This window comes from Camelus dromedarius, chromosome X (assembly GCF_036321535.1).
Source record: "Camelus dromedarius isolate mCamDro1 chromosome X, mCamDro1.pat, whole genome shotgun sequence".
NCBI classification, from domain to species: Eukaryota; Metazoa; Chordata; class Mammalia; order Artiodactyla; family Camelidae; genus Camelus; species Camelus dromedarius.
Window position 1 is genome coordinate 2401668 of NC_087472.1, and position 70914 is coordinate 2472581.

Sequence of the window (70914 nt, forward strand, 5' to 3'; positions counted from 1 at the left end):
GGGAGGGTCTCAGCCAGGGCCTCGGGGAGGCCACCCTGGGCAGTAGATGGGTAGGCAGAGTCAAGTCCAGTCTGAGATGGACATTTTAATCTTCTCTGAATTTCAGTAACCAAAAAAGAGAAATTTCTGAAAACTGAGGTCAATATTATGATTATCCCCATTTTACAGATGAGGTGACCAAGCTCCAAGATCACACAGCCAGCGAGCAGTAGAGCTAGGATTGGCGCCTGGGCTGTCTCCAGAGCCTGGACTCCTCACTTTCACATCTAGTGACCATGCACCACAGCATGCCCGGTGTCTAATGCACTGGGCATAGCCCAGTCCTATCCCTCCTCGCCAAGCCCTGCAGGCCTTGGTCGGAGTTTCTCCCCACTCTGAATTGGGGCAGGTTCCTGCCTCCAGGCCTTGCAAGCAGCTACTCACCCAGCTCAAGTACTGTTTGCCCACTGAGGTCCTGAACATAAAGGGCAGAGGGAGTTTTCTCCTTGGTTCTATGAGGCAGAGAGAGCGTCACAGAGCCCCAGAGGGCAATCCTGCAGAATACTTGAAGGTCCACCTGAGTTTTTGTAGGCTTTTTTTAGAACCACCAGTAAGAATATTCTGGTGATGTGGGACAGTGCAGGGCTGTGTGATTCTCTCTCTCTCACAGACATACACACTCACACGCTTAATCACAGAAACCATCTGGGGTGTGTGTGCTTGTTTGGCCAAGAGTGCCCACAACTGGCTGTGTTCTGAAGCCCGTGGAGCTGAGGGTGGTGGAGAGCCTTCTGGGCTGGTGCTCCGTGGGGAGGTTGTGAAAGGCACAGCATGTTACCACAAGATGAGGCGCACAGCTCAGCAGTCACCAGACTTTGCTTGTGGCTAGATTTGGGCACAGAATGGAGATGATGTCTCTAGAACTTTACGTTATTTCATCCAATTAACTGAGAGTTAATTAGTATGTCCAGAGTGCTTTGAAGCTGAGGAGCGCTGTTTATTCACGATTAGGGTGGAAGCGGCAAGCTAAGAGTGGCAGCTTCTGCCCCTGACTTGCTGTGAGGCTACTAGGAGACGTTTGTCAAAGTGTGCGTAGGGTTCGTCTTGCCTCTTCCAGCTTCTAGTGGCCCCAGGCTTTCCCTGGCTTGTGGCTGCACCACTCCCATCTCTGCCTGTGTCTTCACATGGCTGTGTCTCTATTTCCTCTCCTCGGTAGGGCATCATCTTATTGCATTAGGGACTGAACGCCCTCATCCTAACTTGATTATGTCTACCAAGACCCCGTTTCCATGTCAGGTCACGTTCATAGGTACTGGGGGTTAGGGCTTCAACATGCCTTTTGGAGGAATGCAAGGCACCCCGTAACAGGGCCCACCTGCTCTCCAGTGTCCAGTGAGTGCTTCATTCCTGTGCATTTTCCTCCCTCACTACTTGTTTCCTCAGCTTCTAGAAGGAGCTGGACAGAAGGCTCTAAGAGGGGATTGTTGTTGTAATAACTATTCTTTCAGGAATAGGCTTTTCTTGTTGGACTAATCTCAGGCCTCCCTGAGTCTTGGCCCCCTTATCTGAGCAATGAAGGGGCTGACCTGGGTGCCTTCACTCAGTTCCAAACACTGGAGGAGGAAGGTTGGGCTGAGTGGGTGCTGGAGTCTGGCTCTAGAAGGCTACTGGCAGTCCTAGGCCAACTTGGACCCATGGAAATTGGGCCCTAGAGGATTCCTCCAGCCTTGGTCATTATTCTCCTCTCATTATTGGGTTGGGTTTTCATGTCAGTGGCCTACCACAGCAGGGGCCACCTCTGGCTAACCCCCAAGGCAGCTTCTGCCTTCCTGTCAATTCCACTCAGCACAGCTCTGTGTAGCACTCCGGCTGGGGTGGGGAGGGGTGGGCCCCAGGGCGCCAGTGCCTCTGCTGGACTGCTGGGGTCACAGGGGGTTTCTGAGCAGACCCTGTCTTGGGAGACTTCTTCATCTGGAGGGACGCAGTGTAAGAGCTTGCAATCTTGGCCTAGGCTAGTATCATTGGTGGAGAAGCAGGCCCAGCAGGAGCTTCACCTGGCCAGCCTACCGGCCCAGTGGAGGCTTAGAGGCGTCAGCCAGGCAAAGGCGGCAGGAGGCATTCCAGGGAGGGGCCTGCGGACGCTGCAGTTAGCAGCGGGCCCCTCAGTGCAGTGGGGGGCCCTTTAAGGCTCCTGAGCAGACTGCCCATGGGGCCCCCTGGCCTGCAGGGGCTGTAGATGTCAAAGGTTATCTTGGGCCACTCCACACTGAAAAGAACCTCTCGAACACAGCGGTCTGAGCCAGAACTAGCTTTCAAGAAGGGGGCAATCAGATAGTCATGTTAACAGGACAGGGACGTCTGGAGCTCTTGGCTCTGCAGTGGCATGGGACGCCCTCTCCTGGACAGCTTGCAGGGCCTTGGGGTCCTGGGTCTTGTCCCCGCCTCTCTCACAGGGCTCAGTCTCTATGGGCTTGGTCTCAGCACCACATTGGGAGCCTCTTAAGTTTCACTCCCCCAGTTCCAATCCCAGCCTCAAACAGGGCACAAAGAGACACGTCCAAATCTTGGTTTGCCCCCTACTGGGACCTGAGTCCCAGTCCCAGGATCAGAGGCCCTAGTCCTGAGCCTGGAGGCAGTGCTGGGACGAATACTTGCTCACCTCGGCCACTGGATTTTCAGGACTTTCTGAACCCACCTTTACAGATCCACCCACATTTCTCGGCACCTTCTAAGCCAGCACCATCCTGTTAGTGACCTCTGTACAGGGTTTACAATAATCACTTGGTGCCAAACTAGCCCAGCGAAAGATCTGAATAGTATTTGGCAGACAAGGCTGCAGGGATCCAGCTTGGCTTGCTCACGGCTCTTGGCCCATCAGAGGCAGGTGGGAACTGCAGGTAGGCAGCCCTTTGGTGCTTTACTCAGGGCTTTGCCTCTCCCAGCCAGCTCTGCAGGGGCTGCCCCACCCTGGATTCATGGCTCGTGAGCCTGTGGGGACTTGTCTGCCCTTTGGCACCCCTTCCGGCTGGAGGCCTGCCTGGTACCCAGGCCCCAGTACCTCTGTGCCTCAGTGGCCTGCTCAGCACGCTCTGCGTGCCATTGTGTGTAACCTAGAACACCGCCTAACCTAGTCGTCTTGCTACCTTGCACTTGGGTTCAGATAGAACCTCGTGCTTGATGGGTTTTGCCAGACAAATCTTAGAGGACCAGGACACTCCTGCCCCACTGACCAGCAGCCCAGAGGGACTCCTTTATAAATCCCATATGCCTCATTAGCCACTGTGGTAGGTTGAATAATAGCCCCCAAAGATGTCTACATCATGAGGAGAAGGGGATGTGATGATGGAAGGAGAGACAGGAGTGACACACTTGGAAGATAGAGGAAGGAGCTACAAGCCGAGACTTACAGACAACCACTGGAAGATGAAATAGGCAAGAAAATGGATTTTCCCTCAGAGTGTCCAGTAGCAGCCACCCTGTTGATACTTTGACTTTATCTCAGTGGAAATGATTTTGAATTTCTGACCTCTAGAACTGTAACAGAATAAGTTTGCATTATTTGAAGCCGCTAATATTCCTATTCAGAGCAGAGGTAAGGGGCTCAGGCACTCAGGGTTATCCTGGGAGAAGGGAAAGCCATCGGGGAAAAGAATGTTAGGCCAGAGGGCTGTCAGCCTGGATTCAAGGTGTAGCTCTGACCCAATCAGTTTGTGTCTTGAGAAACCCCTCTCCCCACCCAAGGCTTTGGACTTCCCTGTATAAAGTGGGAACAAGAGTAAACAGGATTGTTCTCAGGATCAAAGTTCCCTCCTTTGATCCATGTCATCTTGCTCTCCATTCATCTTTGGCCTTTTCTCCAATCCCCTGCTAGCAAAGCCACTCAATAGATCTGCAGTGTCATTGGTGTGACTAGCATTGTCTAGGGCAGGAGCTGGAGGGGTCCTCAGAGTCTAAGTAAATCTGTCCTGGAGAAGGCCATCATCAAGGAATATGGAGAAGATGAAGGAAGGATAGAAGTTTCATGGAAAGGACATGGAATCTGCCTTGGGTACAAGAGTACCACCAAATGGGATGGTGCTAGCTGCCTCCCTGGGACCTCTGAGCCTAGTTGTCATGAATTGTGATTCTTTCCTTAATAACTACCTCCTCCTATCCTGCTGGACCTTGAGCCCCATGAAGGCTCTAGTCTCCATCATTCACCATGGTGCCCCAGCCCCTAGTGTAAGGCACAGTAGGCGCTTGGTAAGTATTTGTGACTGTTAGACTTCAGGGTCACTTCCCTGTTCACTGTCTGGGCATCTATTCTTGGTCTTCTGCCTCCTCAGCTTTGCTGCACTGTCTGACACTGCTGAGCATTCTCTCAACTCTCGGTGACTTAGTTGTTAATTCACTTCTTAATCCTCAAGGTCTCATCCTTCATTCTCTTGCATTCCTATAGCTTCAAGTAGCAGCAGTGGTAGGCCAAGACCCTACAAATATCAACCTCTCGCCTTCTAGAACTCCAAAGTTCCTCAGGCTCACCAAAGGCAGAATGGAAGCCTCTTGGTATCTTTAACCCCTCCCTGTCCCCTAGCCCCATAGCCAATCAATGACTGAGTATTGTCATTCTAGCCTAGAACCATCTCCAGTCTTCTTTGTCTCCCCACGACCAGTTCCCCGAGACAGACACACTGTCAAGTTCCTCCCCAGGACTACAGAAGTAGTTCCCCACTGGACCCTGCTTTTGCTCCCTCTGCCTGCACTCTACCCCCCAGCCAAACACAATGTCACTGTGTCACTTTCCAGTGAGTGAGTAAGTCAAAGCTCTTTAATTCCTGAATTGTGATCAACCATTTCTAGCCAGAGCCCATTGTGGTACCCTTGGCCTGGAAGCTGGGATGCTATTCCTCCTCAAGCTGACCAAATCGATCTTGTCCTGTTTTGCTTTTTGATAGTAGCCACCAGAAGGGGTGTGAGGTGGTATCTCATTGTGGTTGTGATATACACTTCCCTAATGATCAGTGATGGTGACCAGCTTTTCATTTGCCTGTTGGCCTATCAGTCATTCTTAAGCAGAGGTTGGCAAACTTTTTCTGTAAAGGGGAAAACGATAGTATTTTAGGCTTGCAGGTCACGTGATCTCTGTCATAACTGGTCAACTCTGCCATAGTAGCACAAATGTAACCGTAGACAATGTGTAAACACATGGGCATGGCTGTGTGCCAGTAAAATACTTTGACCAAGCCAGGTGACAAGCAGGATTTGAGCCTAAATTCATAGTTTGCAGACCTCTACTCTTGAGGCGAGGAGCCTGGGCTGCTGCTCTCTCTATGGGGTGCTCTGAGGGTAAGAGCTCTGTCTCGCTCACTTCTGCATCCCTTTGGACTTAGGAGGTGCTCAGTTATTTTTCTGAGTTGATGTTCCCCAACTTCTCATGGAGAACAAAGCCAATGGTGTGTGTGTCTCCCAGTACCCACTAGAGAAGGCATCTTGCAAAAGTTGGGAGATAGGCTACACTACAGGATAAGAGGATGGACCCTCTTCCTTCCTTTTCTCCCCTACCCTGGTCACTCTAGCAAGTTCTCTGGGCTGAAGGAGCTAATGTGAATAAACCTCCTGAGGCTGAGTGGGTGAGGGGCAGATCTGACCAAGGGAAGTCTCATTTGGGTCCAACATCATTTGGAGTCTTCTGTGATCAATGAATGTGCTTGTGAAAAGAGGTGCATGCTGGTGATGGAAGGTTCTAGTATCTCCCGATATGCTTCTTTTCTTTCTCTCCATTCCTAATTAACTTGTGCTCTTTGAGTCCTTCGCTTTGGAAAGCCTCAGATGATATCCCGTGTCCCTTCCTTTGCAGATGGGCAACTTTGCTGCATTAAGCTGCCTGAATCTAGATGCGTAACCTGGAGCGCACTGGCCTGGGGCCTCGGGAGCTGCTGGTCGAGCCCTGTCTGTGCTAACTGCCTGAGTGCCCTCAGCCACAGCTGCTTCTCTCTGGGGCTCCCCCAGCTGGTCAACATGGGTGTTAATGGCTTTCTCCTCTCCATGCCCTTCCAATCTGGCTACACTGACTAAGCATCTCCCTGGGAGTAAGTAGCATGCAGGACCTCAGGGACAGAACAATAAATCAAAGCCCCTGGCCCTTGAGAAGACTAGTGGCTTGCAGGAGATCTGGGCAGCTAAGCTGGTGATTACCCTGTGACTGAGGAAGTGCTCAGAAGGCAGTGTGGGCCTGGCTGTGTAGAAGCGTGGAGACAGCTTCGTGGGGGAAAGCTGCGGGGAGGACATGATGCTGGAGACGAGGTGAAAGAAGAGGAGGCTGCAGGCCCAGCTGTGCAGAGGAGGGTGCCGCGGAGGAGCCACAAGGAGCTTAGACGCTAACCTGCTGGGGTGGAAGGAGGGAGGGCAAGGGAAGTCACATGGAGAGGTATTTCAGTTTGGTAGAAAAGCAAACTTTCTACCACACAGGGCTGTCTCACACAGCAAGTGGAGAGTGGCTAGAAATGACTTCAGAGCTTGGCGGGCGGTGGCAGCCTCCACCTTGGTTCCAGTCCTTCTCTGTTATGGAGTCATGGACCCCACACAGAAGAGCTGGCCCCAGGCAACTCCTGTCCCAGGAACACACGCCAATGGGGATGACAATGAAGCCCGGGAGCCCCACTCTGGCCTCTGCCCCCTCAGCTTCTCTCCTGGACCCTCCCACCAAAGTGGGCTTCCCTGCAGTGGCTGGTCCCCCTCCTGCTGGCTCGAATTTTGTGTTGGGCCACAGTCACCTTTGAGTAGCTGATGACAGCTGTGTGCCTCTCCTGCCAAAAGACACACTCACAGATACCCCCAAGGCTGTGTCCAATTTATGGGGTTCGCAGACCTCCCGAATCCACACACGAATGCCAGGCCTGGAACCTGTGCTCCAGCTAGGCCCGCTGGCTGCTCTGTTCCCCTTTCCCTGGGCTGTTCCCCTGTGTTGCAGCTGTTACTCTAGGATTCCTGGCCAGGCGGGTGGTTATGTTTAGCGCTGCAGGGACACTGGTTGGCTCTGCCTCCAAGGATCTCCTGGCCTGGCGGGAATACATTAAATGAGGCAAAGATTGCGAGCTACAGGCTGGGAGCCCTGTAGCCCCAGAGATGATTTCCAATTGGGAGGATTCAGGCAGGCGTTTGAGGGGGAAGGGGAGGTGGCCATTCTGGACATGGGGTCATAGAGGGGGAGGACTTTTCAGGTGGCTGGGACAATCTGAGCAAGGGGGATGTAGGACAGGGTAAGAGAAGTTTGGCTGGAACACAGCAGGCATGAAGCCCAGTGGAAGAAGCTGGAAAGGTGGGTGGGGTCCAGGAGAAAAGCAGGAGTCACTGAAGTGTTTTCGGCAGAGAGGCAGTTCGAGGTCTGTTTCTAGAAGGATGCCCTGGATGTACATCAAGTCTGGATTGGAGGAGGCAGATCAGCTCGACTGTCCTGGTACACCTGACCCAGGTGTAGACAGGGCCAGGTGCTGAACTAGGTCAGCATTGATGGGGAGGGAAGAGGGACTGAAACGAGAGACCTCCCCAGTGAACACAGAGAACTGGGCATGGACTTCTAGCTGTCCCCAGGTTGGAAGACAATTGCTTTCCCTCACGCCTGATTTACAGATGTGCCCAGGTTGGTGCTGCAAAGCTGTAGCTGGCAGGAGAGGAATGGTGGGGGGGCGGGGAGGCGGGGAGGTGGCAGGGGCGGTCTGGGGACTAGGGCCGGAGAGTTGGGGCAAGTTCAGTCTTACAGGGCCTGAGGCCAGGTTCTAGCTGGACTCAGAGACCTGATGGGAGACCACTTCAGTTATTTAGAACCACTGGCGGGGCCCGGCCCACCCCCAAAGCCTCAGTTCAGTAGGTCTGCGCTGGGGTCCCAGTTTCTAACAAGTTCCCGGGCCTGTGAGGAAGCATGGTTTCCTGGTGGTCACATTTTTTCCAAACAGATGCGGAGCCGAGAGCATTTTGGTCCTTAGTGCTCATCAGCCAGGCCCACTAGGCTCACTCCTCCGGGGCTGAGACCCCCTCCCAGCAGCTCCGAGAGCAGTCTTCCCTTCTGAGTCCTGGCCTTCTCCTCCCTCTCACCCCACCATAGGAGTTTGGCAGCAGGCTCTGACTCCTTTCTCGGCCCTTCCACGAGGCTTCTTTTCCAGTTCCAGGGATGGCTGCATCATTGTTCGGACTCTTGTTACCTCCTACCTGGTCTCCCAGGTACCACGTGAGGTGGGCAGGTTGCGGTTCTTGGCTTTTGCCCTCTATTGTTTAAACTGTCAGTGGTTTTGTGCCTTTGGGATAATGTTCAGCCCACCTCTTGAGCTCAGGCAACCTCCCACTGCTCCACGGCCCACACCCCAAGCCAGGCTGGACACTTCTGTCCTTCACTGAATCTGAGAAAAACAACACACTGCTAATGGAACTCTGACAAGCCCGTGACGGTGAACCTGAACTTTTGCCTTGAAACGCCATCTAGGGGCCTGCACCTATTGACTCTTTATCCATCGTTCAAGGTCCAGTTCAATGCTGTCACTTCCTGCATGGAAACCTTTTTGCCAGTCTCGGCTGGAAGCCATGTTATCCTTCCTCTGAACTCATACTATCTCATCTCCAGTGTATGCAGCATCCCCTGCCTGTATTACAGGGGCTTGTGAGTATATCTTAACTCCTCTACTCTAAGTGCCTTAGGGCCAAAGATTGTCTTATTTCTGTCTGTGTCCCCCACCCCATCAGCTACAGTTTCCCCCAGAGGGGGATGATGTCCATGTCACACAAACCGCATGGCACGGACAACACCATCACCTTATTCGTCTCCCCAGGTGCCTCCCCACCCCTGGCTGGAAGCAGAGAAGGAAACACAGCAGTCTTTAAGGTTACATTTCAACTAGTCTGAGAAGAAACCAGGTTCTGTCAGCAGAACATCAGAAAATAGAGAACACTGAACCATTACATGTGCTGTGACTTTTGGAAATTGGCCTGAAGGGTTCTCTGAGCGTGAGCCCCTTTCTGCCTCCCGCAGCGTCTCGTACAGTTTCTGCCCAAACTCCAGATACAGGAGGTTCTCTTCTCTTTGACCTTTCCCATGGCCTGATGTCTCCCATGAAAAAGGACATTAAGAGGACAACAGGGAGTCTATGGATAAAGAGAAGGGTGTTGACAAAATGTTTTATGGAAACATAAGGCCAGCAGACACACCCACTGTACCTGAGAGACAACCTCGAAGCATGTAAGGAGGGGAACAGCCAGTGGCCTTTTCCCCAGGCACAGGTGGTGGGGGGCTTTACGGTTGTTTAAGCTTTGTTAAAGTTTTTGTTCGAAACTCTGTGTCTATTTGAAGTGTACACTTGAAGCCTCACCATGTGTTTATGCCTCCTGCCCTGCTGTAGGACATGTGTAATCTGTGGCTCCTTCAATGGTCTGCGTGGAAAGTAATCTAGGGCCCCATCCTCAACAGCAAATGACTTGTTTCTTCTCTGCAGCTTCCATGACTGTGTGTGAGGGCACTGGAACACGGAATTCGGGAGTCAGGGGGTGGGCGGAGAGAACACAAAACAGTAGGACACGAGGCTGCTCTATCCTAAGAACTGCACATCCAGACCTACGAAGAGCTGTCTGCTGACTTTGCCACCCTTGTGGTCCCGGAAGAGCTGGTGCTCTCACCAAGCCGGCAGGAAGAGACCTAAGCTCAAAGGAAACTCAATGGAAGGATGTTAGTTTATTGGTCCCCAGGGAGCCAGGCACGGGCTAGGGGAACGCGCTGAGGGGCCCAAGCTCTGGGGCGCCTCACTCGACCTTCCGCAGGTGGTGAAAGCTCTGCACAGTCCTCTTCACAGCCTCATCCATGGTGACCAGTGGCTGATAGCCCATGATCTTTTTGGCCTTCTCGCAGCTGTAGTAGTGGAATGTCCCAGCCAGTGCAACCCGCATCGGTGTGAAGGTGGGCTGGAGCTGGATGACTGGGCTGATCAGCATCACCAGGAGTGACACCAGGAGGGCCAGGTAGTAGGCCACCCAGTAAGGGATGTGGTACCTGGGGGCCTCGTAGTTGAGGCCGGTCAGGATGCGGGTGAGGAATGCCCAGAAGGGGATGGGTTCGTCATTGGTGATGTGAATTGCCTGTAGAGAGAATGAGAAGCTAGAAACTGCTCCCCAGCAGGACGGGTGAGCAGGCCCAGCTTGGCACTCGGAGCTCAGCCCCAAGCTGCTGGCTTGGCCAGGACCAATATTTGGAGAAACCAGCGGCCGCTCCTTGCCCGCCTGCCCCAGCTCCTAAGTGAGGTGGATATTAAGCCCACATGGATCACAGCATTTCACGTGGTCCTCAAGTCCACAAATGTCAGTCAGCAGCTGAGAGGCCTTTTTGATTGGCAGCTACAGGTGGCTTTAAGGTGCGGCAGGAAGGCAATGAACGTTTAGGCTATGGGCCAGGATTATCTGGGAAGGCACGTTTGTTAATAACTTTGTTAATCACAGTAAAACCTTTTATCCTCAGATGCAATGAACGGGTCATACGATGTTTCTTGAATGTGCTGCGTTTGGTCTAAAGTAAACGCTGTACCCACCCTATCCCCGCCACACTATGAGTTCTATGAGTAAGAAAAAGGCAGAGGTCTGGGAGGAAAAAATGAGGGAAAAAATCCCAAATGGAGGGATTCCAAAGGCAGGAGTGAGAAACAAGAAGAGGGGGACTCGCATGTGCTCCTCCACCTCTGCCTGAGGGCTGACCTCACCCTACCAGGATGCAGGGCCCTAGGGGCAATTTGCCAGCGAATCCAATCACAGGGAGAAGAACCAGTAAGATGGGCCAGCATGCAGTGGAGGGATGGGGGTGGGGCCAACCGCTGCTGGGCAGGCAGGAGCAGGTGCCTTACCCTTCCACCCAAGGCTGTGTCTTGGGAGAGATGCTCAGCTGCCAGGATGTGTCCGTGGACCACGTTCTCCACAAAGGTGAAGTCCACCAAGTTCTTCCCGTTCCTATTGGGTACACAAGTAATGGGTCCCCTGCACGTGGACCCAGGGCCACTTCCCACCCCAGCAAGGTCAGCCCCTGGGCATCCTTAAGAGTTGAAGATGTGCAAGGGCCCAGGGCTCCTGGGGCCTTTAGGGACCATGGTGGGTATTTATGGCCCAACCAAGGAATCTGAAAGCCAGATGCCCTGCCTGTCCCATTCTGACACGGCCGACACTGGTGTTGTCTGCTCTGGGCTCCAATCTGGGCAGCAGTCCCTCAACTCCCTCTAGGGTGCTCTGGGCTAATGCCTTGCTCTGGCCTCTCAAAGCGATAAGGCAGAGCAGCAGGGAGGGAGAGCAGGAGGCAGGGAGGCAAGGTGGCAAGGCACAGGGATACAGGGGACAGAAAGGGAGAAGAGAGAAGGAAGGGAGGGAAGGAGTACTGGGGAGACAGCCACACTCTCACCACCTGTAGAGGCCCCTCCACCTGCACTTGCCTGGAGGGGGAATGTTAACACCTCCCCCATCTTCCTAGATGCAAGGAGAGCTGAGGGCCTGGCCCCTAACGCTGGGCCAATCGTTTCCCCTCTGAGCCTGTTTCCTGACTTTCCAGATAGGGACACAAGTATTCTCCCAGCCTCGCTGAGAGGGTGCTTGGGGTGGAACAGTGTCCTAAAATTCATGTGTCCCTGGAACCTGTGACTATGAATTTACCTGGAAATAGGGTCTTTGAAGATGTACTCAAGGTCACACTATAGAGTAGGGTGGGCCTTAAATCCAATGCCTGGTGTCCTTATAAGAAGAGGGACATTTGGAGAAAGACCCACAGAGAAAAGAATGGCATGGGGAGATGGAGACAGACTGAAGTGATGCGTCTACGAGACAAGGGTGGCCGGCGATGCCAGAAGCTGCGAGCGAGGCCTGGGACGGCTTCTTCCTCAGAGCCCCCAGAAGAACCAATCCTGCCCATGCCTGAGTTTTGGACTTCTGGCATCCCAAACTGGGAGAGAATCCATCTCTGTTGCCTCCAGTCCCCCAGCTGGTGGTCATTTGTGACAGTGCAGTCGGGGGTGAAGAGCAGAGTAGCCGTGGGTCGACTTACCCGATCACAAACTTCATCTTGCCTTTCTTGGCTGCCTCGATGAGAATGGGGACCAACTGGGGGTCCCTTGGGCCAAAAATGCCATGAGGGCGGATAGCTGTGGTTAAGAAATTCCCCTCAGGATCGTTGGCACCCAGGACTGCCTGCGGGAGAGCATAAGACCCACATCAGTGACCACCCCCACCCCAACACCAAACTCTGCAAACACAGGAGAGCAAGCTGGGTCTAAACCAGTGATACCCAAAAGAAAGGTCTGGGTTTGGGTTTAAACAGCAAAATGCACAAACACAGCAGTTAGTGTAAAAGATTCAAGTGTTTCAGTTAATGAGTTAGCCGTGGGCCTTCGGGGAGGCTGCTGCCACCAAATGGGCTCCGACTTAAGCTCCATGTGCCAACTGTGTGTGTTTCCACTGGTCCTGGGCTGTTCCGGTCATCACTGAGTCCCACCTGCTAGGAAGGGACTCTGGCAAGTCCAAGTGGGCCAGGAAGAAGGGGCTGAGAAGGTGGGGGGTCTGGGAGAAACACAGCAGTGCCTTGGACCTAGTGAAGGCTCTTCTCAGGAAGAGAGAAAAGATGTGTTCTGTGTGGCTTCATGGACAAACTAGAACTCAGAGGCTTAGACTATAGAGAAACAGCTTTTGTCTCAAAAGGAACAAAGCTTGCCCAATGATTGGTTATATTGTTGGTGAAATCAGCGATTGTGGCTTACAGGGCTGGGTACCGACTCAACAAGACAGCCCACGTTAACTTGTTTCGGTAAGTTATTCTATCACCTCACCTAGGATTTCTACTTTACTGTGGCAAAATTCTTGTACATGATTTGATCCCAGTAAGTTGAAGCTACTTGTTGATTCAAATGACTAAATAAGCCTCTAAATGCCCTCTACCCAAGGCTCATGTCTGTTACGAAAGAGAAGAAAGTTCAAGGGGTCCTAGATAACACCACACGCTGCTCATGATCAGTCAGGGTGTCTGAAAGCACATGGTTGCTGTGTGCCGACTGTAGCTGACCAGAGGCTCCGGGGGGTTACTGCTGGAGGCATTTATAGGCTTAGCTTATTTCCGGTAGAGCGCCCAGTCATTGTAAGCAAGACACCGACAGTCTGAGCCAAGGCTGCCACCTGGAACATGCGGGCCCAGAGGGCAGGAGTCCCAGGAGTCTTGAGTGAGGGTGCAAAGGGCCCAGTTGTGGGAGCTCTGTGAGGCTTTCTGTGCTTCAAGGACCAGGGTGCAGACATAGGACTGGAGCTTGCAGAGGGCTAGGCCTCCATCCCCTGCACTGGGAAGCCCTGGGTCTCCCTGCAGATGCGCTGTGCTAGCACTTTTTGAGTTGGAGTAATACCAAGCAGGAGGGAGGTGGCTGGCCCTCAGGCCATGCAAGGGCACTCTGGCCAAACCTGCATTAAGCTCTGGTTCCATATGTACTGGCTGCGAGAGGAAACCTCAGTGCACAGTGCGCTGCAAGCTCATGGCTACGGAGCTGAGGGTCCTACTCTCCCAGGCGTTAGCTACTGTCAGATGCCCCGAAGCCCCGGAGTCCGAAGGCTTGGTGCCTGTTACTTGGCCCAGACTGCTGGTAAAACTGGGTGCTCCCTGGTGAAGCCGGCTTGCCAAGTAGAAAATTTACTTTTCCTGAAAATAAAGCAAGATCTTTCCATTCTTTAATTAAAAAACAGGGGGGTGGAGTACCACTAGGAAGGTGTGTGCAAATGGAAAGACATTCGAGTGTTTAGCCCAAGTTCTGCCTGCTGCTTTCAATCATCATAAATTGTCTCTGATTTGATTTCTAGAGCAACTGAGTAAACTCGCCCAGGTACAGGCTGGGTGCAGGCTGTGGAGCTGAACTTCCTGGGTTCGACCCCCTTCCTGCACGGCCTCAGGAAGCTTCTGAATCTCTGTGCCTCCACTGTTGTCGTCTGTAAGCTGAGGACAACAATAGTGCCTGCCCTATGGGGTCATTGTGAAGTTTAAACGAGGCCGTTCCTGTAAAATACGCAGAGTGGTGTCTGGCCATGTAAAGCTATTCTGTTATTATTAGTTTTTCTGTTATTACCTTTACAATCGAATTTTGCCCACAAATTTTACTTCCCAAATTAGGTACTCAGGCTTCAGAATAGTAACTTCATATGTTCAAAATGTTCTTGTTAAGAATCTAAATCCTTCAGATGTTCATGGAACTCATGTGTCCCTCACTCAACTAGTTCTTGGGTACGTACTTTCTCCTGTAAGATCTTCGTCTCTGTGTAGTAGTCGATGGGTTTCATGGCATAAGGGAGGTCTTCGGTTCCATTCTTGATGTCGACACCCTCAAAAATGACACTGGCACTGCTGGTTAAAATGAGTTTCTGGCAGAGGAGAAAGGAAGATTTTAAAAGAATGAGTCAGGAAGGATCACTATTTAAACACCTTGATGGTCATGCAGAAAAGAGAAGCACATGGCACCAAGCCCAGAAGAGCTCCTTCCCCGCCTGTTCTTGCTGGGCCAAGTGATGACGCCAGGGGCTGGCCAACAGCACTGGAGATTGTTGGGAGAGAGCCTGCCCTGGCTCACTCCAGTCTTTTCTCTCATTCACACAGCATCTGTGAAGGGGGGTGGGGGCTTGGCTGATACAGGGATGTTCCATCCAGTGGCTGGTACCCTATAAAGGTGATCCAGAACCAGGATCTATAACTTGTGGTGGAAATTGTGTCCCTTCAGGTCTGAGTTATCATAGGTTTCTACTGGCTAAAAGACAATCATTTGTTTTTCTTTGAAAATATAAGCAAGGTCTGGAAGACAGTAGGACAGTTCCTTAAAAGGTTAAACACAGAATTACTGTATGATCCCGAAATTCCACTTCTTGACATTTACCCCAAAGAAGTGAAAACCAAGACTCAAACACTTTTTTGCACACTCATGTTCATAGCAACATGATTCACAATAGCCCAAAGGTGGAATCAACCTAGGGGTCCATCAACAGATGAATGAAGAGACAAAATGTGGTGGACCCCTCCCGTACAATGTTATTCAGTGGAAATTCTGACGCCTGCTACAGCATGGATGTACCTTGAAGATGTTATGCTAAGTGAAGCAAGCCAGACACAAAAGGACAAATACTGCATGATTCCACTTCTATGAGGTCCCTAGAGCAGTCAGATTCATGAAACGGAAAGCAGAATGGTGGGTGCCAGGGGCTGAGGGAGGGGGTTGGGGAGTCAGTGTTTAATTGGTACAGATTTCAATTTAGGATGATGAAAAAGTTCTAGAGATGGATGGTGGTGGTGGTTGTACAACAATGTGAATGTACTTTAAGCCATTGAACTGGACACTTAAAAATGGTTAAAATGGTAAATTTTATGTTTTATATGTATATATAAGCCACAATATATATTACCACAATAAACAAATACAAGCAATTTCAAAATTTTGTAGATCTTTAACCAAAGACTAATAAGCCTTAGGGTCCTCAGACTTCCTATTCAGATACAGTTAGAATATTATACCTCAAACCACGCACTTAGAAAGGCCATCACACGTTCCAGACAGCACTCACTCCAGCTCTCCCCTTACCTGAACTCCAGCCTCTTTGCAAGTTTCAATGACATTCTTGGTGCCAATGTAATTCACTCTATAAAAGAGCTCCTTGTTGTTACTGGACGGCGGGGGTGATGCACAGTGGAAAACTATGCTTACACCTTTCAGAGATGGGTACAGATCCTGGAAAAGGAAACAAAGAACAAAAAAATCATCCCTGCCTTTGACAAATCAACACCCTCCTCACGCTCCCAATCTCCAATCGGTGGCATGTATGTGTCTTGCCCTTTTATAATTGTACAATCAACACAGAAAGACAGTCTCATTGTAAAAGAGTCAAACAACACAGAAGTACACAGGATAGAAATCACGTTGTCCCTTTAATGGTCTCCTCCCCATTACCTGATCCCCCCACAGAAACTGGCTGGGACAGTGAGAAGACTCTGCGATCCAGAGAAAGGTAACATCTGTGTCTCTGTGTCCCATGGGAGGAGGGACACAATTCAGGACACCTGAAGGTAAAAATCCTGGGGAAGATGAGGCCATAGATACAAATTATGAGTCATGTGAGCAAGTCTCATGCTGTGAAAGACAGTGCAAATAGCCAATATACAGGCCTGGTTTCCTTTCTGTGAAACCAGACATAAAACAGTGATCTAAGAGGCATTATAGACAGATCTGGGGCAGGAAACAGACAAGATTAGCCAGAAAGCAAGTACTGTTAAAAGCCCATTTGAAGAGGCTCCCACTGGGCAAAGAAAGAAGGGACAATTTGATCACCAGTAAGAACAGGAATTTCATGATATCTAAGATTGGCTTCAAAATAATTTGAGGATGGGGTGGGATAAAGATGAAACAAGGCTGGCTGTGAGTAGATATGGAATAGAGGGAATCTATAAAATACTATGAAGATGGAGAAAGAACACATGAAGGAGAGACGAAGAGACATGTTGAATATAATGAAAGAAATACAAGGCAAATCCAAGGACATGTGGGCAAAGGTCCCTGACAGGCACTTCACAGAGGGGGATTAACAAAAGGCATGGAGCCTGGCTGGCCACACAGGGAAGACGCATATGGCACTAAGCATCGCTAAGGTACCACTTCACCCCCTCCAGCATGGCCACACCCCAAAAGTGCTGGCAAGGATGTGAGCAGTGGGGACCCCCCACACTGCTGGTGTGAATGGAAAATGACCAGGCAGCCTTGTTGAGCAATTTGGCAACATCTTACTAAAATTCAAAACATTAACATCCTGTGACTCAGGTGAAGCTTAACAATGTTATCTTAAGTGAAAGAAGCCAGGCACATCACAAAAGAACAAATATTCTACGATTCCACTTACATGAAGTGTCCTGAAGGCACACCCACAGAGACAGATGAGTGAAATGGGGAGTGACTACTAAGAGGCCCGGGGTTCCCTTTTTGGTTGATGACAGTGTTCTGGACTTAGATAGTAGCAATGGTTGCAGGACTTTGTGAATATACTAACCGCCACTGAACTGTGCACTTTGAAAATGTGAAGTTTATTCCCACAGCCAAAAAAAATTTAAAAAAAAGTGAAATTTATGCAACGTGAATTATATCTCAATAATCGCACCCCCCCAGCAGTTGCACTTTGGGATATATATTCAGGAGCAGCTGTTGGCACACTCCCGCCTGTGGAGAAGTCTGCAAAGAAAGTTTTATTGGCACACAGCCACACCGATTCATTTCTGTATTGGCCATGGCTGCTTTCAAACTACCAAGGCAGAGTGGAGTAGTAGTGACAGAGGTGACAGCGACTCATTCTCAGGAGTAACAATGTGGATGTGTACTAAATTCTTTCTATAACTGTAAAATTTTTCAAAAAAGATTTTTTTCTGTTTTGGAAACAACAACTTGGACAACTTGGCTGGCCTCTGAGCAGGGGAAGTCTGGTGGATTCCCTTCAGGGGCCTGGGGAAATTGGCAAGTGGGGTGGTCTGTTACCTGTCGGCTGCAGAGGTCACCCAGAAAGAACTGCACCTGGGGGTTGTCGAACCCTTGCCGTATATCGAAGACATTGACGGTGTAGCCTCTTGCCAGCAACTGCTCCACCATATGCTGCCCCAGGAACCCAGAGCCTCCAATCACTGTGCACTTCTTGGCCTGCGGAAAGAGAGGGATAGCAGAGGGGACACTACTAAGAGCCTGGACTCCCAGGTCACAAGCTGCTGTGATGGCAGTTCCATCTCTTAGTTTGAAATGCTTGTTGAACCAAGTTGGAGGCTTGATATAATTCTGGTGTTCTGTTGCCAATGGCAACCTTCTCTCCTGGGACCAGTAAAGAGGGAAGAGAGATGATAAATAGCAAATGACAGTGAGACAGGCTTTGGCTAGACTGGATGACCTGACCCATGCTGTGGGTTTAGTGAAGAGAAAGGGAGGCATCTCTGAAATAAATTAAATCACCTATGATCAAAACTGGGCAATCTAAAAACAAAAACAAACAGCAAAAGTGATATCTTTTTGCTCCCAATAGCTGATCCCTGGGAACTTCTAAGGCAAGAAACAAACAAACAAACAAATCACCCACATAAACCAACAAAACAAAACAGATCAAAACAAAACATGCCACCCACTCAATTGACAGTGCGCACTTAGAACATCAGAAAGAAGAAAGCATAGTTTCCATACTTGTAGGAGAAAGTCAGCCCCCTTTCCTCCCCAGCCACTGCGGGCTGGGCTGTGTGGCTTTGGGCTCGTCACCTAACCCCTTCTTGCCTTAATATATCCATGTAAGACTGTGCTGTCCTCTGATGGGGTCTCCTGGTGGGGTTGCTGGGAGGATCAGTGAGCTGTTAATCTACCAGGCCCAGGGCTTTGTCTTCCCTTCTCTGAGCTCAGAGGAATTAGGGGAGAGCTATGTTGTTTGCATTTCAGCTTCTGCAACACGTACTCTCTGGGCTAAATTTCAACTTTGGTAACTGGGGTAGTGGAAGGACAGAGCACCACATGCAGGCACTTAAATATTCTGACTCCAAGAGCCAATGTAAAACTGTGGCTGCTGCACACTGATTAAGCTGGCTACAAGTGTCCCCAAAGGAAGACCTGTTACAGTCCTCTTCCCTGGGGCCTTTCTAAAACCGTATCTGGGCTCCTTTAAGATGACAACCCCCCATTTTCCCTACGTTCATGTATAATAAATCAAATTTGGGGTATGGAAACTAAAGATCTTAAAGAAGTTCTGCTCCTGATTAAAAAGTTAACCAAGCAAGCAAGCAAGCAACCCCCTACATATTCTTTAAATACCTATATAACTGAGACAAGCAGGAGACTCCAGGGGTGTCAGGGCCCCTTCTATACATCTGCCCTTCCCAACTTGGTGTCCTATGTGGAATGGCAGTTTTACTGGAGTCCACAGGCCATATGGAGATGGCTCTGTAGCTTGAGCACCATTTGTTTAGGCATGTGTAATCTCCTGACACAGTCGGCCTCACTATTCCATACCCCCCACCATCAAATTATCTTTTCAGCCTGTTTCTGTCTACACTTTGATTTCTCCCATAGACATGTAATCATACCATGCTCAGTTATTTGCGCCTTGACTAAAATTTCTAAGCGATCCCCAGGGCATAGGCAAATTCAATACACAAATCCCATACGATCCTGTTTTCGGAAATCTCTTCTCCTCCCACTCCTCCCAAGTCAGCTGCACAGGCAAATGCCATTTTGTAAAGAGTAACTCTGAGCCTCCCTGCTTCCTGAACTGTTTCTTCTTGTTTGGTAAAAGCTTCCCTGAGCCCAAAGAGGGTCTGAACTAGACATGTTTGATAGCATCCCGAAGGATTTCAGATTCCTTTGTTTATCTGGCATCTCTCATTAGTTGTTCCAAAAGGTTGATAGTCTAATTTAAAAACAAATCAAATAACCTTGCTATTTTGTCCAGTGCCATTTCATTTCATGATTTTAAATGTGAGCAATCCACATTCCTCTCTTTGACAGAGTGACCTGGATTCTTTTAGTATATTGAAATGATGCATCAATATTGCTTGGAAAGTGGTCCAATGGCTGGTCCACAGAGTTTGGTAAGGATGAGAACAGAACTGGCACCTGTGCCAGGTAAGTCAGATATGTGATGGGACAATGCCACTCGGTTAGGGGAACGCATGTGAAATAACCACTTACCTTTCATGGCCGTGAAAGACAATTCAGGGCAAGTGGGCGCAGCAGACAAGAGGGAATATGTACTAACAAGTAAGAATACAACTCCAGATTGGAACAGGTAGTAAGACTCAAGAACGGGTTACTGAGGGGGGTATAAAATCGACATCTTGGAGACAGTTTTAAGAATAGGAAGGAACACCGTCTAGACAAACGATTTTAATTGCAATAAGATCTTGACATAAGAGAACTGTCTAGGTCACTGGGTTTCCTCCAAACTTTTCTGTTTTCCTTTGTCTTTAGCAGTGGACCCTTTTTCTCAGAGATCTTACATAGAATGTATATATGTTAGGGTGAAAGTGATCTTTTTATTTTAGTAGTTTAAATGCTTAACTTTTACTTCCTATAAAGCCAATCAGTGAGAAAGAACAACCTTTGGAATCCAGACTTTTCTGGGTTGCTGAGTATCAGTAAAACTGTAACTCACACAAATGGTGAACTACAGATGGCTGGTTTGTCTCAGCACTAGAATCTCCAATTTACCCTTGACTACAGAGGCACAGAGAAGGCTTTACTTGAGCTGTACACTAAAACTAGGGTGGTCTGCTGACTCACAGGAACCTGCTGGGGATCTTTTACTGACATTTTATATAAACACATTTTACCTTGGTGTGATTACATTTCTGAAATGACGTAAGCCAGAAAGAGAAAGAAAAACATCATCTGAGATCACTTACCTGTGGAATCTAAAGAAAAGACACAAATGAACTTATTTACAAAAAGAAACAGACTCACAGACAGAGAAAACAAACTTATGGTTACCAGTGGGGGAAGGGGGTGCGGAGGGATAAATTGGGAGTTCGAGATTTGCAGATACACAATACTACATATAAAATAGATAAACAAGTTTCTTCTGTAAAGCACAGGGAACTATATTCAATATCCTGTAGTAACCTATAATAAAAAAACTATGAAAATGAATATACGTATGTATATGTATGACTGAAACATGATGCTGTTCACCAGAAACTGACATATTATAAACTGACTAGACTTCAGTTAAAAAAAAAGTGAATCAAACAAACCCATTGCAGATCTTTCTGAAGAATCTTCAGGAGGCCTGATAATTTCTTAAAGTCCCTTCCGACACTTGCCATGCTAGACTTTAGGAGGCCTTGCTACTGTCCTTGCTGCCCCTGAGAAGGCTTCTGCCATTCCACCCTGAACAACAGTCCATCCTGCCAGAGGCCACGCGAGGGCACACTGAGGCACCCAGCTGACAGCCAGCAGTTACTGCCACGTGTGCAAGTGCGGCCACCTGGAACACACACCTCAGGGTGCCCCCATGACTGCAGCTGTACAAGTGAGCCCAGAGGAGACCAGCCAAGGACTGCCCCCCAGCCCCTAGCTGGGCACAGCCCAAACTGCAGAATCGTGAACAAAGAAATGGGTGTTGTTTTAAACTGCTCCGTTCTGACAGTGTTTGTTACATAGCAATAAGTAACTAATACCTTAAATAAAGATATGTATTTTATAGAAAGAAATAATACTCAACATAGATTGATTTAATAAATGGACCAAATACAATTTTCAACCCACAGCTATATGTCCATGGCTTGCTGGTGTGTATGGGCTCGACCTTCCCCTTATCTGGTTTTGCTTCACCTTTTTTTGTGTCGGTACTCACGTTTGGAATGTCTTCTGTCAAATATGTCTGTGTGACCTCGTCTCCCATTGGCTCACCAACTGCTTGGTCCATTTCAGCTCCAGACATGGTCTCGTTGGTTGTCTCTCCTTAAAGACATATTTAGAGACAGACATTTATGTAGGATAAACTGAAACATCTCTTAGCTACTAGTGTTCTGTGTGGATGCCATCCCCCACCCCCGCCTCTGCCAAGTTTTCATCAATCTCCTCAAGCCACGTCTCTCTGCTGCAGCTCAGTCTCTCCATCAATAAACAGACTCAGGGCTCATCCCAGCGAAGCCAGAGCATGGGATGCTGGGAGAAGGAAGAGGACACAGAGCTCTCCTTCATGGTGAAATTAAAGCCACCCTGACTACATATAATCAAAGGGTGGAATGGTGGCTACCAGGGGGTGGGGAGGGAGGAAATGAGGAATTACTGATCAACAGGCAGAAAGTTTCAGTTCAGCAAGATGAGTAAGCTCTAGAGATCTGCTGTACGTTGTACTTATAATCAGCAATCTACTGTACACTGAAACATTTGTTAAGACAGCAAATCTCATCTTAGTAAAATAAACAATAAAATAAAATAAAAATTTAAAAAAGGAGAAATTGTGACACATGCTACAACATGGATGAACTTACGCTAAGTGAAATAAGAACCTTGGGGACATCATACCAAGTGAAAGAATCCAGCCACAAAAGGACAAATAGCATATGATTCTACTTACATGAGGTCCCTAGAGTAGTCAAATTTATAGAGAGAGAAAGTAGGAATGGTGGGGCTGTGCGGAGCAGGGAATTGGGAAGTGATTGTTTGGTAGGTATAGTTTCAGTTCTGCAAGATGAAAAGAGGTCTGGAGACGGATGGTGATGATGGTTGCCTATGAATGTATTTAACACGACTGACCTGGACACTCAGAAATGGTTTGGATGGTAAATTTTCAGTCCTGTCCATTTTACCACACATAACCTCAGAGGAACAGCTGTAATTGGGAAAATAAGACCCCAAAGAGCAATGTTCTAGGGGCTGGGATTGTTATGGTTCAGACATCAGAAGCCCCAAGTCTTCTTCCTTCAAAATGGTAGGTCTCTGAATTAAAACCAGCATGTTTGCCCTCTGTGCCCTTATGGGACAAAGTCTTAGGCTAAAAAGAATCTAGGAAAAGAGACCCACCTTCTAAGTGCCTTGCTCAACTTCTGGGCAAGGGGGGTGGGAGGGCTGCTTACAGGACTGGATAAAGAGAAAAGTGAGCTGAGTCCTGGAGACAAAGGATGGAATGGTCTGTTCATTTGAAACCAGAGAAAGAGAGAGAGAGAGAGAGACAGAGAGACAGAGAGAGAGAGAGAGAGAGACAAGTGTTCCCTCCTTTGCAAACGTGGGAGTCCAGGCTCTTTTCAGCTTAGAGGGGTGTGCAGGGGCAGTCGGGGCCCGGCCTGCTGCCTTCCATGGAAGCTAAACTGTGCCCACTGCAAGGTCATCACACCAGTCTGTGGAGAGACGACATCTGTAAACAGCACTCAAGGCTCCCCTCGTCTTCCCCAAAGGGCTCAATCAGCTTAGCCTTGTCCTTTCGTGGACCTGAGCTGTCTGTTTCTGTCAGTCATTCCTTTCTCCCTCATCTATTTACTTTTAGGACACAGAAAGGCCCTGCCTTTGAATTTGTGGCAGCCACTGACAAAGCCATCAGCGCGCCTGAGAGCTTTAGCTTCTGCTGTTCCCTTGTTCAAGGCATAGCTCAGCTGTCACCTCTCTGAAGCCTCCTCCCCCTTCTCAGGCAAGCTTAGCTACTTCCTTAGCACCTGTTTCCGCTCCCATTCTAACAAAGCACACAGCTTTATGCTTTTTTCCCCTCTCACGTCTGTCTTGGCCCACTAGGCTGTGAGCCCCTGGAGGGCCAGCAGAGAGCCTGGAATGGAGTATGAGTTGAATTGTGTGCTGCTGCCATGGGTCTAAGAGGCCTCATCTGGAGAGCAGCCATCCTTCCTGCCCACCTCAGAGCTGCTGTAGGGCTGAAACCAGCCCCAGGGGTCAAAGAGGAGCTGTAACTTGCAAGAGCAGCACCCTGGTGTCTACTCACTCATTCACATGCTCTCTCATTCACAAGTCACTGGAGGCCGGCCACTGCCAGACAGAACCTGCGGAAGACATAGTGCTGGCCTCCCAGGAGCCCGGCATCCAGTGTGGGAGACAGGCCAGGCAGAGAATTGCAGAAGTGCCTTTGAGTTCTGAGGAGGGGAAACCCAGGCGGGGAGGCAATCAGCAAGTCAAATTCTAAGGCTCTAGGGGTGTGAGTCAAACACACAGGGTAGGTGTGCTAAAAGGTGTTCCATGGCCAGGGGTGGGAAGGATGAGGTGATGGCACAGAGCCAGCATGTTCTGGGACAAGCTGTGACAGAAGGCAGGTGAAGCAATATTGGGAGAAGCTGAGAACACGCAGGGGCTGTCAGGCTAAGGAGTTACCCCAGGAGGAGATAGGGGAGGCTCTGGAAGTTGTAAGTAGGGGCAAGTGTTACGATCAGAAAGATCTCTCTGGCTGCAGTGTGAGAAGGGATTTTGGCTAAGTCTAAGGCCCTGCACATGCCAGGCAGGGGGAATGACAAGAGCAAATCAGAGGAAAACCTGCTAAATGTCAGGCCTTTTTACAAATGAGCACAACAGTTCTTCAGTATCTGTGGGGCATTGGTTCCGGGAGTCCCCGCAGATACCAAAATCCACGGACGCTCAAGTACCTTATATAAAATGGCCTAGTACTTGCATATAACCTCTGCACATCCTCCTGTATGCTTTAAATCATCTACAGCTTACTCATAATACCTAATATGATGTCAATGCTATGTAACTAGTTGTAAATACTATGTCAATGTTAAGTAAATAGTTGCCTATGCAGCAAATTTGAGGTTTTTATTTGAAGCTTTCTATTTTTTAAAAAATATTTTTGATTCATGGATGGTTGACTCCATGGATGTGGAACCTGCAGATACCATTAAGATACAAAAAGCATCCTGTTTGGGAGACAGTACTGGTCTCTTTCAACAGACAAGAACTGAGGCTCAGAGAGGTCAAGTGACTCGCCTAAAGTCACATTGCTGGTACAAGGCCAAGGCAGGACTTGTGGTTGTTCCTTTTACACTGCTAGGCTGTTCCCCTGCAGACTCACTGGGAAGTAGGGGGTGCAAGGACAGGCAGTGAGAAGGACTAGGAGGGGCACAACTGGGCAGGAGGCTCAGGTGCCAGGCTGAGTCTGGACTTTGCTCATAGAAATGGGAAATCTCTGAAGGTTTAAGAGCATGGAGGTGACCTGACCAGAGCCATTCAATGGGAAGATTAACCTTGCAGAGCAGGGTGGACCAGATAGGTGAGAAGCAGGAAACAGCGGGACCACTCATCAGTTGTTCAACTATGATTTATTAAGGACCTAATATGTGCCACTGACTGTGCCAGGTACTGGAGTGCCAACAGTGAACAAAGCTATGGGAAAAAAGTACAGCAAGGTTTGGGTGTCCAGGGGGCTACAGTGCTATGTAGGGTAATTATGGTGGCTCACTGAGAAGGTGATAGTGGAGCAAAGACCTGGAGGAGGGAATGAAGCGGGGCAAGCAGGTGAGGGGGGAGGGGCAGCAGGAGCAAAAGTTCGAAGACAGGAGTGTGTTTGTGCATCTGAGTCCAGCAAGGAAGCCAGTGTCCTGGGGCTGGAGTGAGCCAGGGGAGAGGAGGAAGTATGTCAGCATGAGCTATGCAGACCATGGTGAGAACTCTGGCTTGTACTCAGAGGGAGGGTGCTGCTGAAGGCCATTTCAGGGAGAGAATTGATAGAACTCAGAGGCTGGTTACTGGGGAGGGGGCAGGAAAAGAAACAGCCAAATTATGATGGAAAGGTTTTGGACCTGGTTCATACTCAAACTGCAAGAGGGTGAAGGGCAGAAGGTTGGTGAACACTTTCATTTAATTAATGTCAATAAACCTCAGGCTTTCTCAGAGCACAGAGAAACCTGTGCTCTGTCCCCCGGCTCCATAAATTCTGCACCAATGCTCAGAGGGGAGGCAGGTAAGGGCTGAAAGCCAAGAAGCGCTCTTACACTGGGCTGGCTGAGGAGGGCAGACCCTGGACCTCCAGCTTCTCTGCTGCAGCTCCTTTTCATCTCATACCCTTTCACACGCCCCCTTGTACTTCTCCAAGCAGGCTTCACACTTTCAAAACTCATCTGTGACTTTGCTCATGAGGTGTCTCCGCCTGGAATGCTCCTTCCTATCCGCCTTGAGTGTTTGGGTGTCAAAAAGTGTAAATTCTGATGACCCGACCCCCTCATGCTCACTCATCTCTCCTTCGCTCCCGTCAAAGTCCGTTCCCAGGCCTCCAGATCACCTTTCTGGGCTCCGTTTAGCCAGGTGAGAACTAAAGTGATCCTGTTTTGAAATCTGGTTCGGGGATGAGTCCTCTCAAAGGGACAGGCTCAAAGAGCCTCACCTGGATTCGGTTTCTAAGTCTCAACCGCCTGAGCCTCTGCGACAATGCTCTGCATGTCCCTTCCTTTCTCCGGGTCTCAGTTGCTCCGTGACTAGTCTCTGCTTCAACACGCAAGGTCACGGTCTTCTCTGGCCCCTCTGACCCTAACTCAGTCTTAGGCCAGACCAGAAAGTCCCCGAGCCGCATCGCCCCACCCAACCCCTTGACTTCCAGTCCTGTCACCAACCCCAAGGACGAGGTTGCAACCCTTACCTGTCTGTAGGCGCCCCTCTGGCCGGCCTCAACGCGTCAGCAGCCAGCACCCTCAGAGATCCAGCCGCGACCAGACACGGTTTCCGCCCTGCCCCTGTGAGCCGAGGATCTGCAGAGACTCCTTCACCAAGGGGATTGGCTCGGTTCTGTTCTAGCTCAGCCAATTGGGGCTCCCGGGTGATCCTGCCCAATGAGGCCAGGTGTCGGCCGCGAGAGCACCGCCTCCCCTCCGCGCAAAGCGCCTCTGTCGGGTTAGCCCCACCTACCCCAGCCCTCTGCCAATGGGGAGCGTCAGCGAGCGGGCAACAATGAGGGGGCGTCAGAGAGCGGGCAGCCAATGGGGAGCGAGGCCGCGCGCGCGGGGCGGTGGGAACGGCGCCGAATCAGTGTGTACGTCGGTTGCCGTAACAACGGGCAGCGGAGTCCAGCGGCGATGGTGAGTGCGTGCCTTCCTCTTGAGCTCTCGAGCCCCGCGTCCAGAGGCTGAGCCCTTCCCGGGCCTTGGCAGGGCCCCGCCGCCTCTCCTGCGCGGTTCTCGGCTTTGGCGACCTCCCTCTTTCTCTGAGCGCTTTCCCGGAAGGGTAGGGTTGAGATGTCCGCCTCTCTGCTGGGCCTGTGATTCGCCGCTGTCTCCCCTTTACTCACAGCTGGCTCTTACCCGCCCCTTGGGCTCCTTCGGCCTTCTCTGGCCCCTTCGTTGACAGTCCCTGGGCAAAAAGGACTCGAGATCCCCGCAGGCCCCGACCCCTCCCAGATTCTGGCCTCCTGGCCGCTTCTACCAAAGTTTCCGCACAGAGCTGGGGGAGGGGCGGTTATTATGTTTGATTGTTACTGTGCATTTAAAATTTTAAATAAAGGGACATCGGAAAACGCTTTGAGCTTCTTGGAGAAGCCTCAGATGTACCGAGGGGATTTAGTTTCATTATTCGATATTGACAGAATATACATCATAACTTAGTAATATTTGATCATATGTCTAGAAGTAATCAGAAAATTGGAGAACTTAGAAGCGGGGTAGCATTCTAAGGACATTTTTAGAATTAAGAGTTCCGAATTCAGGAGTCCACAGTCAGCTCCTTGGCTAGCTTTCTTATGGGACGGTTTTCAATAAGAGATGTCCAAAAGAACAAGGAATTTCCTTCCTTCTGGAAGCATTAGTAAAGAAGAGGGGCAGATAGAGGTGCATAGAAAGATACATTGCCCTTTCCAGTAAACCCTCTTATCTCTCTTGTTACACTAAGTTTTGGAATTGGTTGGTATAAACCATTTTTAAAACATATGATTGTAACTATTTTATGTAAAATATGGACTCTATTACATAATATTGTGCTTATGTGTTTGTAAAATATGTAAAGGCCTCTAACTTTAAGAAGGCAAACATGGCATCAACTGTCCAGCGAAAAAGGACGAGCCCTAAACCGGAGCTTACTGAAGATCAGAAACAGGAAATCCGAGAAGCTTTTGATCTCTTTGATGCTGATGGAACTGGGACAATAGATGTTAAGGAACTTAAGGCAAGCCCTGTACATTCCTGCTCGCTGCCCTGACTTTCCTCTGCTTCTTTGTCTTTGTTTTCCTGTCTTTACTTGCATCAAATATTATTAAATAAAATTGAGTGCAAATGTCAATTTGCTTAATGTTGTAGTGTTTCCTGATCATTTTAACATGATTATGTTGGATGCTGGCTTAATGCTCTCGACACTGTCATTTTTTTGCTCCTGGGTTTAGATGTGCATATCGAGATGATCCTGTTTTCATTGTAGGTGGCAATGAGGGCACTGGGCTTTGAACCCAAGAAAGAAGAGATCAAGAAAATGATAAGCGAAATTGATAAGGAAGGGACAGGAAAAATGAACTTTAGTGACTTTTTGACTGTGATGACTCAGAAAATGGTAAGTTAGCCAAGATGATTGGCATATTTTCCACCAAAGATAATGGTAGACAAGTTTGAATCTAGATGTGACTATGTCTTCACTAAAGAAAAGTTAATACAAACCAGAGAGTTCAGCTAATAAAGGAGAGTATTTGTGACTGAGAATTAGGATTTTTAGGATCTAGTTGGCTCTCTTCACGGACACAAAGTCACAGGAAAAGTCATTTTACTCTCTGAAAAGTAATAAAAGTACTCCTGTGCTCAATTGTTTGCTATTATCTTTCTCCAACCAGTATATCAATGTGATAACCACAAGCAGTAAAAGCTATAAACACCAACAATAGTACAGTCTCACATTTTGACAAGACAAAGTCCCTCTACTTTAAAGTTGGAATTTCTTTTCTCTCCCATTTGTTATTTTGGGCAGCCTCAGCCTGAGGGTTGGTTACTTCAGCAGCTGTGTCTTTCCCTGCACTAAAGGTTTGGTCTTTCAACACTTCCAAGGTTGAATTCACCCATTCTCTATAGTCTCTCAGGTGTCACCCTTTTAAAGGGCCCAAATGGTCAAGAGAGACTATAAGATACCACTTTGCGAGTCTACCTCAGTCCCCTGAGTGTCATCCCACCCAGGAAAGATGTCCCAGTGGTCTGTTTCTCTTTGATTGGCCTCCTGGCTGCTGCTTAGCATGGCTCATCTATGTTCTACTGGCCTATGGAAAAGTAACTCCATCAGTGTTTCAGGTGTGCCTCCCAGGGCACAGGTCTGCTCCTATATTTTAAAAATAAATCTACTTTCTCTTTGGTTTGTACAGAAAGTGTTTTAAGTGAAATCCTCTATATTTCCTTTTTAGTCTCTGAGTTTGTAATAATTTCATTGTTTGCCCTCCTTTTCTACCCTGGTTGATGTCTGATCTGCTGTGCCCTAGCACTTTGTCAAAAGGCTGTCACTAAGACCATGTGGTGATGTCGGGGCAGGGCAGAGGGGCTGGGTGGGGTGGGGCTGTAGTACTCATGTGTTTTATGTTCTATTTGTTAAGTCTGAGAAAGATACCAAAGAAGAAATCCTGAAAGCTTTCAAACTCTTTGATGATGATGAAACTGGGAAGATATCGTTCAAAAATCTAAAACGTGTGGCCAAGGAGTTGGGCGAGAACCTCACTGATGAGGAGCTGCAGGTGTGTGATGTGTCAGCCTGGAGCCCTCCTGTGTGACTTTTCTGAGTTACATGTTCTCTGATGCTTTAAAGGGAAACTAGTGTTCTCTTGTCCCTCTGATAATTTCTCTTTTGATTGTGTGACAAACTGGTGGATGCTGCTCCCAGAAAAATACACACATGGAGAATTTTACTTACTATTTTAGGTTTTTGGAATCTCCCTAGTCTAGATGATCTTTGAGCGCCCTTCTAGCTGATATGTGTGGCAAAGTATGACTTGGTTTTTAAATAACTTTTCAGGAACCAAGCTATTTTAAAAAGCAGCACATCTGCATTGGGTGGAATATAATTGTCTATTCATGTAGCATCATAAAAGCCTGTTACTTAGTCCCACCCATTTTAATTTCATCTGTGAATTACCTTAACCTGAATCCTTACTGTCATGCAGGAAATGATTGATGAAGCTGATCGAGATGGAGACGGAGAGGTCAATGAGCAAGAGTTCCTGCGCATCATGAAAAAGACCAGTCTTTATTAAGATCAGTGTCTTCTTTTCTACCGCAAGCACATGGAACTAGACTTCGTGCCTGCCATTTGTGTGAAACCTGGTTTTTCAGACCATAAATTATTTCCCCCCAACTGACCTCTCTGTATAACTTTAGTAACAACTTCGAATCTATTTTAGATGTTTGAAAGTGTTCTTTAACATTTAGAGTTCTTTGTAAGGTGACCTGCTGATTACTTTAATTCTCCAAGGCAGAACGAGACCACACTAGTGCAGAGAAAAAGGTCTTCAAGCTCTTGCCCACCTGCCGTTCTGCCTCGAATCACTTAACTTTTATCATGCATTCCCACATTTATGCTACTGCAGAACAACTTCTTAACAAGCACATGTTGTACCCATGTCGCCACAAGCAGGGGACATTTCTTTGATGGTTCCAACTTTAACTGACACCTGAGTGCAGCTATCTCTTTTGTAAAACCCACTGAACTCTCTCACTTGCATTTGGATGCGTGTGTGTTTGCTATTTGTTTTGTCTTAAAATAAAGCTTTTCTTCTTTTGAGCTCTGGTTCTCTGACGATGAGTTCTTTAGCCTTGACTGTAAGTCCAACTTCTAAACCATTTTGTCAAAGGCAGTCTGGTGGATCCCAAATTCTTTGCCAGCCAGTGGACAGAAAACAAAGTAATCCTTTCCTACGGATGTGAATTGTTTTGTTGTTGTTGCTGTTTGGCCTTTGGAACTCATCAGTTTATAAAACTAGTCAACCATTTGGCCTATGCCTAAATGATGCCCTAAAAATAGTTTTGGCAAAATATACTGCTGAAAAAGAGTCTTATTGGTAATTTGTGCTTGGGACAAATAGGGGAAAGCCAGTAGGTTGAATTCAGCCAACCTCTGGTCAGTTTATTTGCTAGATGGTGTCTCAGAATCTCTGTTTGGCTTGGGCCGAGTGATTGTGTCCAGCCCCCTCCTGGCCCTGTATGGGATGACCTATAAGAGAAATCTTGGCAGATGGCATTCAAATCTCTGCCCCAGGCTGAGGGTGGGGAGAAAGAAGCAGCAAGGGGGAATGAAAAATGACCGACATGCACCCGCACGTGGAGGGGGAGAGTGGGTTTAAAACTTCTGGGGGGCATCCTAATCCTGGGATAGAGTTGCCTGATTTAGGTGATAAAAAGGAACTCCTAGGTCAATTTGAATTTCAGATCAGTATTTTTCAGTACAAGTGTATCCCTTTTGGGCATTTTGTTGTTTATTCATTGTTGACCTGAAATTCAACTTTACCTAGGTGTCCTGGATGCCAACTAGCAGCACTGTATGGCATGCACCTTAAAGAGGTGTGAGCTTGGGCCTCATTTCTGGACATTGGCATCCTGGAGGATTTGGGGACCCCCCAGACAAGTCTTCTGCAGGGGGACTGCTCATTGAGAAACACTGAAGTATGTGGGGGGAGCCCAGAGTAGACTCAGACCTGGGTTCTCATGTGGGCTCCACCACTCCCTGGCTGTGTAGTTTGGGGCAAGCCACTTCTCTGGGTGCCTCAGCTTCCTTGTCTGTGCAACAGGGAGAAGAGCTGTGCTTAACTCAGAATCACTGGGGGGGCTAATGAAAATGCAACCAAAAGGGCCTGGATTTACAGTGTCTAAGGAGACATTTGCGAAATATTTGTTCTCACGCATTGCTTTGGTATGGTTATCACAACATTTTTGTTAAATGTGGGTCCATGAAGCTTTTATGGTTACTGTCCCCAAAGTCAAGTTGACAGCATCTCCTGTGAAGCTTTGATCTTTGTCGTATTGCTGTTTTTTTTTTTTAATGAAGCATATGATCTGATAAAAGACATACAATATTGGAAAGGAGTGAAAAAACTGGGTCCTACTTCCAATTTTACTGTAAACTGTCACCTGGATACATTCTTATTTCCTTATGTTTAATGTTCTAAATGAAATAAAGTCTAGGATATGGATGGAGAGGGAGCTGTGGTCAGTTCCCATGAGGATGCTGTAGATAGGCCCAGGGGGATGATGGGAATAGGGGCTTTAGGAGAGGGAAGGTGAGTGGGATGGGAAGGGAAGAGTCAGTTCCTGTAGGGCCTTGTGGGCCTCCCTAGTAACTCAGGGACATACTAAGTTTCCTTGAAATAACTTTCTGGAGATTAGGCTTCTCTTTGCTCTCAAGTGTTCCAACTGCTAGGAACAGCTGGCTTCATTGGTAGCCATACTCAGGCTTGAAATGAATAGAATCAACCTAAGGAAGCTGTTAAAAGAAAGGAGGAAGCTCAGTTCCTGTCCTTTTAGACTTGAAAGAGCCGCTGGACCCATGATGTTGGCAGGGCATGGAAGGGCAGAAATGCACGCTGACTGCCGTAGGGGGTTCTTTTGAAGTCCTTTCACCCTCTATCAGATTTTAAATTCTTGTTCTTGTCACACTTTCAAATACTATGATTTTTGGACGCACACCCGAAGGGAGAATACACTCAAAACAACACATTACCCATGATGACAACTCAGTCACATTCCAGTAGAACACAGCCAGTAGTCATCCCACTACAGACTTAATCATTCTTTGGTTTGCCCAGAACTGCTTGCTCCCCAATGGCTCACCCTTACAAAACTAAGTTCCCCCACCAGCCAGGAGGTAGTCTTTTTTGAGCCCTCCATAGCCTTTGTCCTAAGTGTCTTATAGCAAGTGGCTCCCTCCTCCACTCCATGTCTCATGACCTGCTCAGATCAACATTCTATATTCTTGAAGTTGCTGGAATATTGGGTATCTTTACTTGTAGCAAAAATGATCAGTCTTCACTGTTACAACCGTGAAGCAATGACACCATCCTGATGTGCCAAGCTGTGACATATGGGTCATATTTAGTGACCCAAATCTCTATCTGCAGTGCTCAAAACTCTTCCAGGGGCTCTGAGCCCAATTCTAAAAACATCACCATTAGAACTTGACATATCTGGTAGCCTCTTTTGCTTTTCCCTGCTGGGCCTCAGCCTTCTAAGCCTTCCCCCCTTTTTTTTCTTTCTGATTGCCGCAGTTTAGGGACTTGTCAGTTTCATTTCCTTTCATGTCTTTGCCCAAACATCTATTATGTCACCGAGATTTCCCCACAGTAGTCACTCTGATCCACCCCTTCCTTTTTCATTTCTGAAACCACCACCTCAGTCCAAAATTGGAATGCTGTAACATACTCCTAGCTGCTTTCTCTGTCCTGTCTTTCCCAGAGATGATCTGCAGTACCATCTATCTTATGCCATTATCTTGCTGGCTTTTAGACTCAGTCATACCTGGTTCAGATCCCAACTCTTCTACTGAGCACCTATGGCCTTGGGGACATGGTTTAATCGTTTTGAACTTCAGTTTCCTCCTTAACTTGGGCTGTTCTTAATAAGTGCCTATATGTGTATAGAGTTAATTTCTATACATGTACTTAGGCCTCTGCCATTGCAGCTATTGAACTATTACTCCCATCTTTCCCCCAAATCTGTATTCTTCTCTTCTTACGGAACTCCCCCAGACAGCTCCCTCTTTCCAGAAAACCTTTGTTTGGCAATAGAGAGGACTTGTCTGCTGTTTCCCAGCTGAAATTCTGAGACAGCAGCTTTGCAGATATGTCCCCTGCCACTAGGCAGAGGGCCGGACAGAGAGGCTCCCAGGCACTGAATCATCTGGACTCCAACAGTGGTTCAAGTTGGATCTTCTCGGGTGCCCTGAGAGGGCTATAGTCCCAAACAGCCTTGGAGTGTGATGGAAAGGTTGTCACAGTGTAGAGAGACCTGGCAGGGCTGTGGACCCCTCAGAAAAGCTACCAGGTGCGGACATTGATGGAATCTAGCTTGTCTGGTTGGAGGCTCGATTAAGTTTAATTAAAAGAGAATAAAATGACATGTTTGCATTTCGGAGTTCTCACAGGGAAAATTGTTTACCTGCTACGTGGCCTTATTGAGATTCCCCAACTACATGGAACATTTCTCAAGGGAAGGGCACAGATGTGCCTTTGATTTATCCATAGCCATGCTTTGTGCCTGGTAAAATGCACTGTTCACAATCAGGCCTACTCATTTCCTAACTTTGTTGATCCTGTAGCAAGAATTTATTTTTTATTTTTTGAAATATAGTCAGTTACAATGTGTCAATTTCTGGTGTACAGCATAATGTTTCAGTCATACATATACATATGCATTCATTTTCATATTCTTTTTCATTAAAGGTTACTACAAGATATTGAATATAGTTCCTTGTGTTATACAGAATAATTTTTTAAAAATATTTTTATATGTAGTGGTTAATATTTACAAATCTTGAACTCCCAAATTTATCCCTACTCACCCCTTTTCCCCCCCGGTTACCATAATGTTGTTTACTATGTCTGAAGGTCTGTTTCTGTTTTGTAGATGAGTTAAAAATTTATTAACTTATTGAAAAAATCCCAGCATTCTGTGGCTCTTTTTTTCACTGACCCTTGTCCCTTCTTATGGCTTGAATTGTGTTCCCTTAAAAGACATGTTGGAGTCCTAACACCCCCGACCTCAGAATGTGACTATATTTGGAGGTAAGTTCTTTACCAAATTATAACGTCATTAAGATGAGCCTGATCCAGTCTGACTGGTGTCCTATATAAAAGAAAGAAATTTGGATGCAGGCATGAGTAGAGGGAAGACAACAAGAAGACAGAGGGAGAGGATCATCTTTAAGCCAAGAAAGAAGCATGGACTAGATCCTTCCCTCACAGCCTCAGAAAGAACCAACCCTGTCCACACCTTGAATTTGCACTTTTAGCTTCTAGAACTGGGAGACAATGCGTGTCTGTTGTATAAGCTCCTCAGTTCATGGGACTTTGTTTTGGCAGCCCCAGCAAATTCATACATCTCTCTCTTGTACTGAAATCTTCCTTTATTCCCCTAAGTGTCCTAACCAAAAGTGTACATGGTGATGCCAAGGAAACAAAACTCAGACATGAGGGGGTGTAGCAGTGCTCCCCACCAAACTTTTTTCTCAGTTTAGAGTCTAAGCTGGTACATGGATGTGAGGCCATCTCCTATACACAGTTTAAGAGAAATGCTTTCAGGACAAACCTGACTCTCTGAAAGAACAGACACCAGCCTTGTGAGGAGCACTGTGGAGTAGCAGTGAAATGTCTCTGGAGCTGGACAAGTGAAATTCCATTATGTGACCTCTGGAAAGTTACCTAAAGTTCAGTGCTTCATCGGTGTCATCTGTTAGAGGGGAATTATTAATAGAACCTAGCTCAAGGGCAGTTGTAAGGATTAAATAAGCCAGCATATCTAAAAAGCTTAGGACAGAGCCCAGCACATGGTAGGCACTCAGGAAACATTTGTTGAATAAATACATCCAGAATTTGGCTGTGATCCTCAACTCTAGGGTTCAGGAGTTACACTGTTCATCCCAGTGGTGAAATTGTGGGGTATACCTTTAGAACAAGGATTCTTACCCAGACACTTATACTCCAGAGGTCCATGAATTACCCCAAGGAGGTTCTTAAATCTCCTGAAATGACATGCACAATTTGTGGGTCCAAGCAGGTGGGCAGTTTCCCTCAGATTTGTTCCAAGAATCCATGAGCCTAAACAGATAAAGAGATTCAGACCCACTGCCTCAGAATTGGGCATTGCCATTTGGGGTAGGGACAGAAATACGCAAACCCATAGCATTGTGCTTTAGTGCTGGTGGTAGTAGTAGTAGTAATAATAATAGTAATAGTAGTAGTATGATGGCGGCGGTGGTGGTGGTAGTAACAGTAGTAGTAGCAGTACTAGTAGTAGTACTAGTAGTTAATATATGAGACCTGGTTTTGATGACCTCCGTCCACACAGGCATTCCCTGAAGTCAGGGCATTACCTTGGGGAAGCTCTAGCACCATTGCCAACAAAAGAGGATTTATTTTCTTTAAGGAGGTGTTCTTTCTTCTCTTTACACTGACTAGAAGGCCTTCTACTTATCCGTCTTCAGCAGGTTTTGAAAACCTCAATCCATTATTCAACTTTCACCTCCCTGAAATTATTCTTTGGGATCCCCACCAATGCTTTTTAAAAAAAAATCCATCATTAGATCTGTTCTCTCCTCCTATCATTTGCATTTATTTATTTATCATTTATTCAGCAAATATTTAATGAGCATCTATTCTGACCCAGGCCCTGAAATAAATGAAATACAGCCCCTGGCCTCATGGGATTTACTTTCTGGTGAAGACAAAAAAAAAAAAAAAAAAAAAAAACTCAAGAAAATAAAGCAGGAAAAGGAGATAGAAAAGGATGGGGTGGGGGGTGCTATTTTAGACAGTATGGTCAGGGAAGGACTTTCTGTGGAGATTACATTCAAGCAAAGACCTAAAGCCATGAGGTGGTCTGGGGAAAGTGTATCCCAGCAGAGGGAGCAGCAGGTTCCAAGGCCCTGAGGCAGCAGTGGGTTTGGTGTGAATGAGAAACAATGAGGAGGTCTCTGTGGCTGCAGCAAAGTGAACAAAATTTCTGGGGCGCTTTTCGCTCTGGAATTTGAAATGGTGAAGGCAGATATCTCCATCTTCCCTTCAGATTGTGTCATGTGCTGTTTGACTTTCTGCTCTTTTCCTCCTGGAGTCTGCCTTCTAAGGTCCTCTTGTCTAAGCCCATGGCTGATGTCCGTCCAAGCCTGCCGTCCGTCCAAGCCTGCCTATTATTACTGTGAATCTCAAAATGTCATTATTATTTTCTCCCCAGTTCTGGTCATTTCCACATCCACAGCTAGCTCTTCCCTGTTGCTGGTCAGGTTTAATCAATCATCCCAGACTCGAGATTCCCCACCTCTTAGTCCTTTCTAAACCATAAAGAGTCTGGGAACTCTTGATCCTTGAATTATCAGTGTTGGGCAGGGATTATTATTACCCCATTTTCGGATAAAGCAGCTGAGGCTCAGGTAGGTTAAGCACGGCAGCCAAGACTCAAGCTCGGAGTTTCTGACTATAAGATTCATGATCTTTCTACTCTGTCACTGTGCTCTCTAAAACAATGTGCTCCTTGTTTCAATTAGTTTAAATACTTTTAAGTGAAAACCGGATGTTCAATCCTATTCGTTTTCTCTTGGTTTGGTTTACATGTTTTCTATTCTTAATTTCTTACTTAGAATTGTGATTGCTTGCAACACCCATCAGGGCAATTGCTTAAATGCACCACAGCCTCCTGCTACAGGTGTAGGTTTTCAAAGAGGTTCGCCTGACCAATTCAATGGTTAATTTTATGTGTCAACTTGACTGGGCCATGGGGTGTCAAACATTATTCTGGGTATTTCTGTGTGGGTGTTTTTTGATGAAATTAACATTTAAATGTATGCACTGAGAAAAGCAGATTGCTGTCCCTAATGTTGGGGGCCTCATCCATTCAGTGGAAAGCATGAACGGAACAAAAAGGCTGACCCTTCTCCCAAGTAAGACAGACAGAATTCCTTCTTTGAACTGGGACATTGGCTCTTCGTGGCTTTTGAGTCTGCCCGCCTTCAGACTGGAAATACGCCATTAGCTAACCTAGGTCTCCAGCTTGGGTGCTGACTCACCATGCAGATCTTGAGACTTCCCAGCCTCCATAATCCTTCCAGCAAATTCCTGACAATCTCTTTCTCTCTCTCTCTCTCTCTCTCTCTCTCTCTCTCTCTCTCTCTCTCTCTCTCTCTCTCTCTCTCTCTGTGTGTGTGTGTGTGTGTGTGTGTGTGGGCGCGCGCGTGTGTGTGAACCAACAGGAGATTAATTTTGTATGTATGAAATCCCGGATTGGTTCTGTTTGTCTGGAGAACCTCAACTAATGCAGCCAGCAGAGGGCGATGTGTCATCAAACACTGCCTGCTTCTCATTTGGAACTGTTGGGCAGTTGTTTTCTCCAAAGAAGAGAAAATCTTTCTAATTCTTTTTTTCTCGGACAAAATAAGGTAAGTTCAGAGAGGGAAAGGAGCATGAAGAGCTGTTGGTATATGTGATATGAGAAGGTCATTCCCAAACAGGCCTGAGACCTCCTAGGCAACGTGTTCTGCTTGAAAAAGCCACCAAAGTTCTGCTGCTAGTGACAAAACTACCCAAAACAGCTTACCCTTCCAGGACATCAAAGACCCATTATAACCAGTGGCATAAGCTATAGGCCAAGATTTTAGAGGTGGAATTTCCCTAACAGAAAGAACAGTGGAAGGAGTGAAAAAAAGGATGGAGATTGGTATTAAAGACATATTGTGTGTGTATACATTACGTATAATCTTACAGTCATAGCTATGTAAAAATATAAATGCAGAGAGCAAGGTCTGGAAGGACGCACACCAAACTTTTAACAGTGGCTTTCCCTGGAGAGAGGAACGCACATGGAGGGGGCCATAGTGAAATGGACTTCCTTTTAACCTGTTCTGGGTCTGAATTTCTTAAAACAAGATTGTATTCATTCATGACTTTCATATTTAAAAATACTATTAAATAACACTTGACATTACTAGGATGGCTGTAAAAAATGGAAAATAACAAATGTTGGTGAGGATGTGAAGACAGTGGGACCCTGGTACATTGCTGATGGGGATGTAAAATGGTGCAGCCACTTTAGACAATAGTTTGGTGATTTCTCAGAAGGCTAAGCATTGAACTACCATATGACGCAACACTTTTAGGTGTATTACAAAAAAAGTTGAAAGTAGAGACTTGAAAAGATATTTGCACACCCATGTTCATAGTAACATTATTCACAATAGCCAAAAGGTGGAAACTCAAGTGTCCATAAACAGATGAATGGATAAACAAAATATGGTTTATATGACACAATACAGTATTAGTCAGCTATAGAAAGGAATGAAATTTTGATATATGCTATAACATAGATAGACCCTGAAAACTTTATGATTAGTGAAAAAAAGTCAGACACGGAAGAATAAATATTGTATAGTTCCACTTGCATGATGTACCTAGAATAAACAAATATGTAGAGACAGAAAGTAGAATAGAGGTTACCAGGGGCTGGGAGGAGGGGAAAAGGGGAGCTATTGTTTAGTGGGTAAAGAGTTTTTACTGGGTATGATGAAATTTTTGAGTATAGATGGTGGTGATGGTTATACATTATAAGTGTACTTAATGTCACTGAATTGTACACTTGTGAACAGTTAAAATGAGAAGTATTATTTTATGTATGTTTTACCACTGAAAAATTCTTAAGGGAAAGGGATGTTATCCTGTGAGATGCAGTTCTACCCTTTCACAAAGGGGGAAAGAGTAACTTATAGAGACTGCAAAGGGGCAGCCTCACTTTTATGAATGGCGTGTTTGTGTGAAGCAGTAGGTGCTGAGGAAGTTTCTGACAGCTGCAATATCATAAAGAGATGTGGGGATCTGCTGTCATCCAGTTCACACTAAAGTCCACAAGAGCGAGGACTGGATGTATCTTTGCTTATCACTGCAAGCTTAGAGCCTAGTACAGTGTCTGGTGCACAGTAGGCACTGAACAAATATTTGTTGAATGAATAAATGAATTTCTGTGACTTGCAAATAATCTATTTTATTTTTTAAAAAATTTACTTACCTTTATTTACATTTTTTGAGGGGGAGGTAATTAGGCTTATCTATTTTATTTTTTAATGGAGGTCCTAGGGATTGAACCTAGGACCTCAAGCATGCTAACCATGTGCTCTACCACTGAGCTATACCCTCCCCACTGATAATCTACTTTAAAAAGCAATCTCTAGCCTATTATTTTGGGACCCATCAGTAATTGTCAATTATTTGATGCACAATGAGAAGTATAAGCCTAGAATTCATATCTTTGGTTTTCATTCCCATAGAGATAGTATATCAACTGGGGAGGGCTAACTGCTGTATCAAACAATCTCTGTATCTCAGTGAGATGACCTAATAAAGGATTATTTTCAACTCATGGTATAGTTCAAAGTCAGTGTGGGTAGGTGGGGTGGTGGTTGGGCTCTATTCCATACAAGCTATTAGAGACCCAGCTTCCTTCTGTCCAGTGGCTCTAGAGGCCACTAGGCACTCCAAAGAAGCACCTAGCTAGCAGATGAGTGAAGAGACAGATCTTGCAGGACCACATGTGAGGTTCCAGTGGCTAGACCTACAAGTGTCATACATCTCTTTCTGCCACATTCCATTGGTCAGAACTCAGTCACATGACTACATTGAATCACAAGGGACTCTGGGAAATGTGGCCAGGCTGCAAGTAAGGTAGGAAGAGGAAATGGCATTTGACGAACATGTAACATCACCTGTGTCACAGATAATATGGATGTGGGGAGCGCTTCTAGGGTAACTGTGAAGTGTGCATGCTGAGAGAAGGCTGCCCAGGACCCAAGACCCAGGAGCTTCAGTGCTTAAGAAATGGGAAGAAGAGGAAGGACAAAGCAAAAAGATTGAAAATAAGGAAAGTGACTGCAGGAAACCCAAGGGAATGGAATGTCATATAAGCAAGGGGACAGTGTGTCAAGAGACAGACCTTAGCAAGAGCAATTTCTGTGGAAATCAGAATGTGGTGGCTTAGGGGTGACATGTGAGTGAGGAATTAGAGGGATATATGCAGAACATTTTTGAGGAAGTTGACTGTAAAAGAGTAAGAAGAGAAGGACAGTACCTCATGGTCATGTGGAAGTGTCATGGGAAGGAACTTTTTTTTTTTTTTAAATGGGAGAGACTTGAGAACATTTGAATGTTTAAAGGGAAGGAACCATAGTAAATAAAAAGAGTGGTATAGGGTCAGGAAAAAAGTATGACTTGGAACAAAAGAAATGGTCTTGAAAGAGAGTTAAGTGCATAGAGCAATTTGTTTGATGTCAGGGATGGTGTGAAACAATGGGCCGTTTCTGATGCATTTATGTATAGTATTCTCTTTTTTCAGAAATGATTTAAGGACACTTGAAAAGGTACATTCTGATGACAAAATAAAACACGTTTAAAGAGGGAAAAATGATTTGTTGGGACAACGTGGTGAAACATGCATTTAGGTTTTATAACTTTAAATATCTCTTTGACCACTTTAAACATCGGTGCTAAGCTTATTTTAGATACCTTGATCAATTTGTGCTGTGATCTATCAGATGGATAATTCTGCTTATGTAACTTGCTCCGCAATGTCACTTTTCAGGCAGAGACTCACATTTATTCTGAATGTTGCTATGAGAATCATGCAGTCACTGCTCTTTGCCCCGTGTATTGTGCAACAGCCTTTGACCACAAGCAATAAAACCTGACATGAACATTAGACACACACTGACTGTTCTGGCTTCAGAGGCAGCTTCTAAGTCAGACAAGAAGCTCAGTTTCATTTCTTTATAATCATCTCTTGTTTCTGACCCAAAGAGACACCCTGTGAGCTATCCTATGCTGTATTTACTCTAAAGTCTTTCTCTTTAGCTGTTTGATATCCCTGAACCTTCACATGTTCTTTTTTTTAAACATCTTTTTATTGAGTTATAGTCCGTTTACAATGTTGTGTCAAATTCCAGTGTAGAGCACAATTTTTCAGTTATACATGAACATACATATATTCATTGTCACATTCTTTTTCACTGTGAGCTACCACAAGATCTTGTATATATTTCCCTGTGCTATACAGTATAATCTTGTTTATCTATTCTGCATATACCTGTCAGTATCTACAAATTTTGAACTCCCAGTCTGTCCCTTCCCAGCTCCCTCCCCCTTAGAAACCACAAGTTTGTATTCTATGTCTATGAGTCTGTTTCTGTTTTGTATTTATGTTTTTTTTTTTTAGATTCCACGTATGAGTGATCTCATATAGTATTTTTATTTCTCTTTCTGGCTTACTTCACTTAGAATGACGTTCTCCAGGGACATCCTTGTTGCTGCAAATGGCATTATGTTGTCGTTTTTATGGCTGAATAGTATTCCATTGTATAAATATACCACCATTTCTTTATCCAGTCATCTGTTGATGGACATTTAGGCTGTCTCCATGTCTTGGCTAATGTAAATATTGCTGCTATGAACATTGGGGTGCAGGTGTCTTTTTGAAGTAGGGTTCCTTCTGGATATATGCCCAGGAGCAGGATTCCTGGGTCATATGGTAAGTCTATTCCTAGTCTCTTGAGGAAAATCCATACTGTTTTCCATAGTGGCTGCACCAAACTGCATTCCAACCAGCAGTGTAGGAGGGTTCCCTTTTCTCCACAGCCCCTCCAGCATTTGTCATTTGTGGACTTTTGAATGATTGCCATTCTGACTAACTCTCCCAGACTTCAGACAATACTATAGAGCTACAGTAATCAAGACAGCATGGTATTGGTACAAAAACAGACCTATGGACCAATGGAACAGAATAGAGAGCCCAGAAAGGAACCCACAAACTTTTGGTCAACCAATCTTCGACAAAGGAGGCAAGAATGCACATGTTCTTATGTCTACAATGTCCCCTATTTCTTCTCTTCCCCAGCAGACTCATCCTTATCCTACAAGATCCAACTTACCCACCACATGCTCAAGGGGAATCTTTCATGACTGGCCCGAGCTAGATCTGTGTTCCTCTCTTTGCTTCCCTAGCCCTTGTCTTCTCTGTCATAGCTCCAGTCCTAGATTAGCAAGGTCACCTACTCCACTGACCTTGTGCGTCAATTCTGCATCCTTGGGGCCCAATACCCGACATGATCAAAGTCGTCACATGATACATGGAAACCTTGTAGCAGAGAGGTGGGGATTTCCACTTAAAACCACAACTACAATTTCAACCTGGATAATGATTACATGGGAGTGTACATTTGTCAAATTTCTCATCAAGTTTTACACTTATGATCTTTGCAATTTACTGAATATATATTATACCTTGATAAAGCACTGTTAACTTAAAATTTTTTTTTTTAAAACAAACAAACAAAAAATGAACCTCCTTAACCACCTGCAGGTGCTTTTGTTTTCCAGGAAAGAGGCATGGTTTTCTTGGTAGAGAGTTCTTTGCTTAGGGAGATACTTGGCTGCCTTGGGGAGGAAAGGAGTCAGAGAGCTGAATTGCTCCCCTGCAAGAAGGCAGCAGAATCTGGAATTTCCTGGTGCAGCCACTAACACTAAAGGAAAGTGTCCTCCTAGTGTTGAAGGACTTAGGGACCCCATGCAGCTGCCACTTTGCTTCGTGACACTTTTCAGAGGCCTTTCATATCCACTTTTTTGTTTGGTCTTGAGGACAGTAAATGTCAATATGATCTCAGAGTCCTTCTGTGAAAGGATCTATCCAGGGTGATCATCTCAGTATGGGGCATGGGTGCCAATGACCAGAAAGCTTTGAGAAACTAGAACCCTGGGCGGAGATGTGCTGGTCATGGGCCCAGGGACAGGACAGCTGTGCCTAAAGTCTGTTAGCCCACAGGATAGTAGAGGGACAGGCATGTTCAGGAAAGGGATCTGGTTGTTCTGAATTGGGTTAGCTGGGGTGCAACTCATCCAGGCTTGGGGGTCAGACTAAGCTGAGCCTGGGTCCTGGTGTGATCCTGAGCAGGATACTTAACCCCTCAGAGTCTTGGGTCCCTCCTCTGTGAGATAGTCATAGTCCTTACCTCACATGAGTGGGAGCAGTGAAGGCTATGATATTAGTCTGCTTGAGCTGCTATAACAAAGTCCCACAGACTTAGTGGCTTAAAGAACAGACATGTATTATCTTGTAGTTCTGGAGGCTGGAAGTCTGAGGGCAAGGTGTTAGTGAGGTTGGTTCCTTCTGAGGACTTTCTCCTTGGCTTGGAGATGGCCATCTTTTCCCTGTATCCTCACATGGTCTTCTCTCTGGGTGTCTCTGTCCTAATCTCTTCTTTTAAGGCCATTACTCACATTCAGAGATACTAGTGTTGGGACTTCAATATATAAATTTTGAGGGAACACAATTCAGCCTAAAACAGATATCATCTCAGGGTGTGGCAAGCAGAAAGTCTCACTTAATATGTGTATAATGCCACATGGAACTTTTCCTGTTTCTATAGCATTAGTGCCTAGGGGGCAAAGAGATGGGAAATGTCCACTTTCTAAAGGATATAGGGCAATAGGAAGCACAAATCCTCTTCAGGGTTTCCTAAATTTTGGGCAGAACCAGCACTGCTACCACCCACCATGGACTCACCACCATCTAAGCCCTTATTCTGATTGTATCTCCTTTACTAGACTGGGAGCACCCTGAAGCCTTGTTTTCTTCAGTTTTGTGTCCAATCCCTAGAACAAGTGAGGGGATCATGACTCTAGCCACCCCCATCTTCTTGCCACAGCGATCCCAGGAGTGCCTTCCCACGCTAAAGGTCTGTGTGGGTCAAACCCCTTCAGTTCCTGGTGTCTGAAAGCAGCTAAGGGAAAATACAGTGGCCCCTAAGGTGCACTTTCTGACATGTGAACTTGGGCTAATTACATCTACTCCCTGTAGGTCAGTTCTGTCCTTTGTAAAATGGAGGTTATGACTAGGACTGGCTATATAATTTGTGGATCCCACTGCAAAATAAAAACTCAGGGTTGCTTGTTCAAAAACTGAATTTCAAGTTGGTAACAACAGAGCATTATACCAAGCATGCAGGGCCCTTATAGACATGGAGCCCTTTGGGATAGCTTAGGTTGCACACCCACACCCACGATGCTGGCCTTAGTTCTAACCTTGGGCCTTCTCTTGAAACAAAGTAGGTGTGTGCTACATGATAATCTTGGGGGAAAGGGCTTTACAAACAGCCAAATGCTGGACTTGAAGATTGAAGAACTTCCTGTAGCCCAGCATCTTCCAGTTCTTGGCATCTTTTGGGCTCATTTGGACTTTTCTAATTAGTTTGCTTACCGCACTGCACTCTTTCCTCATCCCCCTCTCAAGACCTCTTGCCCAGTGCACAGCCCCCTTTCACTTGACTATGGGCCTGGGTGCCCTGAAAAGGCTCAGAGTGAAGAGGGACCATATGTTTCCTGGGGATCAGACCCACAGCTGTGCTCACATCTCTGCCCTTAGGCTAGAGCAGTCTTGCTCATGTGGCAGCCTGGGAAATCCCAGCGTTCCCTAGCAACAAAGCCGAACCAGAGCTGTTGCTAGGGAAACCCTGGGATTTCCATAGCTACCAAGAGCTCAGTGAGCATCTCCATTCCCACAGCTGAATATATTTGGTGTCAGCAGAAGAGGAGGAAGGAGAGCTGATGTTCTGCTGCAAAGGGGGGCAGGGCTTTCTCCTCAGAATCTCATTACCTGCACAAAGAAGGGTGAAAAAGTCACCAGGAGCTGGATCACTCTTCAAGGTCGACAAATGGATGGTCTCTCCTTATACACAGACCTCTAAGAAATGGTTGGTCAACTTGGAGTTGAGTAGCCTACTTAGGTCCCACAGCCCCAGGCACAAAAATCACCATTCTATGTTGCATCTACACATCTGTATGCCCTCCCACTCTCAGCAGCTGGATCTTACTGAGACTGTGTTGTGGGCTGCTATGTCCCCAGGGCCCAGCATAGGGTAGGGCTTCTTAACCTTCTCCTTGTTCACTTGGGGAAGCCTGGGGGGCCCATCTCAGATTAATGTTTTTGAATGCATGAAACAAAATAAGTAGGATTACAAAGGAAAGCAATTTTATTGAAAGACAGTTATCAAAATATTAAAAACTTTATGACATTTGTTGAGAAACTTCAACAAATGGTCTTGGAACAACTAGGTATTTACATGCAAAAGAATATTGGACCCTCATTTTACACCATATAAAAATTAATTCAAAATAGGTAAAAAAAAAAATCTCAACATAGGTGCTAAAACTGTAAAACTCTTAGCAGAAAACAAAGTGGAGAAATTTTATGACATCAGAGGCAGCAACAATTTCCTGCATAGGACATCAAAAGCACAGGCAACAAAAGGGCAACAAGTCGATAAATTGGACTATATAAAAAATTAAAACTTCCGTGCATCAAAGGAAACAGCCAACAGCATGAAAAGGCAACTCATGGAATGGGAGAAGATATTTACAAATCATTTATCTGTTAAGGGGCTACTATCCAAAATATATAAAGAAATTTTACAACTGAATGACAACAAAACAAACAACCAGATTAAAGAATGAGCAAAGGACTTGAATAAGACGTTTACCCAAAGAAGATATAGAAATGACAAATAAACACATGAAAAGATGCTCAACATCATTAATCATTAGAGAAATACAAATCTAAACCACAATGAGATACCATCTCACACCCATTAGGATGGCTACTATTTAAAAAAAAAAACAGGAAGTAACAAGTGTTGGCAAGGATGTGAACTATCATATCGATCCAGCAATTCCACTTCTGGATATCTACCCAAAGGAATTGAAATCAGGGTCTTAAGGAGATATTTGTATATCATATTCTTAGAATTTTTCATAGTAGCTATGAGGTGAATGCAACCCAAGTGTACTTTGATGGATAACTGGATAAACCAACAGTGATATATACATACAATGGAATATTGTTCAGTCTTAAAAAGGAAGGAAATTCTGAAACATGCTACAACATGGATGGACCTTGCGGACATTATTCATCCCACACTACATGGTACATTTGTTACAATTAATTAATAAACTTCCAAAACAGAAAGCACAAGACCCAGGTGGATTCTCTGGTGAATTCTACCAAACATTTAAGGAAGAAATTATACCAATTTTCTATAATCTCTTTCAGATGATAGAAGAAGAGGGATTACTTCCTAACTCATTCTATGAAGCCAGCATCACCCTAATACCAAAACCAAAGACATTACAAGAAAAGAAAACTACAGACGAACATCTCTCATGAACATAGATCCTCAATAAAATATTAGCAAATCGAATCCAAAAATATATGAAAAGATTTATATACCACAACCAAGTGGGATTTATCCCAGGTATGCAAGCCTGGTTGAACATTTGAAAATCAATTAGTGTAATTCATCACATCAACAAGGTAAAGAAGAAACATCACTTGATCATTTTAATAAATGCATAAAAAGCATTTGACACAATCCAATACCTGCTCATGATTAAAAAAAAAAACTCTCAGTATAATAGGAATAGAAAGGAATTTCCTCAACTTGATTTTTAAAAATCTACAAAAAAACCTACAGCTAACATCATACTAAATGGTGAGAAAGTCAAACCTTTTCCACTAAGATCAGTAACAAGGTAAGGATGTCCTCTCTCACCATTACTTTTGAACTTTGTACTGGAAGTCCTAGCTAATGCAATAAGACAAGAAAAGGAAATAAAAAATATACAGATTGGAAAGGAAGAAATAAAATTGTCTTTGTTGAGATCATCTATGTAGAAAGCATGAAATATTAAACAAAAAGTTCTGGGACTAATAAGCGATTTTAGGATACAAGGTTAATAGCTTTCCTATATACCAGCAATGAACAAAATAGAGTTAGAAATTTAAAACACAATATGATTTACATTAACACCACCAAAAATGATATACTTAGGTAGAAATCTAACAAAACATATCTATAAGGTCTATATGAGGAAAACTATGAAACTCTGATGAATGAAATCAAAGAACTAAATAAATGGAGATCTATTTGGTTCATGCATAGTAAGACTGAATATTGTCAAAATGTCAGTTCTTCCCAGCATGATCTATAGGTTTAATGCAATCTAATAAAAATCCCAGAAAGTTATTTTGTGCATATGACAAAATCTGATTCTAAAGTTTATATGGAGAAGAAAAAGTCCCAGAATAGTTAACACAATATTGAAAGAGAAGCACAAAGTTGGAGGTTGACACTATCTGAATTCAAAACTTATATAGAGTCACAGTAATCAAGACTGTATGGTATTGGGGTGAAAGAATAGACAAATAGATAAATGGAACAGAATAAAGAGCCCAGAAATAGACTTACATAAGTATAGTCAACTGATCTCTGACAAAGGAGCAAAGGCAATACAATGAAGGAAAGGCATCTTTTCAACAGAATTCTGGGAGGTGAGAGAGTATCAAAGTCAGCTTTCATTCTCGAGGTTTCTGAAAAATTTGGAAGCTTTGAGGGTCTATTTTGATGGGTGCATAGAGTACATAGGGTAAGAAATGAAGTTTAGAGCTTGCCCAAATTGGGAAGTCTAATGGAAGATTAATAGGAGGTCTAACAGAAGATCCCCTGCATGGGAACTCGTTACACTATCAGTAAAAGGATAAATAATAATAAGCCTGCCAAATAGATGGGATTGCAAAGAAATTTGCTTGTTATGGCCTTGGCATTGAGTAGAGGAAAAAAATTCTATCCTGAAAAATTATACCTGTAAATTACATAAATTATAACACACTGGCATCCAGAGTACATAAAGAATTTTTACAGCTCAAAAATAAAAGGATAAATGTTGCAATTTGAAAATTGGCAAAATATTTAAATAGACATTTCTCTAAAGAAGACATATAATTGGCCAATAACTACATGAAAAGAAGCTCAAAATTGATGGTTATTAGAGAAATGCAAATCAAAACCACAGTTAGATACCACTTCACAACCATTTGGATGACTAGAATCTAAAAGGCAGGTAATAATAAGTGTTGGTAAGGATGTGGAAAAATTGGAACCATCATACATTGCTGTGGGATTGTAAAATGGTGCAACCACTTTGGAAAACTGTTTGGCAGTTGTTCAAGTAGTTAAACATTGAATCGTTGTTTGACACAGTAATTGCACTCCTAGGTACGTACTCAAGAGAAATGAAAGTGTACGGTCACACGAAAACTTGAACATGAATATTTTCAGCAGCACTATTTACAATACCTCAAAGTTGGAAACAATATAAATGCTCATCAATAGATGAGTTGATAACCACTATGTGGTATATCCATACAACAGAATATTTGGCTGTAAAAATGAAGATATTATATAGGTTACAACATGGATGAAGCTCTTGAAAATATTTTGCTAAGTGAAAGAAACCAGACACAAAAGGCCACATATTGTGTCCTTCTTCATTTATATGAAATGTCCAGAATAGGCAAACTTATAGAAACAGAAAGAAGACTGGTAGTTGTCTGTGGTTCGGAGTGTAGAGTGTGGAGGAAGTGGTGAGTGACTACTAATGAATACAGGATTTCTTATCAAGTTGATGAAAATGTTCTAAAATTGACAGTGATGGTGGTTTCACAACTCTGTGAACATACTAAAAACCACTGAATTGTATATTTTAAGTGGATGAATTTTATGGTATGTGAATTATATCTCAATAATCTGTTTTTATAAAGCAAATTGCAGCATAATATGAGCAATATGATGTGATTTATGTAAGCTGGTGGATGTTTGGGAGTATTAGAAACTTTTTGTAAACAGCTGACATCTGTATTTACTGAATCCATTAATAACTTAATTAAATGATATATATCCCTACTGACAGCCTAATTCTGTGAGGAAGTCTGCCTTTCTCCTGTGACAACTGAGCAGGCAGGAAACTTGGTGACAGCTCTAAGTCCCCACATACCTCCATTGCACAGATGATGAAACTGAGACCCAGAGACAGGATGGCACTTGCAACTTAGTAAGTCAGTGGCAGAGCAGTGACTAGAATGTGAATTTCCTAACCACTTGTCCAAGGCTCTTACCACTGGACAATTTTTCATTAACCTTCTTACTGTCTTTCCTCTTTTCTTCTCACCTCTCCCAAACAGCTCTTTAAATTATTTGCTTCATAGATTTAAAAAAAATTATTTTCCTTCTTTCCTTCCCTCTCTTCTTCCTTCCCTCCCTCTTCCCTTTCCTCCATCCCTTCACCTCTTCCTCCCTTTCCTTCCTATTTTAAAAAACAGGGCTAGTATTTTCTCAGGGAGGGATTTCAACTGTTTTTTTGTATTCTACTGTAATCAAGGCCAGACATTCCCTTCAATCCTCATCATTCCTCAAAGTGTCAGATTCATCCTCTGGGAGTTGCTTTATGAGCCCTAGGCAGTGAAGATTGCATCTCTGGAAGGGTTGGGGCAATCACCATTCCACACAGATGTGAGACTATGCACCTTCCAGCTGAATGTCTTATTTCCTTAATCTTCTCCTTTCTTCCTTTTCTCAGTGCTGCTGAGTGTCTTTATATTCAAAGTGAAGCATGCATTTAAATCATTCTGTCTGGTGTTTGCATCAAGGACCGCTATTTTTAACTCTTTAATAGTCTATCTTTATTTGCAGCCTTTATTTTTGATTCTTTAGAAGGTGACTCACATGTAGCTGTTGGAATGAGGGATAGAAGAGGCCTTCAGGAGCTAGTGATGTAGGTAGAGGGTGTGAAGAAACTTAATTGTTAATGCATGAAGTCTTCCCAAGTGTGGATTGTCCTAAGGAGACAAATGGGGCCTTAGGTAGGAGTGGGTGCTCTGTAAGATAATATTGCCCCAATATGGTGTTTTCCACAGCTTGGGGCAGTGTCCTATTCAGGAAACCAGGTCTGGGCTGAATGTCCAGTTCTGAATTTCCTGCTGTCTCTCTGCTTATCAGAGATCCTCACTTTCCTTTTTATAGCACCCCTAGAACACTACTGAATCAGATTTCTGTATTTGAAATAAAAAACAGTGGAGACTATCAGCTCCAGGAAATCCCTCTTACACACAAAGCATTGCTTCTCTTTTCTTTCTTTCCCCAGTGCTTCTAAATGGCTGGTCTATTTCTGAAGTCTTGTTATTCAGCCTAAAGATCAGGTAGATTCTTCCTCACTCTTCTCTCTTCCCATTTTTTTTCTTTACACTATTTCATCTGGAAGCTGACTGGAGTGGACACTGTGGCTGCAGTGCATCTAGAATTATGAGAGTGGAATACTCCAGAGAACTTGCCTTAGTCAAGGGGCAGGCCTGACTCTGCATTCCCACCCCCCTCCATTGCTAGCAGCCTTCTTGGGTACTAGTCAGAGTCCAGCACATAGTAGGTACTGGTATGGTTGTCTTTAGTCTCCTCTCTGGTGCAAAAAACATACCATGACTCTAACTTCTACCTTCTGGACTGGAAGGGATTAGGCTGAATGGGCAGGCATGGGGCTCATTTGCTGACTTGGCACCCTGTGGGCTTTTCCACAGCTGGCAGCCTGGGAGGGAGTCAGAGAAAATTCCAAGGAAACTACAACAAATTCAGCAAGGTTGCAGGATACAAGATCAACACATAAAATTAATTGTATTTACATACAACCACAATAAAAAATTAGAAACCAAAAATTAAAAACTTATCATTTCCTGGTAACATTATGGGTGCTTTTATTATTTACTTTGATTTCTATGATGAGAATATGTTACTTCTACAGTGACCAAGCTGATTCTTAACTTATTGTAAAAATTTAAAGTTTTAGAAGACTTCTCTTTCAGTTGAAAAGGTATGTGTCCATACTGAAGAATCTCCATACTGTAGATACCCACTACAAATTTCTTTTTGTATGTAAAAGAAATCTCAAAAACTCTCTCCATTAATATATAAATTTCATCTTTGAAAGAGAAAAAACTTACAATTTTCAATAGCTCCAAAATCACAATACTTAGGTATAAATCTAACAAGATATGCACAGGATCTATCTGCTGAAAACTACAAAATGCTAATGAAAGAAATCAAGACCTAAATGTATCAAACTGCATTCCCACCAGCAGTGCAGGAGGGTTCCCCTTTCTCCACAGCCTCTCCAGCATTTGCCATTTGTGGACTTTTGAATGATGGCCTTCTGACTGGTGTGAGGTGATACCTCATTGTAGTTTTGATTTGCATTTCTCTGATAATTAGTGATATTGAGCATTTTTTCATGTGCCTATTGATCATTTGTATGTCTTCCTTGGACAATTGCTTGTTTAGGTCTTCTGCCCATTTTTGGATTGGGTTGTTTGTTTTTTTCTTATTAAGTCGTATGAGCTGCTTATACATTCTGGAAATCAAGCCTTTTTCGGTTTCATTTGCAAAAATTTTTTCCCATTCCGTAGGTTGTCTTTTTGTTTTACTTATGGTTTTCTTTGCTGTGGAGAAGCTTGTAAGTTTGATTAGGTCCCATTGGTTTATTCTTGCTTTTATTTCTATTGCTTGAGTAGACTGTTCTAGGAGAACATTTTTGAGATGTATGTCAGATAATGTTTTGCCTATATTTTCTTCTAGGAGGTTTAATGTATCTTGTCTTATGTTTAAGTCTTTGATCCATTTTGAGTTTATTTTTGTGTATGGTGTAAGGGAGTGTTCTAGCTTCATTGATTTACATGCTGCTGTCCAGTTTTCCCACACCATTTGCTGAAGAGACTGTCTTTATTCCATTGTATATTCTTGCCTCCTTCGTCAAAGATTAGTTGACCAAAAATTTGTGGGTTAATTTCTAGGCTCTCTATTCTGTTCCATTGGTCTATATGTCTGTTTTTGTACCAATACCATGCTGTTTTGGTGCAGGGACTGTGGAAAACAGTATGGAGATTCCTCAAAAGACTAGGAATAGACTTACCATATGACCCAGGAATCCCACTCCTGGGCATATATCCAGAAGGGACCCTACTTCAAAATGACACCTGCACCCCAATGTTCATAGCAGCACTGTTTACAATAGCCAAGACACGGAAAGAGCCTAAATGTCCATCAACAGATGACTGGATAAAGAAGTGGTGGTATATTTATACAATGGAATTCTATTCAGTCATAAAAACTGACAACATAATGCCATTTGCAGCAACATGGATGTCCCTGGAGAATGTCATTCTAAGTGAAGTAAGCCAGAAAGAGAGAAAAATACCATATGAGATTGCTCATATGTGGAATCTAAAATTAAAAACAAACAATCAAACAAACAAAACATAAATACAAAACAGAAATAGACTCATAAACATAGAATACAAACTTGTGGTTGCCAAGGGGACGGGGGGTGGGAAGGGGTAGACTGGGATTTCAAAATGTAGAATAGATAAACAAGATTAGACTGTATGGCACAGGGAAATATATACAAGATCTTATGTTAGCTCATAGAGAAAAAAATGTGACAATGAATATATATATGTTCATGTATAACTTAAAAATTGTGCTCTACACTGGAATTTGACACAACATTGTAAGTTTATTATAAATCAATAAAAAGTGTTAAAAAATGAAAAAAAAAAAGACCTAAATGAATAGGAAATAAATAGAGATACATACTGTGTTCCTGGACTGGCAGACTCAACATAGTGAAGATGTCAGTTCTCATTAAATTGATCTATACTTTAAAGCAATACCAATCAAAATTCCAGCAGGATATTTTGTAGATATAAACAAACTGATTCAAAAAGTTTATGGAAGGGCAAAGGGACAAGAATAGCTAAGACAATTATATAAAAGTAAAATAAAGTTGGAAGAATCACACTACCTGATTTTAAGATAAGGCTATAGTAATCATGATGGTGTGGTACTGGCTAAAGGGTAAACACATAGCTCAATGGAGCTGATTAGAAAGTCCAGAAATAAACCACAGAAATAGAGTTTTTATGAAGGACTGAAACAATCCAATTGAGAAGTGTTCGTCTTTTCAATAAGTTGTATTGGAACAATTAGACATCCATACTTTAAAAAAGAAAAGAAAAAAACCCCTCTACTTAATCCTCACACTTCATTCAAAAATCAGCTTAAAATGTAGCACAGATCTAAATGTTAAATAAAAATTATAAAACTTTTAAAGAAATCTATGAGCATTGGGGTGCACGTATCTTTTTGAATTAAGGTTCCCTCTGGATATATCAGTATTTTGTAGTAACTTATGGTGAAAAAGAATATGAAAATGAATATATGTATGTCCATGTATGACTGAAGCATTGTGCTGTACACTAGAAATTGACACAACATTGTAAACTGACTATACTTCAATAAAAATATATATATACAAAAAAGAAGTAACCCCTTCCCCCCAAAAATGCAACTCTTAAAGAAAGCATAGGAGAAAATCTCATGACCTACAGTTAGGCAGAGGTCTAAAACATAACACCAAATCATGATTCATAAAGGGAAAAATAAATTAGATTTCCTCAAAATTAAAGAGAAAGAATAAAAGGTCAAGCTACAGATAATTACAAAGTATTTGCAAATCATATATGTAACTAAAGATGTATACAGAATACATAAAAGTTCCTTGAAGCTCAAAAATTAGAAAACAAATGACCCAATTTTCAAAATGGGCAAAAGATGTCAATAGATACATCGCCAAAGCCGTCATGTAGATGGCAGATATGTACATGAAAAATTTTCTACATCATTAGCCATTAGAGAAATTCAAATTAAAATCAAGATGAGATAAGACAATGCACACTCGAGAGTGAGTAAAAATTTAAAAATTACTGACTTTACTAAGTACTAGCAAGAATGAAGAACAACTTGAACTCTCATACATTACTGGTTGGAACGTAAAATGATACAGCCTCTGTGGAAAATGATTTGACAATTTCTTCTAAACATACACATACCATATGACTCAGCAATGCCAGTCCTGGAAGAAATAAAACTTATGTTCCTACAAAAACATACAAATGAATGTTTAGAGCAGCTCTGTTCATATTGTCAAAATCTATTAATATTTATCTAAATGTCCTTCCATGGGTGAATGAATAAACAAACTGTGGTGCATCCATACAACGGAATGCTACCCAGCAATAAGAAAAGAACCATCTATTAATACACACAACAACCTGGATGACTCTCAAATGCAATTTCCTAAGTGAAAGAAAACATTCTTTTTTTTTTTTTTTGACAATATTGATTCTTCCAATCCAGGAGCATGGGATATCTTTCCATTTTTTAAAGTCTTTAATTTCCTTATTCAATGTTTTGTAGTTCTCCATGTGTAAGTCTTTCACCTCCTTGGTTAGATTTATTCCTAGGTATTTTATTACTTTGGGTGCTATTTTAAAAGGGATTGTTTCTTTACTTTCTTTTCCTGTTGATTCATCATTAGTATAAAGAAATGCAACTGATTTTTGTACATTAATCTTGTATCCTGCTACCTTGCTGAATTCTTTTATTAGTTCTAGTAGTTTTTGTATGGAACTTTTAGGGTTTTCTATATATAGTATCATGTCATCTGCATACAGTGACAATTTTGCCTCTTCTTTTCCAATTTGGATCCCTTTTATTTCTCTCTCTTGCCTGATTGCTGTGGCTAGGACTTCCAAGACTATGTTGAATAGTAGTGGTGAGAGTGGACAACCTTGTCTTGTCCCAGATTTTAGTGGGAAGCTTTTGAGTTTTTCACCGTTGAGTACTATGCTGGCTGTAGGTTTGTCATATATAGCTTTTACTATGTTGAGATATGTTCCCTCTATACCCACTTTGGTGAGGGTTTGTTTTTTTTTTATCATAAATGGGTGTTGAATTTTATCAAATGCTTTTTCTGCCTCTGTTGAGATGATCATGTGGTTTTTGTCCTTTCTCTTGTTGATGTGGTGTATTACATTGATTGATTTGTGTATGTTGAACCAGCCTTGTGTTCCTGGGATGAACCCAACTTGATCATGGTGTATGATCTTTTTTATGTGCTGTTTGATTCTGTTTGCTAATATTCTGTTGAGAATTTTTGCATCAGTGATATTGGTCTGTAATTTTCTTTTTCGGTAGTGTTTTTCTCTGGTTTTGGTATCAGGGTGATGGTGGTTTCATAGAATGAGTTTGAGGGTACTCCCTCCTTTTCAAACTTCTGGAAGAGTTTGAGAAGACTGATATGAGTTCTTCTTTGTATGTTTGGTAGAATTACCCAGTGAAGCCATCTGGTCCTGGACTTTTGCTTGTAGGAAGGTTTTTTTTTATTGCTAATTTGATTTCATTTCTAGTCATCGGTTTGTTCAAGTGGTCAATTTCTTCTTGATTCAGTCTTGGTGGACTGTATGTTTCTAGAAACTTGTCCATTTCTTCTAGGTTATCCATTTTGTTTCCATATAGTTGTTTATAGTATTCTTGTATGATATTTTGTATTTTTGTGGTATTGGTTGTAATTTCTCCATTTTCCATTCTTATTTTGTTTATTTGTGCTCTCTCTTTTCTCTTCATCATGAGTTTGGCCAGCAATCCCACTTCTGGGCATATATCCAGAGTGAACCCTAATTCAAAAAGACACCTACACCCCAATGTTCATAGCAGCACTATTTACAATAGCCAAGACATGGAAACAACCTAAATGTCCATCAACAGATGACTGGATAAATAAGTTGTGGTATAGTTATACAATGGAATACTATTCAGCCATGAATAAGAATAAAATAATGCCATTTGCAGCAACATGGATGTCCCTGGAGAATGTCATTCTAAGTGAAGTAAGCCAGAAAGAGAAAGAAAAATACCATATGAGATCACTCATATGTGGAATCTTTAAAAAAAAAAAAAGACAAATGAACTTATATATATACCAGAAACAAACTCATAGACATAGAATACAAACTTGTGATTGTCAGTGGGGAGTGGGGGTGGGAAGGGATAAACTGGGAGTTCGAGATCTGAGTATATTTACAGGTATATATAAAATAGATAAACAAGTTTATACTGTATAGCACAGAGAAATATATTCAAGATCTTGTAGTAGCTCATGATGAAAAAGAATGTGAAAATGACTATATGCATATTCACGTATGACTGAAAAATTGTGATGCACACCAGAAATTGACACAACATTGTAAACTGACTATAACTCAATTAAAAAAAGTAGTGCAAAAAAAAAAAAAGGAACCAATCTTAAAAAGTTGTATTCTCTGTTCTTCCATTCCTATGACATGATTGAAAAAGACAAAATTACAGTGATAGAAAACAGATGAGTGTTTGCCAAGGCGTTGGGGGAGAGTATGACTATAAATGAATAGCACATGGGAGTTTTTTGGGGGAGAGTCTGATGGAACAGTTCTGTATCCTGAGTATGGTTATATGAATCTATGTGTCGCTTTTAACTGTACAACAAAAGAAAAAAAGAATTGTACTATTTGATAATTTAAAGAATAAAATAAAAATATAGAAAGCTATAGAGACTATGTTAATATAAAAAAATGACTTTATAAGAAGAAAATCACCATAGATAAATAGGGACATTAGATAATGATAAAAGGGTCAATTCACCAAGAAGACCTAATAATACTAACTGTGTATACACCTAAAAGCAGAGCTTTAAAATACAAGGAAAATATCTGATATAACTGAAAGGAGAAATAGTCACATCTATAATTAATTATACTTAGAGATTCAACACTCTCAGCTGGGTAAATGATAGAAGTAAACAAAACATCTTTGCAATTTTCTGGGGGAGCGGAGGAAACAGATATCAATAAAATGAGCCAAATTACATACTCTTTTTTTCCCACAATTGAAGTATAGTCAGTTTATAATGCATCAATTTCTGGTGTACATCGTGTTTCAGTCATACATATATATACATATATTCCTTTTCATATTCTTTTTCATTATAGGTTACTACAGGATATTGAATATAGTTCCCTGTGCTATACAGAAGAAACTTATTTATCTATTTTATATGGAGCAGTTAGCATCTGCAAATCTCAAACTCCCAATTTATCCCTTCACACCCCCTTCCCCCCTAGTAATCGTAAGTTCATTTTCTATGTCTGTCTTTTTCTGTTTTGTAAATAAGTTCTTTTGTCTTTTTTTAGATTCCACATGTAAGTGATATTATTTGGTAATTTTCTTCTCTTTCTGGCTTACTTCACTTAGAATGACAATCTCCAGGTCCATCTGCATTGCTGCAAATGGCATTATTTTATTCTTTTTTACGGCTGAATAGTATTCAATTGTATAAATATACCACAACTTCTTTATCCAGTCATCTGTTGATGGACATTTGGGTTGCTTCCGTGTCTTGGCTATTGTAAATACTGCTGCTGTGAACATTGGGGTATGTGTATCTTTTTGAATTAGAGTTCCCTCCAGATACACAAGCTCCATACTCTTGTTGAAGGTGTGTGAATGTGACCTGAGGATACTTTTAAAAGAAGGAAACATGAAAAGGTAAAGAAACCCCACTGTGTTTTTTGGAGCCAAGAGTTACTAGGCAAAGACACTAGTAGTGGCCTCTTCCCAGGATAAATGTTTAAAGCAGGTCTGGGAGGAAGAGACAGGGACGGTAGGTTGGAGGGAGTGTAGCTAATTCTGTGCTGAGAATTAAGAGTAGTCAAGTGGGTAGGAAGATAATGGGTGCTTATATGTGTAGATTGCAGGTAGGTAGGCAAAAAGAGTTTGAGAAACAAGAAACGGGATAATAAGTTTAGAATGCAGAGGTTAGGGTGATATTTGTTGGCAGTGCTGGAAACCCAGACAGCAAAATTAGGAGTCAGTGCATTGGGCCGAATGGAGTCCATACAGATAAGTGCCTGTGCAGGAGCATGAGGTCCATGTTTTAAGAAGGGTCTTCTAGCACAGAGCTTTCCCAGCTGTGCTCAGGAGGACCTTGGAGTTCTAGGGCTGGGTGTCAGACCTAACTTCTTCAAGAGTATAGGCAGGACTCTGGGATTATAGTCCTCACTTCTACTAGAGTGCTCTGCCTTGCTCATGTTCATGGAGCTAATTCCTATGGAAAGCTTCCATTGGAATAAAAGCTTCCACCTCTAAAGTTTTGACAACCACTGTACACTAGATAAATGATGCATCATGGAATTCCACCCTCCAGGTACCTGATGCCAAAGTTGCCTCCAGGTCCCTGATTTGTTTATCACCAGCAACTTTCCTTATTGAAGGACTGCCAACTGCCTAAAACTCACATACTAGGTTTGAGGAGATAAGTGTCTGGATATTGGGGGAGGCAGAGAGAGAGTGTAAATTCTGTCCTGCCAATGGCTGTCAAGAGCAAAGTCTTTAAAAGTGACCTGACAGCAAATGTGAGATTGAAAGGTCATTATTGTAATGGTATACATGAGCCACAAATATACAGAAAAAATATATTTAAATGCAGGAAAATTTTCTATAATTGGATTTTCTGGCTGAGTACTTTCCCCCATTAAAAGTTTTCCTAAGTTTAATCTTTGTGCAACTTTAGCTTCCAATTGTGTTTGCAAGAGAGGAGATGAAATCCTATAGCATGCAGGCCATTATCTCAAAATTCAGGGCCATGATAGACTGCCCTCAGCATATCATGGTTCGTAATTTCCTAAAACTCTCTCACATCTGACTACACTTCACCATCCTTACACCCAGACTGACTTAAGTGTTTTGTCACGTTCTTTTGTTTTGTTTACTTGGTGTTCTTTTTCAGCATGTGTTCAAGAATATTTGACGGATGAATGCATGAATGAATCAAATTACTGGAGAATCTCATTCACTGATTCAAAATGTGGAGGCTGCCTCCTGCCTGGGCCTTCTGCCTCCATGGAAGAAACACAAAGTGCTACAACTGCTCACATAACTCATAATTCCCATGGGAAACTACCACTGAGGGTGTCACTGTGGATATGTCTTCCTCAGGCCCCAAGACCATCTTGGAGGTGGGTATGCTCTCCACAGGATGGTCCGTGGTACTTCCTGTCTTGGGTTCCACATGTCCCTATCAGTTTGATAAGGAAGGGTGTCATCCCCATGGGTTTTCCATCTACCCTGCAAATATCTGCACATTGGGCCAATCTTGTATCCCAGACTATGTCTGGTGGCAACATGGGCCAGCCATTATAGCACAGGACACCTGTCCTTATTGTGCCAAGAACTCAGAAACCCTGGGAAGCAGCCTGAGCCAGAGACACTACCCGGACAGTTTTTCAAAGCATGTCCATACTCAGCCCTTTATCTGCAGAGTCTGAGGAGGTTAGTCCCTTGGCTTTCCCCTTCCAATTTCACCCTCCTTGCAGCTCTGCAGCCCCTTTCACGGCTCATGGGTATTCCTGGTCTATCTCAGCTGTCCCCAGTCACCAACCCCACTCACTCACAGAGCCCTGACCTCGCTGGAGGGCTGCACTGCACCCAGGGGGAAAGTCCCCAGCCCCCAGCAGGCATCACGGCAGCTCCCAGTCCTGAGACACTGGCGAGGGTGCACTGGACCGCTAGAATAGTCAAGAGATGAAGCTCCTCTGAATGATGCAGGGAGCCAGGTGTGCTGTTCCTGACAGAGGTAGGGAGACTCTAAGGTTGGGGTGCAGTGTCTGGCATGCTGTTGGTCCGTTCACTCGATAGACCTGGCCGCTCAGACCACTCTGCAACTTCCAGCTGGGGAGGATGATCCAGAGATTTCCCCAGCCTGTTCCTCTTCCTTGTCCTGTATCCCTTCCGCTCCCCAACTTCTCTCCCTCAGTATCCTTTTCCCTACACTGAACTCTGGATTCAGGGCCCTGGCTGCCGGCCTGCCTGGGGGGTCTCTGGACTTGGCTTTGCACTTGGTCTCTCTTGTGGACTCTGCAATGGCTCTCACTGAGAGGATGCTCTCAGTGCCCCTCACTAGCTTGGGGTGTCCTGTCTGGTGCCCTTCCCTGGCTCCTAGTCATTCTGACCAAACTGTCCCTTCTCAAAGTAAAAGGGAAACACCCTGTTGATATTTCAGAATTTTAATCATTTGTGATTTTTTATGAGAATATGAATTGGTATAGCAGTTTTGGAATAAAATTCCAGAAACATTTATAAATTGTTAAACTATTCACACCCTTTCCATGCTCTTCATTAGTATATATATAAAGAAAACATCCACATTAATCCAAGAATTCAAAGATGTTCATTTTGGGGAGGGTATAGCTCAGCGGTAGAGTGCCTGCTTAGCATGTACAAGGTCATGAGTTCGATCCCCAGTACCTCTGTTAAACAAAAACTGATAACAATAATAAATAAATAAATAAACCTAATTACTTCCCCCAAAAGCAAAACAAGAAAAATTAAAAATAAAAAAGATGTTCATTTCATTTTGTTAGTCATCAACAAAGGGAAAACAACTAACGTGTCCAACAGGAAGAGATTGTTTAACTAATTATGATATACACATACTTTAGCACTCCAGGGGGTAGTTTCAAAAGTGAGGTAGAGTTGTATGTGCTGTCATGGGAGGGTCCTGCCTTCTTTTTGTTAAGTGACAAAGGCTGGTGGCAGAGCAATATCACACGATTACTTAAGTATGCCAAATAAAACCACTAGATTTTTTAGAATATATATATATTTTAAATATATATATATTATAAATATATATATATAGAATACATATATGTATGAAAAAGCCCATAGGCAGCTCTAAAACAACTTACACTGGATTGTTAGTTGCAGTCATTTCTGAGTAGTGAGCTGAATTGTGGAGAAACTTTGAAAAGGGGATACTGTGATTTTTCTGTATTTTTAGACTTTTTTGAAATAGGACCCTATAAACTACTACCTTTGTAATTAAATGATTTATGTAAACCTAACAACAGAAGTAGCAGCTGTGTCAGTTAAAGTTACTGCTACCTGATGCAACAAACCCTGTATGTGAGATAATGTTTTGCCTATATTTTCTTCAAGGAGGTTTATTGTATCTGGTCTTATGTTTAAGTCTTTGATCCTTTTTGAGATGATTTTTGTGTATGGTGTAAGGGAGTGTTCTAGCTTCATTGCTTTACATGCTGCTGTCCAGTTTTCCCAACACCATTTGCTGAAGAGACTGTCTTTATTCCATTGTATATTCTTGCCTCATTTGTCGAAGATTAGTTGACCAAAAGTTTGTGCGTTCATTTCTGGGCTCTCTCTTCTGTTTCATTGGTCCATATGTTTGTTCTCCTAGGGCAGTCTACCCAAGCAATAGAAATAAAAGCAAGAATAAACAAATGGGACCTAATCAAACTTACAAGCTTCCACACAGCAAAGGAAACCATAAGTAAAACAAAACAACAACCTACGGAATGGGAGAAAATTTTTGCAAACGATGAAACCGACAAAGGCTTGATTTCCAGAATATATAAGCAGCTCATACGACTTAGTAAGAAAAAAAACAAACAACCCAATTCAAAAATGGGCAGAAGACCTAAACAAGCAATTCTCCAAGGAAAAAAATGCAAATGATCAATAGGCACATGAAAAAATGCTCAATATCACAGAGAAATGCAAATCAAAACTACAATGAGGTATCACCAGCCAGAATGGCCATCATTCAAAAGTCCACAAATGACAAATGCTGGAGAGGCTGTGGACAAAAGGGAACCTTCCTACACTGCTGGTGGGAATGCAGTTTGGTGCAGCCACTGTGGAAAACAGTATGGAGATTCCTCAAAAGACTAGGAATAGACTTACCATGGGACCCAGGAATCCCACTCCTGGGCATATATCCAGAAGGAAGCCTACTTCAAAAAGACACCTGCACCCCAATGTTCACAGCAGCACTATTTACAATAGCCAAGACATGGAAACAGCCTAAATGTCCATCAACAGATGACTGGATAAAGAAGAAGTGGTATATTTATACAGTGGAATACTACTCAGCCATAAAAACCGACAGCATAATGCCATTTGCAGCAACATGGATATCCCTGGAGAATGTCATTCTAAGTGAAGTAAACCAGAAAGAGAAAGAAAAAAACCATATGCGATCACTCAAAAGTGGAATCTAAAAAAAAAAAAAGAACATAAATACAAAACAGAAACAGACTCATAGACATAGAATACAAACTTGTGGTTGCCAAGGGGGTGGGGGGTGGGGAGGGACAGACTGGGATTTCAACATTTGTAGATACTGACAGGCATATGCAGAATAGATAAAGAAGATTATACTGTATAGCACAGGGAAATATATACAAGATCTTGTGGTAGCTCACAGTGAAAAAGAATGTGACAATGAATATATGTATGTTCATGTATAACTGAAAAATTGTGCTCTACACTGGAATTTGACACAACATTGTAAACTGACTATAACTCAATAAAAAATGTAAAAAAAAGAACAACTCGGTACACTTTCTCTCTTAGAGGAACTATTATTTAATTTCAATGTGGGGGAGCCTTCCCCAGCTGGATGGAACTCAGAGTTCCTAGAATTTGAGTCAAAGACCAACTCCATCCTCCCTGCTCTGGCTGCTCTTCCATGCAAACTATGATTTTCATTCATTTTACTCCCATCAAAGATACAGCCCTTGCTTACATCTGTCCAAACTGTACTTAAGATTATCTAACTCAAATGTCCTTTAAATGCAGTGGGTTCTGGCTTTCCACGGCCAGGGAAAAGAGTGTCAGTCTAGAGGGTACCACTTCAAAGCAGTATCATCATGTATCTCCAGAAATCCTTGCAGATGATGTGTATAAAGCAACTAGTCCATGCACTGTATTCAGTTGCACTGGAACAAGAGTGTAGGGCACCTACCCCATCTGTCCCAGGTGGAGATTTCTCTCTGTTTTTTCCACCATCCGAAAAATAACTGCTAAGTGCAAGTTTCTATTCCAGGCTTTCCTGTCACCCCTAAGACACAGTGTCTGCAAGTCTGGCCACTGCCACCACCCAGCTTCATTACACCCAGCTCCTCCAGAAGGAATTGCAGTTTCCCAAAGCTCCAAACTGCCCTGGCTTGGGGCATTTACTTTTGAATATTACCTGTAGCCCCCACTTTTTCATCCCTTTTTTTACATGTTATTTAGTACTTAGGTCTTAGTCCTTAGTTAGAACTTAGAGACTATCTCACCATTTTCCTGATATGAGTGCTGCTCCTAGACCCCAACTTTATGGATGGGGGTGTCTTGCTTATCCCAGTGTCCCTCCTACTTACACAGGGTCAATCCCTAATTAATGACTGCAGAATAAAAGAGCCAATGAGTAGGGAGTCTTATTTATTAAGATTTAATATCTCCTACATTCTTCAATAATCCAAGCATATCCAGGTATGTATCTTTTAATTTTACAGAACAACACAATAAAAGGGATAAGGGAAGGCAAGAATTTACCATTTTTTTCTTTTTTTCTCGATTCCTCTATTTACCAGCTATTTTAGTGCAGTCTTTTTTCACATTTCCAAGGAAAGTTCTTTTCCAATGCCATGTTATGTTGTTCAACATCACCAAATAAGATGGAAAGTTTCCCAATTAATTTTACAAAATAGCAAAATGTAGAAAATGTTAAAAGCAGCAAGAGAAAAGCAACTTGTTACCTGTGAGGGAGCCTCCATAAGAACAATAGCAGATTTTTCAGCAGAAATTTTACAGACCAGAATACAGTGACATGATATATTCAAAGGACTGAAAGGAAAGAAAAACTTCCAAGCAACAATATTCTACCCAGCAAAGTTATCTTTCAGAATTGAAGGAGAGAGAGTTTTCCATTCAAGCAAAAGCTAAAGGAGTTCATTACCACTAAACCAGCCTTATGAGAAATGTTAAAGGGACTTCTTGAAGCTGAAATAAAGGTCGCTAATTAGTAACAAGAAAACATATGAAAGTATAAATCTCATTGTAAATGTAAATATATAGTAAAGGTAGTGGATTAATCATTTATAAAGCTAGTATGAGGGTTAAAAGACAAAAGTAGTACAAAATAACTGTAGCTACAAAATAGGCAAAATACTCACTTCTTGCATAAACAGCAACGCATTTGTGGTCAACGTCATTTGTAAACTCAGAATTTGAACTTAATTAAACTTTCTATTAATAGGAACAACATTTGAAAAAAAGCAAAAGAGAAAAAATAATCTCCAAATTACTCTTATATACCAGAAACACAAAGGTGTTATATACTCAATCCTCTCAAGCCCCATCCTGCCTCTTCACTACTTAGAATGGTGACTATTCTCTTCAAACTGAGTGAATAGTCTGCCTCAGACTTCACTTGTGGCGACAGAAGCTGTTGGGTGTGACCCTGGCCCTGGCCCTACCAGTGGCTCTGACCCTACCACTGGCCCTGACCCTACTACTGGCCCTGGCTGCAACTCTGGCTTGAGATCTCTTTTCCTCATCTCTCAAAGCATCCTCATACAAGATAGGAAAGGCATTGGGGATGGTACCATTTATTTTGGCCAAAAGCTCTAGGATTTTCATCTTGCTGGTCTCTGCGTGGGCCCGGGGACCCCACAGGAACTCGTGGCGAGCGGGATCGCTGTTGGCCACCTGCCGGTACTCCAGGTACCCCTCCTGCACCCACACTTTGGTGATGAGTTCCCTGGGCTCCCCATAGATGAAGTGCTTCCTCCCAGCACAGAGCCCCATCACACTCAGCACTTCCCAGATGTTCTCCTCAGGGGAACAGTTGCCATCCATGAAGATCACACTCAAGATATTTATAAGGAGGCCAGTCTTGGGCACACTTTGGTCATCACTCAGCATCCCATTGTAGGTGAGGCCCAAGGTGTTGACCAGGACATAAGAGTGGCTGATGGGGTCCAATTCTTTCACATCAATGCCAAAGACCAGCTGGAGGCACTCAGAGGCTTGGCTGAGGATCACAGGGAAGTGATCCTGGTAATCTTTGATTACAATAAGCATTTCTACTTTTGTGATTAGCTCTTTTGTGTGATATTTGAGGAGCAGGAACCCCACTAGATCAGCCACCTTATCTTCTATGGCATCTTTAAACAAGGACCCAGTGACTGGCAGGGACTGCAAAGTGCTTGGGCCCTTCCCATCTTGGCTGCTGGAGCCCTGATCTGATTTGATTGATGGTGTGACTGCCATGGCAATGTGGGAGGAGCAGACTCTCTGAGAACCCTGGAGAAGACTTGGTGTCCCAACAGCACCAGAAACCTCCTTTATGGTGCTTGGGATGAGAAAATGGGAAGATAAGAAGGAGGAGGGAGAGGAGGAGGAAGGGGAGGAGGGAGAGGAAGAAGAGGAGGTGGTGGAGAAAGACGAAGAAGTACTGGTGGAGGAAGAGGAGGAGGAAGAGGAACAGGAGGAGCCGGAGGAGGAGGAGGAGGAGGGAGAAGAAGAGGAGGAACAGGGGGAGGAAGGAGAGGAAGGGGAGGAAGAGGAGAAGGATGAGGAGGAGGAAAAGGACGAGGCTTCCTCCTCCTGAGACTCAGGAATGAGTGCGCTCAAAAGGCTCCACACCCTGCTTTCAGACTGAAGACCTTCCTGAAGCATGCAACGCAAACACTTCGTGTAACACCAATGCTTTGGAGTGGGAAGCATGATAACTCCTGTTAGCAAGAGTATGGACAGAAGGTGGGCAACTGGATCCACAGACCTGGGGGAGAGAGGGAGTGTCAGCGGCTCAGGCTGAGAAACCCACCGTGGGGGGCTCTGACAAAGGCTACTTACAGGTCTCCTCTTCAGGGGTGCCCTCGGCCTCACAGGGGCTCTCCTCCTGGTGGACGGTCGTCTGTGAACCTGACGGGGGAAGTGAGGCGGCTCCTCAGGGTGCAGCCGGCACAGCCTGAGGTTCTGGGGGCAACACGGGGTGTGTGGAGTGGACGTTGGCCTCGTGGGGTCCCCTCTGTTCCGGGGGCCCCCGGGTACACACTCAGGGCCCACACCTCACCCGGCACTGCCGGCCTTCTGTGCTCTGTGACCCGAGGACACGTGTCTCAGACCTAGGCCTTCACCTCCCGGTGTCTGGAGCCCCTGGAAGAGAAAGGAGGGGAGACCTCGGGTCTACACGGTGGCACAGCCCTGGACCCGCGTGCTGGCAGGAGGCCTGGGCTCTGGCAGGTTCCCACTCTTCTAGGGTGGGAGTTCCTGTCCGCGCTAACTCAGGGTCTTCACCGGGACTCCAAGCGGGACCTGGGATTCTGCTCTGCAACCACCTGAGGGCCCCATCCTGATAGTAGGTCCCCGGTCTCTCTGAGCCCTGGATGCCGAAGTCAGGACACACCACGTGTGTTCATCCCGCATTGAGGCCTCCCAGGGCTGACAGCAGGCGCAGGATCGGTTGCGTCCCCTCTGTTCTGGGATCTCGGGTCCCTCACTCCTCCCTCGGGGTCACCTTGACTCCTGGCAGGACCTGGGATTCCCCTCTCAGCCCACCTGAGGCCCCGCCCGTCATACCAAGACCCCAGTCCCTCTGAGACCCGCATTTCAGGAACTGCTGCCCGAGGTCCTCCCGCCCCATGGCCTCCCACGACTGACCCTGTTCTGGGGTCCAGGGTCCCTGAATGCTAACTCGCGGTTGTCACCTTCACTCCCGGGCGGCCCTGAGATTCTCTCCTCCGCAGACCTGAGGCCCCCGCCCTTTCACTATGTCCCAGGTCTGTCTGAGACTCGAATGCGGAAGTCAGGACAAACCACGTGGGCCTGTCGTCCCCTCGGGCCGCCGGACAGCTGAAAGCAAGGGCGACTCTCTGTGGGATGGCCACTTTTATGGGTTCAGGGGCCCCTCCTTCCTGCTTGAGGGTCCTCACTTTGACTCAGGCGGCATGTAGCCTCCCCATGGAGCCCCCGAGGCCCCGCCCCTCATCCCAGGACCCCAGTCCCTCCGAGACCCGGATGTCGGGAAATGCCGCCGGTGATCACCCTGCCCCTAGGCCTCCAAGGTCCAACACTGTCTTGGGGTCCAGGATCCCTCCGTTCTCCCTCGGGGTCCTCACTTTGACTCAGGCGGCATGTAGCCTCCCCTTGGAGCCCCCGAAGCCCCGCCCCTCATCCCAGGACCCCAGTCCCTCCGAGACCCGGATGGCGGGAAACGCCGCCGGTGCTTATTTCGACCTATGGCCTCCCAGGACCGACTGTGTTTTGGGGTCCAGGGTCCCTCACTGCTCGCTCGCGGTCGTCACCTTCACTCCCAGTGGGACCTGGGATTCTCTCCTCTGCAGATCTGAGGGTCCCCCCCTTATCTCACACGAAGTCCCCGGTCTCTGTGAGACCAGGGTGCCGCAGTCACGACACAACACGGGGGCCTGTCCTGCCCTCGGGCCTCCGGACAGCTGATAGCAAGGGCCCCTTTCTGTGGGATGGCCTCTTTTCCGGGTTCGGGGTCCCCTCAGTTTTCCCTCAGGGTCGTCACTTAGGCGTCGTGTCGTCTAGCCTCTGGCCACCCGAGGCCCCGCCCCTCATCGCAGGACCCCCGTCCCTCGGAGACCCGGGTGTGAGGAAGTCAGGGCCCCACGAGTGCTCATCCCACCCAGGCCCTCCCAGGGCTGACAGCAGGGGTGGGGATCTGTGGGGCCCATGCTGTCCTCCGTCAGGGTCCTCACCTTGAGCCCTGGCGGGTCCTGGGACGCCCCCTTGTTGAGCCGAGCCCACACCTTCACACCAAGGCCCTCACTGCCCAGAGACCCCCAGGGGCGTCTGTGGACTCACAGCAGGCCACCAAGCCCAGGGCTTCCCAGGACTGTGGACGCCAGGCGCTGAGATGGATTCCCCGGGGGTCCCTCAGCCTTCCCTCTGCTCCTCACCTGGGCTCCAGGCTGGGCCTGGGCCCCTCCCTCTGCCCACCTCAGTTTGCTCCCCTTGGACCCAGGCCCCTCCACAGCCAGGACCCCCGAGAGGGAAGCGGGGGTGGGGGTTGGGGCACTGATCCCCGCAACCCTGCCTGCGGTCTCCCAGGGCTGACAGCAGAACCGACCTGGATTCCCTGCAACCCGAGTCCCTCCACACGGTTCTACCTTGACTCCTGGCAGCGCTGGGCTCCTTCCCTGTGCAGACCTGAAGCCGGCCTCCCTCACCCAGGCCCTCACCTCTCTCACCCCCCAGGGAGGGGGCATCAGCGCCCGTCACATCCGGACCCCGTGCCCGGGGGTCTCCCAGGGCTGTCGGGAGGGCCGGAGGTGGATTCCCTGTTTGGAATTCAGCCTCGGTGGGTGTTTCCTCCCTGCGATGTCCAGGACCATTCCTCATCTATGGCTTTGGATTCTGACCATCGAGGGGAGCTGACCCATCAGTGTAAGTGTCCAGCAGACCGTTTCCAAGAACACACCCCAGTAAATCCTACCCCAAGTTTGGGGCGGTTACCAAACCTCTTCAACTATATATGCCAGGACGGAGTACACTGTGAGCCACGTCAAACGCCACTCCTCCCTGCAGTTGGAGCATTCTGAGTGTCCTAGCAGCTCAGGCAGGATAACCAGGTCTCTAAGCATCCCTGAACAAAGTACACCTTCCCCCCTCGCCCAGGAGATGTATCCACGATCCCAGAGGGACTTCTCAGAGCAATCTCCCACCTGACACGTTCCTCTCACCACTAACAAGCGCCGTCTGCACGTCTGCCTGCCGCCACCACCCAGCTTCATTACCATCACCTCCCACAGAAGGACCTCCCCCCCAGCTTCCCAAAGCCCCGAACTGCCCTGGCGCTGGGCACTTACACTTGGGTGCTCTCTCCCGGACCCCCACCCCCTCGCCCTATTTTTATTTGCCCTATGGGACTTAGGAGACCTTTCACCAACTTCCCGATGTGACTGCGGCTCCTAGACTATCCTAGGTGTGGGCTGTCCTGCTTTTCCGAGTGTCCCCACTGCTAACACCGAGCCCTCCAGAGAGCAGAGGCTCGGTGAACGTCTGCGGATGAACTGAGATGGTGAGCAGGGATCCTACTGATCCAGGTTGATTTTCTCCTACTTTCTTAACTAAGCCAGACAAATCCAGGTTATACACACATAATTATAATTTTATAGACTGACAGAAGAAAAGGGATAAGGAGCCAATAATTAACTATCGCTTACTTTTACTTCTCTCTTTCTTGACCCCACCAATTTTAGTGCTGATCACTCTCACATTTCCAAGTAAATTTCTATTCCAATGCGGTGTTACCTACTTTGGCATGACACAGTATGATGGAAACTTTCCCAATTTGTTTTACAAAATAGCAAAACTCAGTCTTGGGCTGCCTAAGTACCAGTACGTGTATAATCAATATCATCCACAAACTAAGATACTGAAGCTTATTAAATATTATTATTAATATACAGAAATCTGTTGCATCTTATACACTAACAAAGGAGTATCAGAAAGAGAAATTAAGGAAACAATCCCATTTACCATCACATCAAAGAGAATAAATAATCTAGTAATAAACCTAGCTAAGGAGACCAAAGACCTGTACTCCAATAACTACAAGACACTGATGCAAGAAGCTGAAGATGACACCAACAGATGGAAAGATATACCGTGTTCTTGGATTGGAAGAATCAGTGTTGTTGACCAAACAACCCAGTGACCATACTACCCAAGGCAATCTACAGATTCAAAGCAATCCCTGTCAAAATAACAATGGCATTTTTCTCAGAACCAGAACAAATAATTTAAAAAAGTGTCTGGAAAAAGAAAAGAACCCCAATAGCTAAAACAATCTTGGGAATGAAGAACAGAGCTGGAGAAATCATACTCCCTGACGTTAGACTATACTACAAAGCTGTAGTAATCAAAACAGTGCGGTTCTGGCCCCCAAACAGACACACAGATCAATGGAACAGGATAGAGAGGCGAGAAGTAAACCCACACACTTACCGTCAATTAATGTACGACAAAGGAAGCAAGGATATTGAATGGAGAAAAGACAGTCTCTTCAATAAGTGGCTCTGGGAAAACTGGACAGCTACCTGTCAAACAATGAACTTAGAACATTCTCTAACACCATATACAAAAATAAACTCAAAATAGATTAAAGATCTACATTTAAGACTGGATACTATAATACTCCTAGAGGAAAACATAGGCAGAACACTCTCTGACATAAATTACAGCAATAACTTTTTGGATCCATGTCCTAAAACAAAGGAAATAAAAGGAAAAATAAACAGCGGGGACCTAATTATACTTAAAAGCTTCTGCACAGCAAGGGAACCCACTGACTAAATTAAAACAACAACCTACTGAAGGGGAGAAAATATTTGCAAACGTTACAACTGACAAGGGAGCAATAACCACCATATATAAACAGCTCATACAATTCAACATCAAAAAAACAAATGACCCAACTAAAAACGGGCAGAACAACACAATAGACATTTGTCCAAAGAGGAAATGCAGGTGGCCAGCAGGCACGTGAAAAGATGCTCAGTATAATTAACCATCAGGGAAATGCAAATCAAAACCACAATGACATATCACCTTATACCTGTCAGAATGGCTACCTTCAAAAGGAACGCAAATAGCAAATGTTGGCGAAGATGTGGAGAGAAGGGATCCCTCCTACACTGTTGGTGGGGATGTAAATTGGTGTGACCACTCTGGAAAACAGTATGCCGTTTCTCAAAAAACTAAAACTAGAACTACCAAGTGACCCAGCAATTCCATTCCTGGGTATACATCTCAAAAAAAAAAAAAAAAAAAAAAAACCAGATACTAATTTGAAAAGATACACGCACCCAATATTCATAGCAGCGTTATCTACAATTGCCAAGATGTGGAAGGAACCTAAATGTCCATCAGCAGATGAATGGACACACACACACACAGACATACACACACACACACACAGAAACACCTCGGAATATTACTCAGCCATAAAAAACAAAATTTTGCCGTTTGCAGCAAGATGGATGGACTTGGAGGACATTATGCTAAGTGAAATAAATCAGACAGAGAAAGACAAATACTGCATGATATCAATTTATATGTGGACTCTAAAAAATACAACAAACTAGTGAGTATAACAAAGAAGAAGCAGGCTCATAGAGAACAAACTAGTGATTAC

At 44.7% G+C, this 70914-nt stretch overlaps 3 protein-coding genes across 3 annotated transcripts; 1 reads left to right on the forward strand and 2 right to left on the reverse strand.

The window, feature by feature from the left end:
* Positions 1 to 9654: 9654 nt before the first annotated feature.
* Positions 9655 to 26197, reverse strand: NSDHL (NAD(P) dependent steroid dehydrogenase-like). The gene is made up of 8 exons (XM_010997730.3): positions 26056 to 26197; positions 21337 to 21443; positions 17496 to 17654; positions 15561 to 15707; positions 14227 to 14355; positions 12011 to 12153; positions 10830 to 10932; positions 9655 to 10074 (listed from the first exon to the last, which is right to left on the reverse strand). The coding sequence occupies exons 2-8, from the start codon at positions 21421 to 21423 to the stop codon at positions 9742 to 9744; spliced, it is 1101 nt and encodes a 366-aa protein (XP_010996032.1). The 5' UTR covers positions 21424 to 21443; positions 26056 to 26197; the 3' UTR covers positions 9655 to 9741.
* Positions 26198 to 26362: 165 nt separating this feature from the next.
* Positions 26363 to 30146, forward strand: CETN2 (centrin 2). The gene is made up of 5 exons (XM_031446140.2): positions 26363 to 26491; positions 27411 to 27569; positions 27819 to 27947; positions 28966 to 29103; positions 29530 to 30146. The coding sequence occupies exons 1-5, from the start codon at positions 26393 to 26395 to the stop codon at positions 29617 to 29619; spliced, it is 615 nt and encodes a 204-aa protein (XP_031302000.1). The 5' UTR covers positions 26363 to 26392; the 3' UTR covers positions 29620 to 30146.
* A 25797-nt stretch (positions 30147 to 55943) lies between these two features.
* Positions 55944 to 65018, reverse strand: LOC135320159 (melanoma-associated antigen 10-like). Its single transcript, XM_064482853.1, has 2 exons — positions 64386 to 65018; positions 55944 to 56012 (listed from the first exon to the last, which is right to left on the reverse strand). The coding sequence occupies exons 1-2, from the start codon at positions 65016 to 65018 to the stop codon at positions 55944 to 55946; spliced, it is 702 nt and encodes a 233-aa protein (XP_064338923.1).
* Positions 65019 to 70914: the final 5896 nt, after the last annotated feature.

What these genes read in the sequence shown, in the direction of transcription:
- NSDHL (XM_010997730.3), bottom strand. Translation starts at nt 21,423, where the DNA reads ATGTCTGGAGCTGAAATGGACCAAGCAGTTGGTGAGCCAATGGGAGAC. An exon ending in CGAAGATCTTACAGGAGAAA is followed by an intron (nt 12,154 to 14,226) that starts GTACGTACCCAA and finishes GCTCTCCCGCAG; the next exon opens with GCAGTCCTGGGTGCCAACGA. An exon ending in AAGATGAAGTTTGTGATCGG is followed by an intron (nt 10,933 to 12,010) that starts GTAAGTCGACCC and finishes TGTACCCAATAG; the next exon opens with GAACGGGAAGAACTTGGTGG.
- CETN2 (XM_031446140.2), top strand. Translation starts at nt 26,393, where the DNA reads ATGGGGAGCGAGGCCGCGCGCGCGGGGCGGTGGGAACGGCGCCGAATC. An exon ending in TAGATGTTAAGGAACTTAAG is followed by an intron (nt 27,570 to 27,818) that starts GCAAGCCCTGTA and finishes TTTTCATTGTAG; the next exon opens with GTGGCAATGAGGGCACTGGG. An exon ending in CTGTGATGACTCAGAAAATG is followed by an intron (nt 27,948 to 28,965) that starts GTAAGTTAGCCA and finishes CTATTTGTTAAG; the next exon opens with TCTGAGAAAGATACCAAAGA.
- LOC135320159 (XM_064482853.1), bottom strand. Translation starts at nt 65,018, where the DNA reads ATGGCAGTCACACCATCAATCAAATCAGATCAGGGCTCCAGCAGCCAA. An exon ending in CCCACGCAGAGACCAGCAAG is followed by an intron (nt 56,013 to 64,385) that starts ATGAAAATCCTA and finishes ATGAGCTACTAC; the next exon opens with AAGATCTTGAATATATTTCT.